Below are 70165 nucleotides of genomic sequence, written 5' to 3'. Positions count from 1 at the left end.
TCATCTGTATAGATAACTCATGAAGTAAACCACCTTAGTAAATTGTTTATTTTCTACCAGCCGTAGCTAGAAAAATTTTCTACATAAAAGACAGAGCAGTCTCTGAAGATGAAAATCAGAATAGGTCAAAGAAAGTTAAACATATCTATTTAAAAAGGCCATTACAAGTCCTTTTCTTTACAGCATTTCTGAAAAATCAGACAGAAGTTTTTATTAAAAACACCATTTTCCCAATAATTATTAAAAAAAAAAAACTGTACTCTCATTTTATATTTGTGACCTAAAGTGCCCAGACCCTTAGGAAGTATTTTACAAGAACTAATAGATTGCATAAACGAGCCATAATGGCTCTCATTAACTGGTCATTACAGCCACATTCCATCACTTACCAGATTATACGGCTTTTTTTTTTTCTCCCTACTAAAAGACAGATACACCCTCCTGAGAACTGCCGTGCTCAAGTGTTATCACAATGAAACAGAAAACATTTTTAAAACCTACACATCCATTTACAAAGAAAACGCTGATATATAATTGCATTAAGTTATGATTTAAGCACACAAATTTACCAAGTAGCATTAAGTGGGGGGAAAAAAAAAAAAGCCTCCATCATATTTTTTCATAGCAGCTTAAGTTTTAAAGGTGCTTCAAACAGAAGCAAGGCGAGTTTTGGGTACATCCTCTTCCAGCTCCCTCAGCAGGCACACTGACCACCCCAGCAGCTGCCAGCCCTGCTCTCTGACCTCCCACAGACCAGCCCAAAGCCCAGCTGCCCTTTTAATCCTGAGCCACTTTTGTGGCCACAAAAAGACTCATGCTTCCAATGGTGAGAGGAGTTCTAACCAACTCTTCTCCACGAGAGGATGAGTAGAGAAAAAAGGGTACTGGCTTCTGCCACTCACAGCTCTGGATTTATTTAAAAGCTGAAGGGCTGATCCTGCTCTCCCCAGGCCAGTTAGGTTTGCATTGTTTCTATCTGGACCTCGACGCCTTCCTTTCCTGCAGTGTTGGCAGTTCCATTTAGAGGTGACTGATCATGAGCAAATATCAAAGCCTGCATCTGAAAGCAGCAACCTGCACTGGAGCAATTCCGAGTCTGCCTTCAGCTGGGCAGTGCTACATCAGCATTCAGACACAGGAAACCACCCTTCAGTCCACCAACACAGAAACCCCTCTTCTGTCAGAAAAGAAAGTGCCATAGCATCTCTCCAACAAGGTGAAGCACCATGAATTACAGGGGTTGACTAGTTTCATACAGATCTCAGACCTGAAATTTTAATTTCCAGTTCATGGACAATTTGCTTAGTTCATTGCCCTTTGTTAGATCCAGACTATAATTTTCGTTTAGCTCAGATTTAGTGCAATTCTTTGCATAACTGTGGGAGAAGTTTAAAATTCCATTTCAATGCTGGGCATGGATGCACTTGGACTACAAACACAGACGGGCACTGTAGTTTCCCAATTTAAAAGGTATAAGAGTATTTCCTTCTCAAGGGATCTGTGTGAAGACTGTTTGTGTTTTGCAAGACATTCCAGCCCCAGCGTGATAGAGGTAGCACTAATCTACACACTAAAAAGCTAATTTTTCTCTGTGTTTATTCAGTAACAAGGCAGAATTCTGTTTTCATCATTTAAAGATATGAACTGACAGAATCAAGTAAAGAAGTCATCCATATTTTCTGGTGGAAGCATTCCTATAGGGAGGATCTTTTAAAAAGAGAGAAACATTTCATAAGAAAGAAAAATAAAAAGAAAACCTTTTTAGTAAAGATCATCTATAAAGAAGAACTCAGTTAAGAACTGTTTCAGCTTTAAGTTGCTCAGCATAGAACAAACTGCCTGCTGTAGCACACAAAGTAAAGCCTGACCATTTCTTTTGCTCATTTCCTATGAAGGGAAAACCAATTCCATAAAGAGTGATTGAAGAGGTCTTTCAGAAAAACAAGTTTCTTGAACAGGTTTATTTGGACTTGCCTGTTGAGCCCTCCTCTAGAGCATAGTTCATGCTGGAAGCATATTTCTGTTGTGGAAGAAGAACAAGATTAAGAATGTCAAGCTTTGCTAACACTTTAATGAAAAATTACCTACTCAGGCTTGTTAGATCTTTTTCCCTTCAATTGAGCTGTGCATTGGGATAATTCCTTGCATAGCTTCCAAAAAAGCTTTTAGTCAGCAGCACTTCTGTCCACCTTAGGGTAAGAAAAACCTCCTGCCTCCATCTCCCATGGAGCTTTAAAAGCAGGTTTGATTTCTCTTCATGTGGAGAGTTGCCATTTAACTTTCACTAAAGGCCAGACCAGGGTTAGATCTGAGTCTGTGTCTAGTCAAGGAAAAAAAAAAAAAAACAACACAGGAATGAATAATGTCAGCCTGAGGGAAGTGCTAAACAATAAAAACACTGCATTATGCAGCTTTCTTTCCTTCTTCCCAGTGCACCAACCTCTCTGGAGTTCACTACAGTGCATATCTTTGCTATTGCATCACTTCTTCCCATACTCTTGTTCAAGGGGTTATCTTGTGGGTTTAGAAGCAAGTGACCACAGGTTATCACTTGTGTTGCCCTGATGCATGAGAGCAAAGGCTCAGGTGTATTGTTGTATCAGCCCATTCCACAAAACCACTCTTCCTCTCAAGAGAGGTGACATTTGTGTGACTTGGAAACAAACACCTCCAGGATCCCACTGAAAGCTAATCACTAGTGAGAAAAAATAAAGGTGGCCTAGACCAGTTAAGCCAGCTCACCTTAGGGCCAGATGCATGGCAGGGAAAGTGGACCTGTAACCACACAAAATTCCAACTGGCTTTAATCACTGCAGGTTCATACTGTCAGATTCCCTTTGCATGCCTAGATCAACTACAGATTAGAGGGTGCAAGTGGCCAGATGATTAGATCCTCGTTTCATTCCAAAATTGCATCCCCATTTTATCTCAAAATTAAGTCAGGTCCATGCTTACACCCTCCAGGTTTTGAAATTCTTTAAGTGATATACTGAGAGCAAGGGTGATGATCTTTTGCTGCATGATTTACATCCAGACAGGGCTGCTATCCCTTATTCTGAGCTCTGAATTCACTCACTTTCCTGCAGCCACATAAATTGATTCCCTCTACTGAACTGAATAGAGTTACTGCTCTGCAGTTCCTAGCCACAGGTTTTATCTCCCAAATTTCCCTGGTGTATTGAGTGTTCTGCTGAAATATGCAACATCAACTAAATATTTATTTTGTAGAGCTGTGTCTAAGAGAGAATTTGAGGAGGGACTGTCCAGCCTCTTAATCCCCCAAAAGAGACTGGGGAGAAAAAGACTATCCATGGATATGAAGTTTTAGAGTCAGGGAAGTCTTAGATCCAATCATAGCTGCGAAGATTTTAATCCTAATGTAACCCTAAGATATATACATCTATTAAGATACATGAGATACATATATATTTAGAGAGAGAGCTAAAGAATCACATCATTTCAGTAGTACATAAAACCCAGCAAAGTCTATTTTTTTATAAAAGAACATAGGCAGGAAACTACTTGAAAATACAGTGTTAAAATGTCAGGTTAGTCCTTGCTTCTCTTAAAAGTGGTCACTGGAAGTTTTCCTTCTCTTATCTTCCAGAAAATGATTACATTTTCCAAAGTGTATTCTAAATTTCAGACCTTCACTCTTCTAGGTCCTGCTGATAAAGGCTGAAAGATGAAAAATCACCAAACCCTAGAACGGGAATGGGCCATAGCCTTCTCAGCCATCCTTCCATGGAACAATTTCTGTTCGACAGAAGTTAAAGGAAGTTGTGAACTTGGTGAACATCATGGTCATGCTGCACAAGGGAAAACGAAGTTAAGACTCCTTTAGTGATGCACTCGAGCCCTAAAAGCGGCAGGAGTTTGGGTGCTGAGGCAGGGAGAGCATCCCTGCTGCAGCTTTGCCTCCCCACGCTCAGGCAGCAGCTCCGGCTGCCGCACGGCGCTGCCTCCCCTCCTCGCCAGCTAATTGCCGCGCTGAGTCCTGCGGATTAAAGAGTTGTGAGGAAATATTGAGGGATGCAAGACTTAAAAGCTGAAGAAAAGAAGTGAAAAAAAATAAATTCTCTTTTCATCTACTGCCATCCCCTCTCTGCCGCCCTTAACCCACAGGCTCCCAGCTGCAGATGGGAGCGGCCGGGAATTGCTTCTCGCAGACAGCGCAAGATTGCCACCTGCAGGGCTCGGGGCCAGGACCGTGGTACGGAGCGGCTCGGAGCTAAAGAAAAATAAGCACGAAACGCATTGTATTTTCCATGAAAATTCACTCAATTTTCTCCTCTTTTCCTTCTCAATACTCCGACTCAGAACATTAATCTACTGTTCTCAAGTAGAGGAAAAGTTAAGAGCTCTGCGCTGTGGCACAGAGAGATTAAGCAGACGTGATAAAATTCTTCTACATATTCATGCCCCAGTTCTTATCATTTTCTTATAGCTCCTGGAGATTGTGATATGCTTTTACCTTTTAATTTTTTTATAGTTTTACTTTCCCTGTTCATATTTTGCTAATAAAGCAGAGCTGAGAACATATCCACCAGGACTCTCATACATGGTAGACAAGATAATAATAAAATTGACTTGGTCCACACTGACTTTCAGAAGGAAAAGAGGTTTTTATTACTAGTTTTATCTTGGACTGACACTGAAATGATTTTGACAAAAACTATCAGCATGCCTGCTTCCGCAGACAAAAGCCTATATACCAGTGCACACTCAGGGAATACCAATTCCACCTAAGCAGGGAGGGAGAACACACACTAGAGATTTGCTTCATATATGCTCTGTTTGCTTTGAGTGGACATAAGTTGGGAAAAATCCTTTTATCATTACACTTTTCTCTGTAGGACACTGTAGAAAAAATTGGCAAAGTGATGACCAATATGTGAATTGGTAGGAGGCATGTAGGAGTCAAAATGGTCAATTCTACACACCTCATACACAAGGAATAGTTAAATGCTGAACACTTTTCTGCTTCAGGGACCAAGCAAGCTGGAGGAAAAGCCCTTCACAGCAGCAAATCTAATTCTTAAGACAAGAGCTACACTAAGTCATGGCTCGGAGCATATACTGAAGCTCAAGAAAAACAAATGCTACAGGGATACCAATACCCTCTGCAAACCAAGCACCACAAATGTAAGATTTTCAGAACTAAACTAACTACATTTAACATGATCCAACTCTGTAAGGGTAAGCAAGTACACTGTTAATGCATCAAGCAATTTCAAACTTAGCCTGAAGCAAAACCAAACCAACAGCTGGTGCTTCTGGATTTACAACAGTACTGTGACTTTCTGGAGAACTATATTTTCTGTATTTCTATGCTTTATGAAGAGAAGTCAATCAAACCGCAAAACTGGCTACCTCATGAAAAATCCAGAAGCTTGGCAAGTAAATGAAAGCATCTTCATAAGGAACTATGCACTACAGTGCATAGGCACATCTTCTGAAGTCAAATATGGGACAAAGACATTTAGCTGACTATATTTTCCATTCCCTTTTTCACTGCTTTTTCAAATTCTAACCAACCATCAGGGATTTCAGTAGTTTACCTGGAACACTGAAATTATCCTACTGGTTTGCTTAACAACAAATCAAGTACCAGAAACCAGTGATACATGAGTAACATGGCCAATAGGATGATAACATGATTTTAAGAAAACAAAGCAAATCAAGTGTACTTCAGTATAACACTTTAACTAGTTTAGATTAAGCCACTTCAAGGATGGATAGAGAGATGCAATTCTAGATTTGGAGAGGGGCTGTGAGAAAGTGGTGAAAAGCTCAGTGAAGACTCCCTGACTGCCATCCCACATTAACTTATTCTATAGCTTGCTCATTTTCAAAGAGATAAATAAACACTACCATGGACAGGAACAGGACAGGCCTTCCTGAACACTCAAAGCTTCAGCTGAAATAAGTGGTGACTCTGACCCTTTTCAGTCTTTACAGTTTTATCTAGAAATAAAAGGAGGGAAGATTTCTCTTAGAATGCAGGGGGGGAAAGGATTCTCACCAGCAGAGTAGGAGCCTTTCTTAAAGAAAAAAACATGAACTGAGCAGTGTCAAAAGAAACCATCAATGTGAAACCAGATTGGCAAGAAGTCACCTGAAGTGAGCATTGTGTTAGCACATAAACCATTGTTGTTTATTCTGTATGAGTAAAGACTTATTCCTGTTCTTCCCCAGCCACCATCCACAGTCTGAAGCAGAAAGGACAAACACTAATCAAAGGCACCAAGCAGAAATAAGATGAAAAGAGAAGCATGGAGTGATTGCTACTAGGAATAGCAAACAGATTCAGAACACATTAATAGGAGACAAGCATGATCAGAGCCAGGCACACAAATAATGGAATGAAGTCACAGATGGGCAGAAAACCCATTCCACAGACACAGCAGCAGATGGACAGAACAAGTGTCAGCACAGAGCCCTGAAACTAGAAAAGTCATGATACTTTGTTTGAGCTCTCAAAATAAAAAAATACTACTTTTTTTTTTTTTTTTTTTTTTAAAGCAAGGTAATATTATGCTCAGAGGGATTTAGATAATTGTAAGAGGGAAATGTGGGGATTTTTTGACTGAAAAGGAGAAAAAAAAATGGGAGACCTGAACTGCAATCCCTGGGCCTTTAACAATTTTCTCCTTCTAAATGCTGGGAGTTGTCAATAGCAAGCAACATCTTATGAGAGCAGAAGCGAACATTAGTACTTTGTTCTCTAGTAAAGAGGGCAAAGTATGCAAGAGTTCTTAAAGAGATTGGATTGAAATACCTTTGCTTATTCTCAAGTATTAGCTGGGACCAGGTTTCCCTGCAGTCATCATGAATAAGATGATTCTAAGCTCAAATGGAGCACATGGCCCAGATTGCTTGTGAATATCTAAGAGGCAAGCCCAGAACCTGGGGCGTGCACCAGCTGTGGGCTCCCAGCACAGCCTCCCCTAGCAGCTATCACTGCAGTCCTCCTTCACCCACAAAGGAGAGCTAACAGCTCCAGTCAACCAGCATAATATGTGATTCACATCATATAACTTCAATAACTCTTTAATTTCCCAGTGTTTGTCAGAAAAACATATCAAAATACCCAGGAATAATAGGAGCACAGGCTGAGAAACAGGCTGGGTAATAGTTAATACTTTGACAAAAGCATGACCCTCCTTTCACCCTAGATAACTCCCAAGTATTTTTGGTGAAACTCTTACATAATAATGCATAAGGAATAAATTTATTTCTTCTTCTACTTTTCTCCTTTTACCAGGAAGGAAGCAAAAATATCATACACACACACACAGAGCTCTATTTCTAGTTTTCTTTTAGAATATCAGGGACCTTTGCTCTTTTCTCAAGAGCCTTAGCTGGAAATAATGAGGAGGGATCAAGGGCCACAGCAGTTAGTTACAGCTGGTAAAGCAGTCCCATGAATGTCAAATCTGTGCAAGGCCTGTGTTCCTTACTCACAAAGGGTGAAAAACAGATTTATGAACTTTGCAGTCCCGAGAGAAGATCTCACCTGCCTCTGATTGGCAATTGCTTTCATTTCCTCAGCACTGGCTTGCTTGGCCTCAGTTCCTATTACCAACTGCACCCTATCTCTCAGACTACAGAGTACAGGGGAAAAAAAAAAAAAATCACAAAGCAAGGAATGAAATGTCCCTAACTTACAGGTAGCCAGCTGCCTTTTCTTCTCCACATCCAGGGCTTCTGACCACCACCATTTTTCATTAAATGTATTGACATTCCTGCTCAGCTGAGGTTAATTGTATTGCCATCAAAGAACTTCACACCTGCCTCCTAATACATCCCAGAAGAGGGACTAAGGAAATACTGTATCCCATCATAAACCCATCTCTGGACACATTCTGAGAGTCTGATGTGCTCATTGTACTGAGGCACCCAACACTGCACACAGTACTCAGGGTGGGGTCCCATCAGTGCAGTATAGAGGGGGACAAGATACATGTTAGAACTTCATATCATGTCTGCTTCCAGAAAAACATACTGTCTTCAAGACACATCCATCTTCTCCATATAAAAAATTGTAATATACAAAATTCAGATGAAAAGTCGTATTATTAGGACGCTTAAAGCAACATCTTCTAGACAACTTGCATAATTGGGAACAAGGCCCAAAAGGCACAGATGCCTTCCTAAAATTATATTCAACCCAAAGTTTTGCTCAATGTCAAGCTTGATCATAATTAATACTTTCTGGCACTGCAGGCTGAGAAATCCAAATTACATTAACTAGCTAAGAGCCAAACTGACCTCAGCCACATGGCTAGAGCTGCCAAGTGACCCTGGCCACACATGCAAATAATTCCCACAATCAGAGATCAAAGTCTACTACACCTTCCAAGGAAGGGGAGATGGTCAGCAATAAATCATTCATCCTACCACAGAGCACAGGTGATCAGCTGCCTTGCTGCAGTGTATTTTCTTCCAGCCATTCAACCTGTTGTCCTAGATTTTATTAGTCTAAATACCATGACAACCTTGTAGCCTTGTACTGACAAAAATCCTTTCTATCACATCAGCATTTTACATAATGTATTTTTAATTCAGAGTATAATATCAAATCATTTGGGAAAACCCTGCTCAGCTTTAATCTTTTCTGTGAATAATTAGCAACTTGACAACAAAGGACACTCAGCTCTCTCTGGATTGACATGTATTCCAGCATTAAGACATCTGCATTTTCACCAAGGGCCTTGGTAATATCCTGTTCACCGAATTTCTATTTTTTCAAGCTGAAAAGGAAAGTGAAGTTTCAAGGAAGAATCCAGGCCCCGTTTAAACTATGTTAATTTCCCACTATATGAGATTTGTTTGGCTTCCTGACATCCAACTGTAATACTCCTGACACAGAAACAGAGCTGGAAATAACTACCAGATGCCAAAGTTTATAGAAAACATTCAGTTAACTGCTGTTGATTTTAGTATATTGTGCAGACAACTGCACTTACATGAAAGGCAGGTATTCTTGCCAGACATCACCAGGGCACAGCTTGGAAAAGTGTATGCTGAATACTTCAGTGTATGCTGGAGACTTTTGGCATATCTGAATGGCATCTCTAGAGAATGCACCACTGGTGGGAATTTAAGAGCTCCCACTTGCTGCTCCTTACATGAAGTTTGGATTGAAAAAGATGTCTGTGACTCTTCATGGGGATGCCTTATACCTCTTTTTATTTTATAGCAATGAGATGTCATTTTTCTTCCTTGTCTAGCAAAAAGGGAAAGCTCCATCTTCTAGTGTTGTCCAAGAAAATTGCATGAACCACAGTTACCATATAAACTACAAATTAAACATAAACTCTCATGGTTGGGGCAAACAATCCAAACTTCTGCCAAGTGCTTGTGGACTTCTGGTCCCAGAAAGACACAAAGTTCAAGAGAAGTCCCTGAAGGCTCACCAAACAGTTCTGAGTTTAACACCTCTCACCTTTAACACATTTTATCAATGTATTCTTTGAGAAATCCAAATTCCTACTTCACAGGTAGGTACCATCCTGCAGAAAATATCCTTGGCCTGAAAAGCTTGAATTGAGTCATTAGTCTCTTACAAAGGTCAAGCCTGAAAATGCTCATTTTACTATTTTTTCCTGGAGAAAAAAGACAAAACCAGAATCAGTCCTGGATAAAGAAGAGGTTCAGAATCACTGCCATGCAGGCTCTTGTAACACAGCCATGGCAGGGAAGTAGTGAAAGTATTTTGGGTGACTGGCTTTGGGTGGGGTTTCAAACTGAGAGCCATTTCATGATATGATAAAAACAAATCTGTAGCAGCTCTTAGGACAAGGCTACTGAAGGTCAGGTATAATTTAAAACTCTGTCCATACAAAAGCTGTCCATACAAAAAATACAAAGAAAAAAAAAACCAAAAAAACAACAAAATCCCTCTCTGATGTGGTGTAAAGATAGGAAAAAGGAGTTCATTTTTTTCTTCTATACTAGCATGCAGGAGTACTGAAAGCACAGTAGTAATAACATGCTACAATGCAAATTGGTAAGCACTTTCTGTGCTTAGGATACACCAGTGATATTCTGAATTCCCTCCCCCACCCCTCTGGAAGAAGGCTAAGCTTTGAATAATAATTTCTTAGGCATTAACAAAACACGGAATCTAAAAATTCCTAGAGGTACTTATAACCTTTCAGATCGTTTTGAGAAACATCAGGAACATTTCATCCCCCTGCATCCCATTCTTCAGCTGGGGTGCCATACAGGAGACATGAAAAAATAATTTCAGGCAATTATACACATACCTGAGGCAAGGGAAATGGAATTATCAGAGCTAGAATTTGATCAAGTTACAAAGATGCCACCATTCGTAAATGTTTTGTGATAAATAACAAACAGTCTGAGGGTCATTCTCTTCAGCACCAGCTCCTTGAAAATGCAGGGCAAGATACAAAAAGAGAATTACAATTGCAAATAGCAGCAGTTACTTGAAAAATGGGAAGAAGGAACATACCATGGGTCACGGTGACAATTCACATTTATTGTGTAATTCAGAAGTTTGAAGATTAAAAATTATAGAAAGGTGTCTTTTTTAATACCCTTTAGTATTTAGTATGTTTTCAAAAAGTACATATAAACAGAATCAAGCTCCCCATTCCCGAGTATCTCCTTTAACCTGTGATAGTATAAATTGATTCAAAAGTACTTAAATGAAGCAAGAGGTACCTAGATTTGAAGCACCAATATTAAATCATTTGACACAGCACACTGTGTTTCTGTAGATGTCTTGCACTGGTTGGTAGATGACACATGAAATTAAATTTTAAACAAATAAGAGTACAGTATTAACACAGAAAGGAAGGGGAACTAAAAAGTGTGGTAGCCCGACTTTGTTGTTCCCTTGGCCATGTGTCAGACAACCTTTGTCAAGTGCCTGAACTGCTCATGTTACACCTCCAGCCTCAATCTTCTTTTCCAATGGTGCATCAATCAGTATTAGACCTGTAAAGAGGCACTGGTGTTTCTTTTGAGTCTCAAAAAATAAAAAAAAGCTTACAAAGTGAACTTGTCAAGGCTTTTGTGTCATAAACTGCATCTACCTTAACGCTAGTTACACCAAATGCTTTCACTTTTCTTTCCACACTCATCTAGTGTTGTACTCCTACTTCCTCATTTACACTTTCAAAAAAGGAAATCCTTTGTCAGTCTCTACTGTGTACAGACACTTCTAGACCTTCAATAATTCATTAACTGACATAATTAACATAAAATACTGGGAATTCAGGACAAAATCATGAGAAAACTCACACACACAAAAAAAAAAATCACTTAGAGACCTTCCTCCCCTTCTCCCTTCCATAATTTTATATATAATGTGGCTGGTTTATGTCTTTAACACACTTAAGATAAATGCTTGCTAAACATAATTACTAAGTGTTTTCAAACCTCTTTGACCTATACAAAAAGCTGAAATTTAAACTACAATCCTTTGCTGCTCAGGAATTGCATTTCAATCTTTGCATAAAATAAGCACTCAAAATTGTTCACCATTGCAATTTTCTTTGGAGTGCCTAAAATTACCAATATGTCCAATGTCCATCTGAAAGGACTTAACATACAGTACCTCCTTTCAGAGCAAGGTTATGAATTACAGGTTAAAAGAATATGGACTAACTAAATGTAAGGTAATTTTTGGTGGTGGTTTAGTGTAGGATTAAGTTAAGCCTTCAGTGAAATTACAGCAAATTTGCACTCAAGTATCAGGCCAGAATTTCATCTACTATCTTCTACTGAATTCAAACGAAAGCTTTTGTTTCCAAAGACAAGCAATCACAATGACATGCCACAGATTCATTAGGTCAGCAGCTCTCCCACTCCTTCTGATACTGTTTTCATTACCAAGATCTTTACACTAAATACATAACATGTGGACATACAAAGAATGCATTCATTCCCAAATACCTTTAACATTTTAAGTTCCTTATTTCTGTAGTTCTTAGTCAGTGATTTGTTCTTGCCTTATCCCTAGCCTTTAGAGCTCTGAAAACCAAATACAGAATTTTTACTACATATCCTACTACTTTTACTGCTGAAATGATGAAACCTTATATAAAAGTTTATTTCACTATATCTTCCAGAAAAGCCATTCAAGACAGAAATATGCAGTCAATTATCCAATAGAATAAAGTGGTAATACTAATTAGCAAGTTAATGTTCAATTAGATTTAACAAAAATACTGCTGGGAACTTGAGAAGAGTCATAATACTGATGGCTCTTTATTAATAGAATGATAACATACAACAAAGCAAAACCTGCCAGCAATGAGATGTCAGACTATAAAAGAGTCCCAAGAACAGATGACTTTTCCTGAGATTTAAGCTTCCTACAATCCTCACAGCTCCTTAGGGAGCCATGTCAATTATACCATCATCAATGCAAATGGCATTTTAAAGAGTCTCTGCAATGAGCAGGGAATACAAATGCTGATCAGAGGTGCTGGTGTTCAGCACATTTCTCCCAAAAGCTCTGTCACCTCTTGTGTGTCTGCTCACTTGGACCTGATGGTGTCATTTTCTGATGAGCCACTGGTGCCCCCTCTGCTTTTGCCAGTCAAACACCAGCCATTAAAAAAGGCTCATTTTCCTCCATCAGAGCAGTGTGGAATGCAGCAGTGGCAGCAGCAAAATGAACTCCTGTACAGAGTGTGATACTGTGAAATCTGCTGGCTTTTGTGCTTGATAGGCTGTTCTTATAAAGATAAAATGTTTTCTAAGGAACTACCATAAATAGAAAAGTAACAAAAAAAAAAGGAGTGATGGAACATGAAAACACCTAATACTGCTACATGGTATGAGCAGGAAATGAAATTTTGCCTGAAATTTAATTACCACTAGTCTAAAAAAAAAAAAAAAAAGAGCATTTGATCTGCATCCTCTTGATGCTCTACTCAGCATATAACAGGGCTCTTCTGGGAATAGATGCAAACAAGAGGTAGCTTTACAAGTCAAAAGGAAAACACAGTATTAATGAAAGAAACTAGCATATAAATCTGAAAATTAATTAGAACCTAGCCAGTCACCACACTGCAAAACCATTCACATATGATATATCTTCTTCACATTTAGATATCAAGCAAAAGCCAAAGAAACTCTACATTTCCTGTGTCAAGAAGTTGTAATGTTTACCCCAAATGTTACAGTAATTCCTTTTGCCTTCATCAAAATCTTGTATTTGTTTTTGAATAACATAGTTTTAGAATGTAGTTCAGTTAACAGGACTAAAAGGTATTTTCTAAATTACTTATATGTAATAACTAATTTTTCTTTTCCCTAAAGGTTGTTTCTAACACTGGTTCACCAATAGACAAAGTTGAAGGCATTTTGATAAAACAGAGATTTGCACAAGAGAATCAAGAGCAAAAACAGAAATCCTGAAAGAAGAAATATGGGAGACAGGTGGACTAAGTATTGAATCAGTTTTACCTAAAGCAGAGAGAGGCTTTTGAACTGTGCAGTATTAGGAGATGCACAGATATACCCAATTCTAACACTGGCTTTTTATTTAATGGCTACTCCCTTTTGATCTGAGCTTTAGTCACACTTTGGTGTATCTGAAGACTGTTTAGGTTTGAAAGCAATGGTGGGGAGAGAGTGAATACAAAAAACTCGAGGGACTTACATCCAAACATACACCTAGAACAAGTGTCATGTGCAAGATGAGGTGTGAGGTCCCTGCAATGCCCATGCATCCCTTGGGGTTATCTTTCTCTTTATTGGGAAAGACATGAAGCAGTTCTAGTTCAAGGACTATTGAACAAAAATAGAATATGGCATGGGGAGGTGAACTTTCAAGGGATGTTTTATCTTGCAGAAAGCCATCCCATGCACAGCTTTTCACAACACAGAAGAAGGTGCTCGTGCTTTACCCACAAAACACATATTAAGTTAATGTAACTGTCTAGGAACAAATTGTAAGCTCTTTAATTTTTTTCCTTTTTTTTTTCCTAGCATGCACAGCTAGTCAATGAAGTAGCTTAGTTTAAAAATGCTTATGCCTTCTAATAACTCTGCCTCTTGGAAAAAAAACTATGAAACTAATATAGTGGTAATCTCCCTTCCATAAGGAATTCTGTCCTTCTGGGAACTACAACATTTTCCTAACATGAACTGAGCACCATTTTTGATTTTGTTAAGAGCTCCTCTGCTTTCAGCACTGAGGTCTGATACCTCCATCCATCAGCAGCACTGATCAAACAGAACGAGCATCGCGGGTCGCTCTTCCCATGCGGCAGAAGAAAACTCAGTTCACAGGAAACTCACATGGCATTTTCCCCCTGTCTGCCCTGCCCCAAAGACAAACTCTCCAACCCCTCTGGCACACACTTAACTGTTAAACTCACCAATTCCTACATGAAACTAAAACATTGCTCTCCTCTGCATGGTGTGACAGCAATGGTCACTGCTCACAGAGTTAAGCACCACAGTTTCATTTGGATGTCCAGGTGGAGACATGCCTGGGCAGCCTCAGTCAGATTCAGCAGTTCATACATATCTGCACCTTACAGAAATATTTTAGTTTCCACACAGAAGATTTTATTGGATTGTGATACCATTAGGTATAGAATCATTTTTATGTATATACACCAATACAATATTTGTCATTACCAAATGCAAGTTGATTTGGGGAGGTTTTAGAGTATCTACATAATATTTCTAAAGGAGTTTAATCTTTTCAACTGGATTTGTAAAGGAAGAAAACATGTTGAAACTGTACCCAGCTCTCCAATTTGTATTACTGTATTTATAAACATGGAAGACTATCCTACAATAATTCCCATTTTTCAAAAACCCAAGTGCAAAAACTTCATCAGAAGCCATATGAAGTGAACTTTCAAAGTCATCCATGGAACACAAATCCCTGTTGCAGATAGCTGATTTCAAATTAGTTTTTAAATTAGTGAGATAATCCCTATTTTTAATTTGGTATTTCAGTAAAGGTTTCCATCGATCTCAGTTTTCCAAGTGCACTTGAAAGCTTCTAAGTAACAACAGTAGGCCGATTTTTAATTTTGCTTTCACACCACTTGATTGGATTCAAATTCTGTGAGGCAAAATGATATTTGGCAGCAAATGACACAAGATGCTTCTTGGCATGGTATTCTGATTTTTAAGCAGAAACTGTTGGAACACTTAAAATCATTTCTTTGTCTTACTATACAGTATCTGAAATACAGGTCTAATTTATTAATGACTCCAACGTCAAACAAAGGAAGCCAGCACACTAAAACCTCCTTTTTTCTGTAGATTGGAAGGACATTGATTAGATGAACTTGGGGAAAGTTCAAAATATTCTAAGTCTTAATTTTCAGACATGTTACCCTGCTACATAATCAAGAAACAATACAGACCTCTGCACAGACTTTACAGTCCAAGGACTCAGGATGGTCAGTTCAGGAGCTACATGCATATTTACAAACCACTGCAACCTCAAAACAGAATTTGATCTATGGTTACATCATGAACACCATTTAAATCAGGATATTTGACTTCATTATATACAGCCCACATAAATACTTATTCTATCTCAGTTGAGCTGCAGTACCACTGAGTACTACAAATATTTTCATGCTTCCCTCATGCACATCCCACTACTCTTTGCTACCCTCTCTCATCTCAGTGACTTCTCCATTTGTATGGCAGTTTCCTCTAATAGCTTTACTCAGCTTCCAAACTGTGCAAAATGCTGAACAAAGCAGAACAAGTAATTTAAGCACCTTTAAGAGGACTACAGAGACCTTTAGCAAGCATTAGATAAGCTTCTGAACAAACAGTATATATTTTGCAAATTATTCCTAAGGTCACTGAATTCCACAACATCCAGAAGCAAACCCAACAAAGAGGAATGCACAAGGAACTCCTTTACTGCTGGGGAAAACCTCATCTAGTTGGGAGACACAACCAGATTTAGATTAATAGGGTTTAATGCTTTAAAGCAGCACTAATACTTTCTAATGTTTGCTTCTGGTAATCAAGAAGCTTATCAGAAAGAGGGAAAAAAAGAACAGAGCAGTGACAATACCTCTCCCAGACTTCCTCTGGTACCCCAGGGAAGGATCCATCACTAGAGACTCATATTACACGAGGTAGAGTTGTTTAACATCTCTTGATATTCACACATAGTACAGCCATCAGGGGGTACAGTTTTCACATCTGTTTTTAGCCAGCATAGACTCGATATTATTGAAGATGAGACCTTTAAAAAGCAGTAGTGGAATGGGATTCTGAAGATCCAGAAGGACCCAATATTAGTGCATTCCTCTGGTTCATCAGGGATGTAGACAAGAATCACTTCAATCCCTTCTTCAGAAATGCCTAAATTGCCAAGGCTTCAGGCCAAGTTCCCCATAACTGAAGTACAGGAGTAGGAAATATGCACTGATGATAGTTGGGGCCCAACCTCCAAGTTCTGACCAGAAGCAACATCTCAACCTTTTCAAACCAAACTTTCTGTTGAAATTGACCTACCCTAAAAAAAGCATTCTATCAATTCTTAACCAGCTCTCATTCAACAGTTAAGCATTTAGTCTCACAGAGGCAGATTATTTTGTTCTATTTCCCTTCCATATAGTTTCAGTAAGTACACCCCTGGTTCACTCAGGCAGTTCAAGACTCACTAACGCAACTTCCACAGCTGCCTCAATTCAGCCACACATTTGAGCATAAAGCATCTTCACATGAAAGAGTGAGAAACAAGAGCCTGGCACTTGTTGAGTTTATAGACAAAAAGTAAGATTCCTTTTTGATAGCTGATAAAACTGTCAAGAAACAGATTTAGGAGCTTGAACATCACAAAATAAGCAGTAGGAACGAAAACACACCATCCTTTCAGAATTTCGGACTTGTCAAACATCAGCTTCATTTGTGATTCTAAGTTATAAATCTTTGATAGTTTGGGGCTGTGGAAGTGTCCAGACTGTAGTGAAACACTGACTCATACAAACAAAGCACAAAACAAACAAATGAGAAGGAAAAAAAACCCAAAAACAACAACAACAAAAAAACAACCCAAAACCCCTCCCCCCCAAAAAAGCCACCCAAACAACACAAACAAAAAAACCTCATGCCTCCAAGTGACTGGGGTCCCATTGCAACTCGTCCTGCGAGGTGTGAAACAGGAGCTGTTTTCCATATAAGAAGCTCTCAAAGTTACACTTCAATGACTGCTGCTGCATCTAAAATCCTTGCCCTGCTCCTTGCATTCAAAAGGGATGTAACAGTATTATTCAAACATTCAAGGGTTTGCCCAAGAGTATTGAGAAGTCCCTTAGGTTCATCTCCTGTAATTACCCTTTTGAACACTGACCAGAAGTCCTGTCTCAGACACACTGTGCTGCACATTAAAGAGAAACATGGAATAATTGTGGAGGGAACAAGTGCAAAACAGTCCCTATGTTATTTTATGTTAATTTACTCTAGAGCAAGGGCCTGTCTGCTTCTGTGTCTCAGGAAAAATCCTACAAAGTCCACAATATCCAAACCAAGAAACAGCACACTTGAGTTTTATCATTTTTCCCAGAGCACCATCAAAACATGGCCATTCACACACTTATAGATCTTGTGACAGAAGGAGCTTTCAGAGTGCTAAAATGATTGTTCACAGAAAGCAAGCCAAGCAACAGAGGCACAGATGAGCCAGCACTGGAGCTGGGGAGGAACTCAATGTTTCACTACATTCCCACTCTGACTTTAGCCTCAAAAGACTTTTTGTCCTCAGTCCAGCTCCCACTGCTGCCAGCCTCTCCACTGATTTCAGCAAAAGGCTGATTGGGCCTCGGGGCTTAAGTTTCAGACATGCTGGATGTGTGTTGACTTCAGCTGCCGTGGTGAATGCTCAGCAACACAGGTGGAAGAGCAAGTTCTCTGCATGCAAAACAATTCTGGTCACATCATCACCTCACAGAGGTCACAAAAGCATAGAACTTCTTTAACAAGAAAGACAACCCTGAGAAGGATGGTGCCAGAGAACTTCAACAAATCAGTCAAGAAGACTAAGCACAGGCTGCAGACTTGCAGGAGGTTTCAGAAATAAATACACATCTAGTAAAATTCTTCTCTATAAAGTGAATCATTCAGTAAACTTTAAACTATAAACTAAAGCATTCTATAAACTGAAACATTATGAATGAAGATGTAGGAATTTCAACATACCTTAAAAGCCAATGCAGTTCTGCATGACTTGCAGTAAAGCCTCTTCTTTCTTCCTGGTTTATAGGTATAATAAGCTAGAATTGACATTTTCTTCTCCAGCCAAAGATGTCCATCTTCTATTGAAATTCTTGTTTCCATTAAAGCACAAGTCATTTAGGTACTTAAAATGTACTTCTGCAATATTTTGTTTGCATATATCCACAACACATTGAACAGTGTGTCAGTTTTCTCCTTATCATTTTTAATATTTTTAATTCCCCTTAATATTTTTAATACCTGAGGAGTTACATGAAAGCGGGCAGGAGGCGATCTAGAACATGATAGGCACTATAAAAAAATATTTCTTCCCTGTTTCTTAAGTGTTTAAGTGCAAGAGTTGAGATGGCCACAATACACAGAGCAACACCATACCACAGCAGAAGGCTGCAAGCTTCTGCCCTTTATTGCTCTTCAGCCCAACCTTTGATACCCTCCTGTTGATGCAGTGCACCTGTGTGCCTCTGCTCCCTTTGGTGGTTGCTCAGTGCCCCTGGGCACTCCATGGCTCATTGCTGTCAGTGCTGCTCACCTGCTGCTCACAGCTGTGCCCATGGGGATGAGGCTGGGCCCAGCCCCATCCCAATCACCACAAACTCTGTGCCTACATTTAAGTACCTCACAGATTCCAACCACAATATTTAAGGGCTAGGAGGATATGCAGGGAGTTCAGTTCTCTGAACCTACTGGGGAAAAGTAGCTTCACCTGTTGTGAATAAGCAATTTCTGTCACATGGAGAAAATACTTGAGATTTTCTCAACAGATCAGTAGTTCTCTGTTCAAAGGCTTTTATTTTTAAATATAATAAATAAATAAAGTCTTTATCTTCCTTTCTAAATCCTTTTTGCCTGCCCATCAGGAATAGCCTTTACAATTACAAAGTAAACACTGTGATGAGTTAGAGCTTAGAACCTCCCTGGAGTACTTTATGAAATCTACTGGCTTTCAGTACTGTCTCAGAGATCTTCCTAAGAAGAGTGAAAAAAATAAAAAAGAAAGAGAAGCAAAGCATGCTTCTGATGAAAGATACTGAATGAGGATTTAGGGATTCACCAAAAGAGCTGCCACCTCTCCTTCACTCACAGATAACCTTTGACTACTTACCAGCTATGAAAGCTGGGAGTTCTTGCATTATGTCTAGTCAATGCCTGGTGCAGTGATGAATACAGGTACTATTAGAAGGGTGGGACTGCAGGCACCAGTATCATAGTTCCTGGATGGATCCTAGGGTGTTCCCTATGCCCAGGGACTAACTGAATATAAGTGCCCAAATGGTTTCCTTCAGTAAATTCTTCACTGGCACAAATTGTGCCATTAGCATTTGGACATGCTGCTGCTTAGCAGAGAATCAGCAATGCAGATTTTGGGTAAAGCTCAGGGTGAAAGGAAATCAAAAGGTAGAGCTGAAAATCTTGGCAGGGCAGAAATTCCTCACACATTCTCAGCAGCAGGATGGGCCTTCCCTACAATGCAAAGCATCTCTTGACTGAGGCACACAGGTCCAAGAAGATTTATCAGCACAGCAAGCAAGATGTTGAAAAGAAATCTTGGACCATGAGAGACAAAAACAATTGAGAGTACACCACCCTGACTATCTAGTCCTGCCAGAGGACAGAGAAGTTTAGCACCACAGGACTTAGAAATTACAGGTTATGTTGGTTGTAGCTCACATTAAAAACACCCAGATTATTTCTATTAGCTAGTTTTTCAACTTATTCTTTTCTTAAGTAAATCAAGACATTAGTTGCTAATTCCAAGTTTATGGAGAAAGCTGTTGCTAGTCCTTTGATTTCTGCTTGAAGTTCTAAAATACTTTCTAACAAAACCATACTTTTTTTTTTTACAAGACAAGCAAGAAAAACATTTTTTGTTTATCTACTGGGATAAACAAAGCAGTAAATTCGTAATTCATATCTTCCTTAAATTATTTTCATCAGTAGGAATTGAGACACTCAATAAGTGAGCACTGAAAGAAAAACAAACATCTGAAATGCTGCAGGTCATTATCTCACAGCGATGATTATGAAGACAGCCTTTATAGGTCTTCCTCTGTCAGTCTGAAAAAAGTTCCATGTTACAATTAAATCAAATCAGATGTAAGAAAAAGAAAGGTATGAAACACTGAAGTGTAAAGATGCTCATTACCCTGAAAGAAAAATGAAACTGCATACAGAGTAACTGCATAAACCACACATTTTCATGTCACCAGCCAAAACAATCTTATTGATATATATTTTTAAATCTGACATTAGCTTGTAATAACATTTTCAAACAATAGTTCTTTCCTATTGATTTTCTGTGCAATCCATTAGAGAGAATGCTATCACCTTTGAGTCAGCTACAGGTTTTAACCTTCCAAGAAGTCTGAGAACACAAATATGACAGTTTTTCTGAGCAGCATTGATTGCTGCATATTTTAACTTATTCTGTAGAGGAATATCAGAAAAATAGCTTCTAGATGCATAATGTATAAGCTCATTTACAGGAAGCAAGGAACAAATCAAAAAGGGAGAAGAAGTGACACCTAAGAAACTGATAGAAGCAACAGCAATTTTGTCAAGATAGATAACAACATGGAAATTTAACCTTATGGAAAAACTCTCTTTATTCATAGCAGGCATTTTGACAAACTCCCTTTTAATTTGTAAACTGTGCTTCCCAAAGGTAATGAAGAGTACCCAAAATGAAAAGGAAAAGCATTGCCCCTTGTCTCTGAGTCCTCAGAACACAACCTGTCAAAGCTTCAAAATGTGGACTTCCCTCCCACAAACATCCAGTGCACATGGAGCACAGCACTAGGCTTCCTGGCCAATACACATATTCACAAACCTCACCATAAATGTTAAATAGAAGGTTTGCAAACAGAATGCTACCATAATTCTCCATGCTTCTGCAATTCCTCGGAATCTAGACTAGATTCAGATCAGCAGCCAGCTGATCTGTAAATGCCTCCTAGGGAAGGATTTCCCAAGCCAAGATCAGAATTAATTTTATTTCACAGCTTTAACCTGAAAACCATACTATGTTACAACATAATAAACATCCAGCCAGGAGTCCATAAATATTTAACTAATCAGTATTGGTTTTGTTTCAGGCAGCTTGATAATTTACAGCTGTGTGCTTAATGAAGCACAGGCTCTCCAGGCAGCTGCAAAGCTCAGCAAAACACAAGGGGGTGTTTTCCCTGTCCACTTTCTAAGAAAAGATTCCCAAAATCCTGTCACTGACCACTCTGTTTAACCATGCATGTACCAGTGGCCCCAAAGGAAGGAGCCAGTCTGTTGTGGACCCCTCTACTTGAGGCACAAGAAGTGACCAGCAAGGATGCTTTAACCTACACATTCCTCACAAAGAGAACATCTGCAGAGTGCCTGAAGACATGCAGGTGCCAAAATGGCACCAATCAGCACACAAGATATATTTGTGCTACAAACAATTCCTGCACAAAGTGCAAAGTTCAGCTGGAAAGCGCCACTTGCTGCTTTTGCACTTTGAGAAGGCAGCAGCCACACAGCACAGCACATTTAGCCTGCAGTTACCCCTTGGACTGCATACAGACCTACTCCTCCAACATCTTCCTCATTTCATCAGAAGTTTGCTGCCTGCATACTTTGAAAACATGATCATGTTTTTATACAGATGGTGTTTAGATTCCCACCTCCAAGGCCCATCCATGCCATTGCTTACCAAGCATAGAAAGCAGGAAGTGTTATTCTATGGTACAAGACTCCACTGGCATACTAGTAGATAAATCCAACAAAGAAAAATATAGCTGGATAAATTTCTTAAATTATAGTTAAAATTATTTGCAAGCAAAGCTAATATACTTGTTCTTCAGCTTAAAATAAAAGCTTTGCCTAGCAGTTAACACTCAGAGCTGAAGTGTGGATGTCACCCTGTCACCTCAAAGCCAGTGACTCTACCACTTTTCATCAAACAGGGATTAGATATCCATCTTTCACATTGCTCTAGCAAAGCCTTCAGGAACTCTCATCAAGAACAGTGGTGTTAGCAGGCACATAAATACAAACATCCCACCATTCAACAGCCAGCAGCAGTTGTGCTTGCAAGGAATTGCTCTTTTTAATTTAATAATCTGCCAAGTCTTCTGCAGAGACCTCAGCTTACTGTTCTGCACCATTATTGGCTTGTGACTGCAGATTCCAGACTCACTGGGGCACAAGTTTATGTAAAGCTGAGCAGACACAGAGAACAAACAAAAGCATACTGGACATAATATCAGCAGATTCTCAAAACCATAATATCCAATTACATAATTAATTCTATTATTCAATCCAGTTCTTCTGCCACCTTAGCAAGCTATCTTAGTTACAATCCTATCTTCTGCTACATTAACTGCCCCAAAACTCTTGTCCCTAGATGCCATATTGAAAAGTCCTCAACTGGTAGAGAAGTCACACTTCAAATACAACATCCATTAAAACACCTGCAACTACAGGTGAACAAAACATTGTTCTCTTGCAAATCCATTAATATTACTCAATACTAAAGGCCAATTTAAAAAAGCATGATGGGTCTTATGTTAAGGCAAAGGGAGGGGAAATTACTAATCTAAAACTCCCATGACTGCTGCTGCAAAGCAGCCACATCTGGATGTAGCAATTAAAAGTACAAGATTTAAGAGCATGTAAATAGATTTGGTGGCTATCGAACCAAATGGTAAAAATGAAACACTGTGTACAGAAAATAATCCTTCAGAAAAAATTACTCTTCATTCTTGCAAAAATGATCATTTGAAAATCTAGAAAACTTCAGATATAGATTTGTAAACTCTATTTATCAAGTGAGCACATCTTATTCCCTTCAGCAAGTTGTCCTGATTTTCTTCAAAGCTCAAAAATCCTTCTAGGAGGAGGTTAAGTTGAAGCCCTCTATATAAAAATATCTCCCTTCACTTTCTTTTCTCGTATTTCTCAGCCCTGAATTTATAAAAGTAATTCCACAACACTTTTGCTGAAACTCCTAATATAAGTACAGCAAATCTCACAGTCTGTAATGAGTGTTACATTAAACATGAGCAGGGACTGTGCAATTTGTGAGCCACCACTGCCCTCATCCGGGAGAAGGCTGAATCTCCCTTTCTACCAGGAAAGACTTTAATTTTCCACATGATTGTTTGTACCATTAGTTTTGGTACTACAGATCTGAGCATACATACTGTCATTTACATTTTCCTTCAAGTTTAAGTGTTCTCTCTCAACAAAGGGATTCCTTTTAGATCCCCAAGCAAGACAAGGAGAAAAACCTGCTAGTACACCTGGGCAAACAAAGAAAATAACCAAACCAAGAAATCCACAGCATTTGCTTCCACACAGTGGCAACGAGTGATTTCAGTGCTGAATCTATCTACATACAAATGCAAACACCAAATATGCAGTGCAAACAAATCAAAAGCTGAAAACAACTGGGATTCAGATCAAATAGAAAGAGGTAACAGAACAAAAAATAGTGACAATGGGAATAGCTTAAATGTGCTCCACTGTTATTCATAAAGGCATAACTACTCAAGGGTGGATAAAAAACCAACCTAAAGGGGGCAGAAGGACAAGAACTATTGAACAGATATGATTTCCAAAAAAACAAGGAAATGGAGTCGTGACAAGAAAAAATTGATTAACCATAATTTAAACCAAATTGATGTGTCACAAACGATAAGGAGCCAGATCAGTTTAAAGGAGAAGGAATCACACAGCCTTGACCCACTATGACACAGAAACAGAAAAAAAACAAGCAACCAACATTATTTTGCTCTCCTCTTAATCCTCTTAAGTAAATCACAGCTCTATTAAAATAATTTAGCATTTTAAACAATAATTTTGGCTGTTAACATTTGATTAGTAACAAAAAAAAAAAAAAACTATTTGAAATGCCTCTATTCCACAAAACATACTTTCATAAAGAGCATTCTGTGCCATTTAAGTTGATTTTTAAACACTCCCTACAGAAGCTGGGGTCATGATAATATTTTTAAGGAAAATATTTAGTTAGCTGTTTAATCTAAATCAATCCCTAGCAGTATCATTAAATATTTGCCTATTTATGCCTTCAATGAACTACTCATCTGGCCCTTTTCACAAAAAAAAAAGCTAAGTCATTCCTTCTCAGACTGGTAGCCCAGTCCCTAAAACTGGCAGCTGATTCTGAGGCTCACAAGCTGATTTTTAACTGTTCAGTAATCAGTGCTGGTTTCTGCAGAAATTATTGTCTCAGCTGTTTCAGATCTTGTAGTGGGAGGGTGACACAAGGGTGAAGTCAGTGAGGCTGCTCATAAGCATTTATTTATCTAAGCAAGAAGGAATGTTTTCCATGTTTTCAGCAAACAGCCAGCAGCTCTGGCCAGCTGCGAGCAGGTTGCAGGGCACTTAGTCCACTACAGGATTACTGAGTACTCCCAGCACTGTTTGAGCCTCCACAGAGTGATATCAGAGACCTCTGACCAAAAAACTTGGAACTCTATATACCATAATTTAAGAAAACTATGACAAAAATAAGTAGAGGCACATACAGGTTAGAGGCAAGGTAAGAGTAGCACTGGGGGGACTGCAGTATCTCTTTCAATTACCACATTTCACAGCATCTCTCTCACCCATATATTAAAAACTAAAAAATAGACTTTCTTTGCCCTCCTCTGGGACCTGCTTTTCAAATGTGCAGCACCAGACAAGCAGCACAACAGGGCTCATGTTTACCTCAGAGACAACACTGTCACTCCAGTTACATTTGTCTGACATTTTACATTCACACATTAGGAAACTATGACTATTTCTGGACTGCAAAACACTGTCTGAAGGACAGATAGATTATATACCCTGCATTCTAAAGTGGCAGGTTGCTATGGTTTCCCCCTGCAAGAGCAAAATTCACTTCATTAGGTTATCTGAAGATCTCCACTAAAACCAAAAAGGGCCATCAGGGAAGCAGCCTGTCCTTTAATCACAGCTCTGCCTTCGTGAACACCAGTCCATTTTTATTCTGAAACAGCTTTTGAAAAGAAGAATGTAGTTCTGCACATGAACTGAAATATGCTGATACTCCATATTCTGAGATGAGCTCTAACCACAGAGTAGGCACAACAATGTGGATACTGACTGATTGAAAACTGTGAACCTGTGGTTTAGAAAACGATATTTAACTCTTGGTTGTTTAAATTACTACCTGAACTACTTAACTCATTTGGTAAATCACATTAGGAATTAGCAGAACCTATTTTCTTGAAAGTTGAGACAAATATAACAGGACAAAATATTTCTTCTTTAAAAAGACACCAACCCAGCCAAGGCAAATTTCCATGATCAGGTGTCACCCTGCTTCTGGAGGTTGTGGCAGGAATAAGGTCTTCAAGTTACGGGTTTTTTTCCCCCAACAATCTTTTCTGTGTATTTTTGCTTATCTCCAAATCCTACATGATCCATCAAAAGAATCTCTTTGGGCCATCTCTTTGGGCTCTTCAGCCAAGCACAGTGCCAAAGACTCCCAGTACTGCTTTTAGCAAACTGTTTTCAACCATTGAGAGCTCTTGAGCCCTCAATTAGTGTTTCAAGTTGCATTCCCTTGGGATTTATAGAAAAGTTGACCTTTTAAAAAAGAAAAAAAAAGCTTCCAAGTGTAACTGATTGACTTCCTAATTTTTTTTTTCTTAACAAAAAAAGACAAACTGTGTATTTCCATCATGTCAAGTCTCAGCTCAGAGGGCTCACCAACTGTTATTCCAGAGTAGTCAGGAACAATGAGCCCATTATGAGAAAGCCTAAAGCAAATGTGCAGCACCCACACAACCATTGGAAACATTCAGTCCATAAACAAAAAAAAAAAAAAATTAAAATATTGAAACATGAAGCATGACTTTGTACTGTCTTCTGTCTTGTAATGACTCAAGTATTTCCAACAGTTCTTTCTGAAGAGAGCTGACACTTTCCCCAGGCTGCTCCTCCCGGGGTGATTAACAAAAACACACACACTTTTGCAGGCTTATTAATCATCACAAGGGCCTGGTCTCAGCTTTCCCTGTCTGTTCAACAAACTACCCTGTGTTCCAAATTCAGCTACCATGACTCTTCCTAAAAAAGCACTCCTGAATCCTCTCAAAGTGGGAGAAAATACCTGGCTGAAAATTATCGGTGGAGAAGATATAACCATGAAGAGTGCAGGACTGCTGCTAGTTTTTAAATTTACACTGCAGATCCATGATTTCATACCCCATCCACATCCTCTTCTTCTAGGGCAGCTAACTACACACCAGTCATATTCATAATGCTTGCTGATGCTCTTAACAAAGGCTGGGGAAAGGAACTTGAAACAATAAAGGATTTTCCTGGATGATGTCAATATAAATACTTTTAGGGTAAAAAATTATTTTTAAATCAATACATCACAAAAATAGCTCAAAGAGATCACATAAGCAAGTATACAGCTCAGATATCAGATGCATGCAGGAGACTAGCACACAGATTACATATCATTCCAGTGCAGCAATAGAGAAAAAAGAGCTAATGGATTGCCATTATCCCTATCCAAAACAGGAGTCTGGGCATTATCTTTGCACTCAAAGTAGAGAAACCTCTGACAGTCTCCTCAACCTGGCAATTTCACACAGTATACAGTAACAAGTTTCCTAGTTTGAAAGAGGAGATATCCTGTTATTACCATGCAATTCTTCTTTGTTAAGAAAATAAAGAGAGAAGAAAGCATAAAGCAGATGTTTGACTAAGATCAGTGTAAGAATATCAATAGGTAACTACAGCACCTAAATCCTTTCCAGGTTTTGGTATTTATGAAAAGTTTGACAATCTCCATGGTCTGACAAAGTGTCCTTCTCTCAAATTATTTATAGCAAGGAAATGCAGAGCTCGCTGCCTTTCTTTTTGGCCTGTAGAGCTTTTTCTGATTAAAATCTGAACAATGCAATGTAAGGCAAAAGTCACAAGAAACTTTTGAATTCATTTAATCTACATTTCAAACAAATCACTTGCTGTCAGGGTTAACTGATGCCCCCTCTGGTCTCAGTGACCCTTCTTCAGTGAAGTTTAGACATTTAAATTCTTTACATTAAGGACAGTGGGTGTTAGATGCATAAACACATTCAAGAACCTGGATTTCTGAAACCTTTGAAATAGGGCCTTTGAAATCAGAATTCTACAGCTCTCCTGAGCCTAAACTGAACTGAATATTATGAACATACTTTCCCTAAGGCAGGTTCAAATGAGTTAAAGACTTGTCTCCTCCGCCTCCCACCTGTATTCCCAAGCTCTTGTACTTAAACCCATCTCAGAGATCTTTACTCTCTCCTCTGACATATTTGATATAATGACAATCAGTGAAAGAGTAACAGCAGAGAAAGCAAATCTCCTACAGGATCCTACATTTACTTGGGAAGCTTCATCTCTTTCCTTTTGTTTGCCTTTCCTTCTGGTGTGCACTTCTGTACCATTACGTTAACGAACAAAAGACAATTATTACAATAAGGGAACAAACACAAGAGAAGGGGCAGGGAGAAACCTTTCCAGCTGTTACAGTAATTAAATTTTTTAACTGAAATCCCAGAAAAATTACCTGTAAGAATCTTTATGTTAATTCTGATGCTGTAGTGATAAAATACACAGCAAAGGGTGACAAGCTAGCATTAATATCTTTAGGTGTCTTGAGAATGGGATCCCAGAAGATATACAGCTCTTTTCCCACAGAAGGTAACAAACAAGCTGAGGCCAATCCTGGCAACCTCACCAACAAAGCCAGCACCCCAAAGCAGGAGCAGAGCCAGCCTGGTGGCAAGTCTGGCCGAGCAAGGAAGAAGGCCAGCCACAGTCCTTCCTGGACTTCCTTGAACTTACTGAGGCTCCTGGATCCTCGGGCAAGGAGTATGGTGTGTGAGAAATGACTGCTCACTTTTAAAATTGCAAAGGTTTATTAAACCTTAACAAAAAATACAACAAAAGGACTAAATAAGGAAAAATTACAGCGCTGGGAGCCCCCGTGACTATCAGCCATGTGCTTGTCTTCAAAACAGATGCTCTGCCTTTTATACTCTAGCCCCTCCTAAAGTCTTGTCAGTCAACTTCTTCCTTGCCATCCAGTGGTGGTGATCACTTTCTTACATCTTGACTGGAGGTCAGGTTTTACTATGTTAACAAGCCAACCCTCCCCAAATGCCCCAATTACCAAGGCCATCCCGTGCTAACAATGCAAAGGGGAGGACATATTACAGTATTACAGTAACATTACTATACATTTACAAAACTTCTCTTAACATACATATAATGTTCACCCCATAATTGTGAGAGCCGACCATCTCATTACTCATCTATAATAGGTGGAAATCTCAGGAGAGACCAGTGCACATATTTACTCCCTGCAGGTGCTGACTGTAGCAGTGAGGATTAAACAGACACATATCTCTGAAAGACAACTGACAGAGGTTAAGTAGAAAAGAGGTGAAGATACCACTCCTGCAACTATCCACTCTGCTTCTAAGGCAGGTTCACCACCAGCCCTGCAGCATTCCCAGCCCTTCTCAGCTTGGCACAGCTGCAGGCACTGGGAGCAATGGGTGCCCTCAGCTATCAGACCAATCCACAAGGAAATAGTGTGTCCTTGACTCAGGCATGACAACCACTGAAGAGGCAGAACAGACATCTAGGAGAGAAGATCTTTGCTATCCAGTCAATCCTCTATCTCATCTCTGCCAGAGCTACAAGGGAGCAGCTGCAATGCATTTCAGAAGCTCCTGGTGCTCTGTTTGCAGCCTCTCTCCTGAAGCATCTTCTATCCACACACAGCAGCCTCCAGAGCAGATGGAGTATGTGCACTGGCTTCAGCCACTCCAGCGTGATGTCTGGCAACTCAGAGCAAGACACTTCTCAAGCTGCTGCCCAAGTGACTACAGTAGCCCCATGAAGATGTTTTGGGCCTCTGTTTGCCAAATGCCTAAGCCCAAAGAACATTTTAAAATTATAACTTGTATGTTATATTTAATCAACATGAATTGCTTTTCCATGCTGTCACCTCATCCCAGAATCCTTACTGAAAGAACAAAAAAACAGGCCAGTGATTTTGCCTGCTGTCAGTGGCTTCAAACCAGATCCATGGCCCACTGCTTTTTACAGCACTCCCTTAGTCTATTTTTAAGAGCAATTTGAGAAATAGAAGCTATTTAAAACAAGCAGCATGAAAAGAAGTATCATTTGCTTCACATGATTATTATGTGCATAGTAATGACAGGAAGAATACTGCAAATGTTTTCCAACTCTTAAAAAAAAAAAAAGAAGAACATTTCCTTTGCAATATATAATTTTGAATTTTAATTTAGATAACTCAGACTATTTACTGGCAACATAAATATCCATATTCATGACATCTGATTTGCTATAATCTTTATTTCTGATGTGCTGCATCTGTGAATACTTGAAGTACTTGAGTTTGCATTCATGGGCAATTATATGGGAATGTCATCCAATAGCAACAGATTGATTTACAGTTTAGACTTCATAGCACCAAAAGACAATTCATTTTCTCTCAGATAGGCTGTGGCATGAGACCTGGGATTGATGCTTCCACTCTCATTTTTTTAACAAATTACTTTTCCTTGTCTAATAGACACTCCAATCAAGGGCATTATGATGAGGGTCAAACCAGTGCCTTTTAGATGCATTCTCTCAGTGCATCTCAGTAGTTTGCAAAGGTCAGAGGAAGAAAGGGAAATGGACAGCAAGTAGAAACTTAGATTTCATGCCAGTGTTTTGGAGGGGAAAGAGGCACAGGTATGGTATTTGGTCATTTCACCTTCACGCCCAAGGACTCCCTCATTCTGACTTCCACTGAGCCTTCCAGAAATCCAAGCTCTTGCTATGAAAAACACATTTTTCTTAAAAATCTCTGCATCTCTAACTATATTTCCTTCTAGTCTTGCCTGCTGCAAGTTATTCTGAAGTAGAAAGGTTCTTCCAATAAAACAAATTTTAATTAATTTCCACAGGTGATAGGAAGAATTAAACAAACCCACAAAAAATGCGCGGTAAGTACAATAGGAGAAAGTAGGATGAATATAGTGTTTGATGCATATATTGAGTAAATAAAGTGATAAAGCTTACGGATGCATCAAACAGTCCCTCTCTTACAGTTCTTCAAAGGAAAGAGCACAACTGCAGAGGCTTCCCAGAGAGCTGCTCTCTCATTATCCCCTCCTTGGGTGACAACAGAGCAATGAGCATTGGTAAGGACAGCCATTAACGCAGGGAGGATGAGCCAATGCTTTTAACACCGCCTAATTCAAAGCAGCTCAGGCCGTTCCTTTGGTGAGTTCTCACTCTTGTGAAAACACACGCCATGTCCTTACCAGTTTTTAGCCAGTGTTTCTAAACAGTTAAAACCCCACACATATGAACATCTTTTGCTGAACAAAAATACCTTATAGCTGATCTTCATTAACAACGCTACTCCAAGGCATACAGAAATAATGAAAACAACTGCAGTTTTCCATAGTTATAAAACAAACACCTGGGAGCAAATCCAGCACGCTGCTCATTTCAGGCAGAGGGGACCAGATTTTATTCATACCATTCACAGTTGTCCCATCACTTAAACTCAACCTTCCTCTGTTTCAAAGGGAGGCATAAAGCACTTGAGAAACCAAACTTAGGGCAAATGCAAAACAAACATGCTCAAAAGCAGAATATGTAGAAACAAAAAAAATCCCACTCTCAGGCTACATAGGATGACTTGGCTTGTGCATTTAGGTTTCAGCTATCAATAATGCTAGCAAAAAGTGGTACCAAAACCGTTTGCTAAAAGCTAAATAAATCACTCAACCTTTCTTTCAGGAAGATTTCCCAACATCAAACAAGCTGACAGACTTTACTGATAAAAAAGTATTCTTCTCAGGTTTATTATCACCTAGACTTTATTGCAAACTTAGTCTACCTAAGATAATTTCTAAAAACCATAAATAAACTTGTATTTGAACTCTTTCATGTCCTCTTGAGCTGCAGAGCACCTCCTCCCATCAGCAAGGCGTGTATATGTTCAATATTTGCATCAGTACTGACAAAAGCCAATTTAGAGCTATATATCACTCCATGTATTAGTTACATACCAACATGTATTTTCTTTGAAGAGGGAAAATAATCAAATACAGCTAAGAGGTCTGCCTTACTAAAAACCTTGCTGTTCAGAAAAGGTTAGTTCACTCCTCAAGAGAATTTTCAGCCTTTCAAGCAATTCACAGTAACCTTCACAAAGTATCTTGGAAATTTTAGACTGAAGTAGAAATAACACCTCAACACTTTTAAGAAAAAACTAAAGTACCTTGAACCCATTTGAAATACCATCATAATGGTCCGCAAAATGGATTCTTCAGTCTTTTTAAGGAACTGGTAATCACTTTGGATAAAGTAGCACATAATGGAACATGTATTAAATAAATCAATGCCTTGGGCATCAAGCATGCCCAAAACAAAAGCTCTTTACAGTAGGCAATTCCCTAGTCAGTTCAGGAGTGGACTGTTTACAGCTCCTGGAAGTTTTCACTGCTGGTTTGAGTGTTGGATGTGTCATGGAATGATTTTCTCTGCACTCCCGGGCTATGTGTGGATGAAATGATTTCTGTTGCACATCCCAGCTAGAATAAAGCAGTGCCTTGATTCTCTAACACCAGAGAATCACCAAGTGTTGTTGGAGGGTTTTTGCTTTTCCCGGAAGGTTTTTGTTTTCCCCCGCAGGTGACAACCTCACCTTCCATGAATACACCAAACCATGTCAGAGGGGCTGGAAAGCGTTGAAGACATGAACCCTTTAATGCCTTGTACTGCAGAGGTTTCAGTCATGCAGGAGGTGAGAGCAGTAAAGCACCTAACCCCGCCAGCTTCAGCCCTGGGGGACAGCGTCTGCCCTGGCCTGGAAACCAAGCCAGGAGCCATCGCTAGAGTTTAGAAGCCATTTATGCTTTAAGAGCCATTTGTACTTATTGGTGTTGGGATCTCTGATGCGGGAAGAATGATGTGTAGAACTTTATGATACCAGAAGGCTAATTAATTACTTTATTAAACTATATTATACTATATTACATTAACAAGAACTATCACTAACTAGAACACCCATGACTCTCTCTCTCTGTTGAGTCCTGACACAGCTGTGACCTAATTGGTCAATCTAAAACACTATCACTAATTAAGCAATCACCTTGGGTAAACAATCTCTGTAACACATTCCACAATGCACAACAAGAAGCAGTAGCAAGTGAGATAAGAATTGTTTTTCTTTTTTGTTTCTCTCACAGCTTCTCTCAGGAAAAACCCTGAGAAAGCTAAATGTCTCTCTGTTCAGAGGACATGTGAATACCACATGTACTGATGCCTTAGCAAGGCTGACAAAGCCTAGAACAGAGGCTAGACAGATTTAAAGAATAAATTAGGGATTTATTAAAACACCTCAATGGATACACCTCAGGCAGTACAGGAGCCCAGCCAGGGCTACAGCCAAGATGAACCCAAATGGTCACAAAAAAATGGACAACTGGTTACGAGGTCTCTCACTTTTATAAGTTCTGGTCCATTTCCATATTGGAGCTAATTGTCCAATTATAGCTTTAGGTTATGAAGTCACATCATTCTTGTTTTTTTCTCTTCAGTCCACGTTGTTAAGCCACGTTGTTGTCCATGCTCTTCGGCCTGAAATCTGGGTGGCCGTCCTTGGTCCCAACCTAGAGAAGGAATTGTTTTGTCTACCTACCCTGTGAAGAAAGCTCACCAACACTTAGCATGAAGCTCAAACCTACACACTAAAGCAGCACAGAACCTGAAAAACACAAAAGTTAAAACCTAAGGCACCAATACCAGGGCTGGGTGCACGCTCGGGGAGCTCCCAGCGACCCAATGAGGGAGACAATCACAGCGGCCTGGGCCGGGCCGGTCCCTCACTGCCCGGGCCGGTCTCCCAGTGGCCAGACCAGTCCCTCAATGGCCAGGCCGGTCCCTCGGTGCCCGCTCCGGTCCCTCAGTGCCCGGTCCAGTCCCTCGGTGGCCGGGGCAGTCCCTCAATGGCCAGGCCGGTCCCTCGGTGCCCGCTCCGGTCCCTCGGTGCCCGGGCCGCCGCTCCGGCCGAGGGGAGTGCGGGCGCGTGCCCGGCGCAGGCGGGGCGGGGCCGGTTGGCGGGGGCGGGGCCTGGCGCGGCGGGGCCGCCAGAGGGCGCCACTGCGCGGGCGGGCGGCGGCTCGCGGGCTCGGGGTGCGCGCCGGTGCCGGGGGCCCGGACGCTGCTCGGTCCCGACCGCCCGGCCCCGCTCCGGCCCCTCCGGCCCCTCCGGCCCCTCTCCTCCCGGGCAGGGAGCGGGGCCGCGCAGACAAGGTAAGGGCGCGCGGCCGGCTCCCGTCCCGCCGGCTGCGCGTTTGGTGTCCCCGTGCCGTGTCCGTCCCGTCCCCTCCCCTCCCGACCCTTCCGTGGGGTGAGCGTTGTCCCTCTGTCCCTCCGTCCTTCCATCCCCCGGCGGAGCGCGCAGGTCGCTCGTCCGCCGGCAGAGCCCCGCGGCAGCGAGGGGCAGGCCCGGGCATGTCCCGGGAGGCGCCGCCTGCGCGGCCCCGCCGTGCCCCGCACGCTCCCGGGCCGCGGTGCCCCGGGGCGCTCCGTGCGTGTGCCCGGGCTGCCGCATCCTGGCCGTGGAGTTTGGGAGGGTTTGGTGAGTTTGCCGCGTTTTAGCTGTTTGATTGTCCGGCGTTGTTTCTCGTGGCAGATGATCGACACCCTGGCGAGCGGCGGGGCTCGGGACCTGGTGCTGGAGCTGCCCGCAATGCTGGAGCTGGAGCTGCGGGCTCAGCCCCGGGCCGCCGGCCTCAGGCTGCTCGAGGCTGCCCACGACAATGGCCTGCGAATGACCGCACGGCTGCGGGACTTCGAAGTGAAAGATCTCCTCAGCTTAACTCAGTTCTTTGGCTTCCACACTGAAACGTTCTCACTAGCTGTGAATTTCTTAGATAGGTTTTTGTCGAAAATGAAGGTAAGGCTTTTTAAAGTATAAGCTCTCAGCCTAGTTCCTATTTGAAGCTAGAATGTCTTGGGTTTAGGTAAAGATTAAGCTCCTACCAGAGATTCTTGATTGTGCGGAGCTAAAAAGTTGTGTTCTCTGTTCAGATTTTGGTATTGTTAAGAAAGGTGTTTCCTCTGAAGAAGGAAAAACGAAAGGATGTCGATGGGCTGGGAGACAGGATGTGTTAATGGCTGACACCAAGACAGAGTGCCTGTCCTGTTGCATAGATACAAAAACACGTTAAATTACTTCTCATTTAACTGCCTTTTCAACCTATCAGTTAGCACTGTGTATATCAAGATGCTGTGGAACACTTAAAATCTGGTCAAACTATAGTTAGCACTGCATTTTCCCGTGCAGATGTGACATGCTGACCTGAGTTGTTTTAAATTGTCTAACAAGACAGGATTACCACTGTACAGTTTGGACAAGAACAAAAGCGTGTTTTCCTTGTGTGTGCAAACAAAAATGAGAAAGCTAGATGGAATGGATGGGAAAATTATTATTTAAAAGACTTGTGAATCCAGATGAAGCAGTAAAAATCAGGACTACATTGTCTATGGAATAAAATAGGATCATTTATATATACATATATATGTGTGTATACATACTTAAAATAGAGTTAGAAACCCCCAATTTTTTACTATCACCCCTAATGTGTACAACACTTTAAGTCCTACAAGCTTCATATTAGGCTATTTTAGAACCTTAATAACAAGTCAGTTCTGCCTCAATCAAAATTGCTCTGCAGTCTTGCTTTTTATAAGAATGAGATGCAATTTATGGTGCATAACTGTTTTCCCGTTTGGTTAAATAAAGATAGTAATGTACAATAAAAGACTTAGTTTTCAATCTTCAAAAAACAAAACAACCCCTCATCCCCCATAATTATTTGATGAAATAGATTGGTGCCTATGGTTTGATGCTTGCATGTTGTAATAGCTGATCAGAGGCCTTCTTCTTTGAAAATAACAATTCACTTTTCTTTAGGTACAGCCTAAACACTTGGGCTGTGTTGGACTCAGCTGCTTCTACTTGGCTGTGAAGGCATCAGAAGAAGAGAGAAATGTGCCCCTAGCCACTGACTTAATTCGAATAAGCCAGTATAGGTTCACTGTTTCTGATATGATGAGAATGGAGAAAATCATATTGGAGAAATTGTGTTGGAAAGTCAAAGCTATAACCGCCTTCCAATTTCTGCAGCTCTATCATTCATTCATTCATGAGAATTTAAGCTGTGAAAGGTACAATAGCTAATCCTGATTTTGCTATAACTGCCTAAGACCAGAAAATATAGAATGTAGAAAAATAAGCAGGGAAATTGCTTGAGTAATTAGCCTTTCTATACTTTAAATATGGCACAAACTTTCTCCCCTACTGGTAATTGTCATAAATGTGAGCATCTGTGGTTTTATATTATTGTAATTTTAAATATTGCTTGCACAAATGGAGTATTGCTCTCTTGAGCCAAAAACCAAACTTGCTCAATAATGATGGTATAATAAATCTCTGCTTATGCTGCAGTGAAGTATTGGCTCATTGTAAAGATTGCAAAATCTGGTTTAAAAAAAGACTCCTTTTGCTAGTAAGGACCGAAATTCCGTGTTAAGTGTGCTTTGGTAATGCAACTCTTCCCCAATGTAACACAAGATTTATTTGTGGCATTGGGACTGCCAAAACTGAACACCTGTTTGAATGTAACCCCATGATTTCTGGGACAAATGAGGCCTTTGTTTAGATAATGAACATTCGTGCTACTTCTCTGAGTTCCCAGAGTGATGCTGCCTTGATCAAGCTTGCATTCCTCTAGATTCACTCATCTGTTTTTATTACAGGAGAAAATACCTTAATTTTGAGAGACTTGAGACCCAGCTTAAGGCCTGTCACTGCAGAATCATGTTTTCTAAAGCCAAGGTAAACATCTTAGTTCAAAGAAAATTAAACTGCTGAAACTTAGCAAAGCAGTGTTTAAAAACATCTTCTCTCTCCAGCCTTCTGTCTTGGCACTGTCTATTTTGGCACTAGAGATAGAAGAACAAAAACTGCTGGAGTTGATGGAGGCATTGGAATTTCTACAGTTACATTCCAAGGTATGTGCAGATAAAATTTCAGGAAAGGGTGGAAGAAAAATGCATGGAAAGGTCTACACAGTTGGGAAGGAACGGGTGCATTGGCATATTGGTTTCTTTTGTGGCTTTGTTGTGATCTTTTGTTGGGTTTTTTCATTTGGCCTGAGATGCTTGGCTGCCTATCCTGTTGAAGAAGCTGAAAGTACATGTACAAAGTAAAGATTCAGCTAGTTGTTAACATAGGATAATATGTCTTGTTATGTAGATAAGCAACAGAGATTTGACCTTCTGGAAGGAGCTAGTGTTAAAGTGCCTTACAGAATATTCCTCAAGCAAGTGTTCCAAACCAAATGTGCAGAAATTAAAATGGATTGTGTCTGGACGTACAGCTCGGCAGCTTAAACATAGCTACTACAGAATAACACACCTTCCTACCATTCCAGAGACCACCTCCTAATAGGTAAGTCCTTGTAAAATCAACTTTTGATAACGTAGAAGTAAAATTAGCTGTAAATTACCTCCAGGGTCCTTACAGGTTACCTCCTGGAATCATGTAACAGAAGTGTAGTTGGCCTCTTCTCATGTTCATGCTTAAACCAGTGCTGTACCTAAAGAAGTGACAACTTAATGGAAGTATTAGGGTATAACTGGAGAAAGAACTGATGTGTGTCGTGGTAGCAGAAATGTTCTACGGACATTGGGACCACATTCACACTAAAATGTGGAGTAAAGCTTGCAAAAGGGGAAAAAACCTTTGCCTTGCTCCTATCCCAAAAAGAAAACTAGCCTGCTAGAATGAGTTTCTTGAAATTGTTCACTTAAGCCACTTAGAACAGACAGTTTTGTACAGTTTTTACTCGTATAACTGCCTAGTGAAGGCTAAAATCTGTAATTCAGTTATTCCTGTTACTGTTGTTCTACTCTGTAAAAATGGTAAACTTCCTTACTAGACTTTACTTCCAGAGGCTACACATTTTTCTATAACAACCATCTTGCTGTTGTCTTGCTGTTTTAAGATGTCATGCTTTGTTTGGCTCTTGTAGAAAGCACTTCAGTTGACTGGTTTGTTTGGGTTTTTTACAGGAGTACAGTCAAATGGGAAGACCATCCTGTGACCTTGTCAACAGGCACACAAATATTTGAGAAACAGTCTGAACCGTGATCTTAATAATGAAGAACTCAACTCATGGAAAGAACATGTACCATTTCAGACTAAAGATCCTTCCAGCAAATAACAGTTCTTTTCGTGATGAATTCAACAGTACGTGGTGTCAGTGTTCAGTCTCACTTGGTAGACTGTTCACTAGTCAGTGAAATAACACAATCCCAATACAAGGAATTTTAACACCTTAAAGTTTGTAGAGCAGCTTGTGTAATCTAATCTAACCTTGGTTTACAGTAACTGCAGGTGCTGAATTAGGTATTAATTTTTAAAACCTGGTTCACTTTCTGAGGATTATGCAATACTAGGAAAATCTGATGTGTGGTAGTGCAGTGCTGCAGTGTGTTAAGAAAGACTAATCCCACTCGATGACAACAGCCAATGCCTGCAGCTCAGCTGGTGTGCTGTTTGGGCAGCACCTTGTGCCCACGTGTTCCTGCCAGGATGGGCACTGGCATCCTACCACAGACACATTAAACATTAGCCTGTGATACCCATTGAACGTGTTGAATAGGTAGAGAGGAGAAAAGAGAATCTTTACTGTGTTCCTTTAGGAAAGACAGTCATTAGTACAGCATCAGTAACTGCAGTATTGTGTAAGAGCTGTACACTCTCATTGAGTATAAAAACTTGGTGATACCAAGTTTTTTAATGCAGGACTAAGGGAAGGAACTGGGTCACATGTAACCCTTTCATGCCCTAAATCTGACATTAGTTTTCCAGAGGTTTCCTGTATTAGAGATAAATGCTGACACTGAACAAGCACATTGTTACAGGTACAGTAGGAGCAGGGCTAGTTCCCCCTGTGGCCTCTGTGTAGGAGTAATTCAGATGAGAAACACTGATGATTGCTTCAACTCTAATCTCTTTAATGGTAAGCTTTGTACAACACAACTGTTTGTTCTGAAGACCAGGTCAATATTTGAGGTATTCATGCTTCTAGTGCTACCAAGGAAGTGAATAGTAAGAATGTATTACTGTATGTTAGATAAAAAGAGGTTCTGGGAGAGTGTTGCTAATGTCCTCTTGAATTCTGTGGGGACTTGGATTCCTGCTGTGGGACAGAGGCTGTTGGCAACAGGCTGTTAAACTTGATTGTCATATGGACTGATGGAGTGGAGAAGAGATCAGAGTGTGGGATGAGGTGTTGGTCAGCTAACCCTTGCTTGTAATGGTACCAGCTGAGGTGGAAACCATTCTTTTCATATCTCAAACTAGTTAAAGCTTTCACAGAAGACTCCATACCAAAGCTCTCCACTGGACAAATTAGGTGTTCTCATGAGGTCATGGGAATGATTGCACTGCAAAATGTGTAACTGGCTATCACACCTGTCAGTGCTGCCTGGGCATTGTGCTGACCTGTGCAAAGTGATTCAAAGGTGTGGTCAGCCTACTGGGAAAGGATGCAATGTGCAATTCTAATTGTCCTGTCTCAAGATATGTACCTTTAAATTAAACGTTGAAATGAGGTTAACTAAGTAGCTTTTTTTCTGTATGTACGTTATGAAACATCTTAGTAGGAAGCCTATAAATATGACTTATACCTGAACAGTACCTGGAGAAAAATTTCCAGGCAGAAGTTAAGACATAATGCAGATTTTTTTTTCTCTGCACAGGAAAGAACTTCTTCCTCTGTTCTGGTTTGAAAGCAGAACCAGTGAGAGTCAGAAATACAATTTATTGGGAAAAGGGAAAAGGAACAAAATACATGCAATAATACAAAAGAAAGACCACTGACAAAAGTCAGAATACAACCTGACACTCCTTTTGTCCAGCATGTTGGTAGCAGTCCAAATTGGAGTGGCTACAGTCCTCTTGCAGTGGCAGATGTGGTTTCTGTTGGCGCAGTGATCCTGTAGAAAAGGTGTAGTCATTCAGCAGAAACCCCAGCTGTGTCCTCTTGGAAACCTGGGGGAAGGCTGCCTCTCTGCCCAAAAATCCCAGAATATATCTAGGTGGGAATGCTTAGCTCCTCCCCCCTGGGCGGAGCATCCCACAATGGGCTGATGTCATTCTGAGTCATTGCGGTGAGGTGAGTTCTTAATCACCTGTTAAACAGAAACGGGTTTTGGAGGGAGTTATCTCTGAGTCAGGTGGCAAGACATTGATGGGCCCATTAACAAGAGATGAGGAAAACTGCCCAGAAGACAACTGCTACACAGCTGCTAATAGAAAACATCCTGATTCTCAATCTCGGCCATCCTCATGTCCAGGTGGAGCACAGGCATCACAGAATCACTAGGTTGGAACAGACCTTCAAGATAACATTGAGTCCAACCCATGCCCTAACACATCAACTAAACCATGGTACTGAGTGCCACATCCAGTCTTTTTTAAAACACATCCAGGGATGGTGACTTCACCACCTCTCTGGGCAGGCCATTCCAGAACTTTATCACTCTTTCAGTGAAAAACTTTTTCCTAATATCCAACCTATACTTCCCGTGATGCAGCTTGAGACTGTGTCCTCTGGTTCTGTCAGTGCTGCCCAGAGAAAGAGACCATCCCCACCTGACCACAGCCACCTTCCAGGGAATTGTAGAAAGTGACGAGGTCACCCCTGAGTCTCCTTTTCTCCAGGCTGAACACCCGCAGCTCCCTCAGTCGTTCCTCACAGGGTTTGTGTGGCCAGCCCCTCACCAGCCTCGTTGCCTCCTCTGGACGCGCTCGAGTGTCTCAACGTCCTTCCCGAACTGAGGGCCCGGAACTGGACACAGCACTTGAGGTGTGCCCTCACCAGTGCTGAGTACAGGGGAAGAATGACCTCCCTGCTCCTGCTGGCCACACCATTCCTGATCCAGGCCAGGATGCACTTGGCCTTCTTGGCCACCTGGGCACACTGCTGGCCCATGTTCAGTTGGCTGCTGACCAGCACCCCCAGGTCCCTTTCTGCTGGGCACACCATTCTCTGCCTGTAATGTTGCCATTGGGAGTTATTGTGGCCAAAATGCAGGACTCCGCACTTGAATTTATTAAACTTCATCTTATTGGACTCTGCCCATCCATCCAACTGTTCCAGGTCTCTCTGCAGAGCCATTCTACCTTCCAACAGATCAACACGCTCCCAGCTTACTGTCATGTGCAAATTCACTAATGAAAGACTCAACACCCTCATCCATGTTGTCAATAAAGATACTGAACAGAACTGGCCCCAGCACAGAGCCCTGAGGGACTGAGCCAGCCACCACCACTGGTGCCTGTCCCCAGCCAGATGCAGCACCGCTCACCACCCCTCTGTGGGCCGGCCATCCAGCCAGTTCTGAACCCAGCACAGAGTGCTCCTGTCCCAGCCATGGGCTGCAGCTTTTCCAGGAGTGTGCTGTGTGAGACAGTGTCAAAGGCCTTGCTGGAGTCCCAAATAGAAATCATCCACAGCCTTTCCTGCATCCACCAGGTGGGTCACTTAGTCGCAAAAAGAGACCAGATTGGTCAAACGTGACCTACCCCTCCTAAACCCCTCCTGGCTGGGTCTGACACCCTGGCCATCCTTTAAGTGCTGCATGATGACACTAAGTATAAACTGTTCCATTACCAGGATCTTCCTTCCCACCCTTTTTGTGAATGGGTGTCACACTGGCCAGCTTCCAGTCACCTGGAACCTCACCAGTGAGCCAGAACTGTTGGTAAATAATGGGAGAGCAGCTTCACAAGCTCATCTGCCAGCTCCCTCATCACCCTGGGATGGATCCCATCTGGTCTCATGGATTTATGAACATCCAAGCAGCTCAGCACTTCTTTGACTGTCTCCTCCTGGATAACAGGGGGACCATTATGCTCCCTGACACCATCTACCAACCCAGGAGGACACTTGTCCTGAGGACAAGGCATCTTCCAACTAAAGACTGAGGCAAAGAAGGTGTTAAGCACTTCCTCCTTCTCCTTATCTGCAGGTACTGAGTTCCCTCCCTAATCCAAAAGAGAACACAGATTGGTCTTAACAAAGGTTGCTTAGTTTGTGCCTCTTGCCTTGTTGCTGAGCACCATGGAGCAGTCTGGTCCTTGCTTTGAGCCCCCCCTGCAGACAGGGACAGACAGGGATGAGGTCCCCTCTCAGCTGTATCTCCTCTGGAGGCTGAACAGCCCCAGCTCCCAAAGCCTTTCCTTGTAGGGATATCCTTCAATCCCTTCCACAGCCTCTGCTGGACTCGCTCCAGGAGCTCCACATCCCTCCTGTCTTGAGCAGCCCAATTAGACACAGCACTCCAGTCTGGCCTCACCAGGGTTAAGCAGAGGAACAGGATCACCTCCCTGACCTTCTGGCAAAGTTCTTCCTGATTCACCCCAGGATATAATTGGCCTTCAGGGCACTGCTGGCTCAGGGACAGCTCACTGTCCACCAGGACCCGAAGGTCCTTCTCCACAGAGCTGCTCTCCAGCAGATCAGCCCCAGCCTGGTGCATGGGGAGATTCCTTCCCAGGTGTAGATAAGCAAGAATAAGAATAAGAATCCTTGCATTAAGACAAGTGGTAAATTTATAACTGATTCGTTTACTATGGTGTTTCTAAAAAGAAAAAAACACCCAAACCAAACATTCTGCTCAAAGACGTTACTTTTTTATGTACACCTTTCTCTATCGTTTATGCCTTAGTATCATAAAGTTATCACAGCTTATAAATCAGCTGGTAACACTTTGTCTTCATTCTGCTGGAAAAGATCTTTCTCTTCACTGAAGTAATTACTTTTGACAACAATCCATTGTAGAGATCACTGAAGTCTTCAACAGTTACATGATTCCAGTCCTTAACTGTAACATGTAATTTGTCTAAAGAGTCGCATATAAAAAGTTCATTTTTCAAGGCTAGAAAAGTCTGGTCCTCCTTTGCTGTAGTTCCCAGAAATTTCTGCCCCACTGAAGTCAAACCCAGGGTTCTGATGGAAGTAAAATTAAAAATTGTTTAGTAAGTAAATTATTTAGAATAAAAATGCTTTTAAAAAAACCAGTCAACCCACAAAAAAACCTCCTAAATTACGTTTTGTTAATATTCTGCTATTGTAGCAAGAACATATAACAATCAACTTGTCATACATTTATCACAGCACTGAAATTCTTGGAAAATGCATCAACAAACTCTGAATTGTCATAGTTTGGTTGCCTACTGCTGAAGTGACTTTGTAATGCTGTTCTTGACTTAGCAAGTAGTCAGATCTCCCAGAAAAGAAATATTAAGGAAAATTTGAGAAAGAGATCTGGCTTTTGGTGTCCTTCGAAACTGCCTTTTGAAAATCTAAGTATGTGCCTTGATGGATAACAAGGTTCATAAAACTGCTGTTCTCTGCTGCAGTACATAGCCTGCTGATTCAGCTGGTATGTAAAATGTTGTAATTCTACACCTCTGCAGACATGTACAGGAATAGTTGTGTGCCAAAGGTATAGCAAAACAATTTAGGCAATTTTAGTGAAAGCACAAGGAACATCTTTTCCAGCTAGCTATTCCACTCCATCTTACATTATAAACAAGCATATCCAGTAGAGTTTGATGTTCAAATTTTATTGTAAATACAGCTATGTCATAATTCTAGATAACAGAAGTTGTGTGTAACCTAACAAGTGAAAAGTTGTTAGGAAGCTGCAATTACTAAAACAGCAATAGCACCCCTCCAAACTCACCTGAACTTATCAGAAAGCCTGCAGACAGAGTGCAATCTCTTCAAAGCGCAGTGATAAAACCTTGTAAGCATTTTATGCATGTTGAACTAAAGCATATATTCCATGCCATTTGTTCAGCTTTCCTGGCCATAACCTCTGTGTGCTAACAAAACATATAAGGAATAATTATGGTGCTTTAACTTACTTCTCTTTGGAATCTCTCCAGTGTAAGTTTCCTTTGCATCTGGTCCTGTACCCAAGGATCAGCAGCATATTCATTTTCTAACAGAGATGTCCAACAGTTTCCAGCATCTCTGTTTGTCTTCATTAGAACAATTCGTATCAGCTGCCTGTCTTCTGTTGAATGAAAACACATACAGCAAACTTTAAACTCAGTCCTATGTGCTGTTCTTTTCTTGGTTTGGTGAATTCACTGTTAACAAGCACAAGAAGTGAAATAATTTGAATTCTTAATGCCAATGCCAACCTAGTTCTTGATAAATAAATAAACATTAACAAGAGAAAAAAGGCTGAAGCAAAGACAGCCTGTACAGCCATCTCTCCACTTCTGGCCTGTAAGATGCTGAAGCTGTTTTAAGGGATTAAACACAGTTCATAAGTACTTCTATTGAAAACATAAAGCAATCTCTTGGAGATGTTCAAAACAAAGATTTAATCTATTAATATAGACAACTCTGCTAAGGCAATAATGAAAAATTTAAGGTCAGGCTTTACAGAGAGTTATTACCAACAAAAACCAGAACTAAGTTTTAGCAACATATGACCAGATGATTATTTAAACAGTGTGTATGGCCATAGAGAATATATTGGAAGCATGTTTCAAGGTAAATGTGCAGAGTGTTTAGTTCTACTGAAGTGAATAAATACAGCGTTAGAAGTGTATTTTGAAGACAATTTGTGTACTGAAAAAGACTGGGCTTCACTTCAAATTGTATATTAACACTTTTAATTTTAGTGGCTTAAATTACTAAATTATCAATAAATATTTAATATACATATTGAATGGAAAAGAAAATGCTTCACAGGAAAACACTGAGAAGCACAGTCCACAAATATGATTGCCAAACCCCAAAATATTTTGAATATTTTACAGAATTTATGATAAAATGGCCCAATATGCTTTTTTTCCTCATTATATGTAGGAACTTTAGTGTGATTTTTAAATTTCTTTCTGATTCTCTTGGACTGCAGATTTTGTCACTTCTGTCATTCAAGAAAATGTAATGCATAAAAGGTAGTAATTATGGAGAGTCATGGACCACACAGCTGTACCATAACTGTTTACCTTTAAATGAAGGTTTGGAAAAAGCTTCTCACTATATGGAAATGTTTGCAACCCATCGATGAGGACCTTCCAGGATGTGGCATCTCATTAACCTTAGTCTCAAGTGCTTCTGTAATACCTCAGTTCCTTAATCCAGCAATAATGATTGCCTTTTTACAAAGCTATGGGAAGAAAGTAATCTTTTCCATTAATAAAGAGGGGCTAAATTATTCTGCAGTGTCTACTGGAAAATTTTACTGTCTTTATAATGTCACTTCAGATGGAGGTTATTACCTAAGGTCCACGTTCCTTCATCAGTTACTGTAGAGTCAAAAAGTTTACCCTACAAAAGACAGGGACAGTATTACAAATCAGTAAAACCTCTTCAGCATCCAGTTCACATTGAGTTATAGAATTTTACTCACAACTTAACCACCTTATATTCTGCTGAAAATGAAGAGAGTGATCTGGCCCTACAACTACATACTTGCATGTAGCCTGTCAAAGAATTATTGCTTATTATGCAATTATTTTTTAAATTGAAGCATTTAATACCTTGTTTCAGTATCTGGAGTCATTGAAAAGGCTTGTGTTTCTCAGCAGGTAATGTCATTTCTAATAATCTTGTCATGAAAATGCAAGTGTTTTTGCCAGGAGAGACATCTAGTTCTGGTGCAGGGCACAGGTAGTATGAGCAGCTCATTATAAATGTGAAAGTAAATCTGTCTTTAGGCTGTTTGTTTTGGTTTTTTGTTTTATTTTTTGTTTGTTTGTTTGTTTTTGTTTGGTTTTTTGTTGGTTTTTGTTGTTTTGTTTTGTTTTTTTTTTTTTTTTTGCTTTCTGGAGCAATTGAAGCTGTGCACTGAAATGCTGTCCACATTCATATTAAAATCCATGTAAGATTGTATTTTTATTTTTCATAGAATCACAGAATGGACTGGATTGAAAGGGACCTTAAAGTTCATCTAATTCCAGCTGCCTGCCATGGGCAGGGACACCTTCCCAGGCTGCTCCAAGCCCCATCCAAGCTGGCCTTGGGCACTTCAGGGATGGGGCATCCTGTGGGCACCCTGTGCCAGGGCCTCCCCACCCTCACAGCAAAGAATTTCTTCCTAATATCCAATACAACGCTGTCTTCTGACAGTTTAAAGCTTTTCCCCCTTGTCCCATCACTACATGGCCTTGTAAGAAGCCCCTCTCCAGCTCTCTTAGCATGTACTGGAGGACAAGCACCATTTGTAAAACCTCCTGAAAGTGAACAAGGAATGTCATTTCTAATGTATCAAGCTTGGGATGAAGAACGGAGAGGCACCACAGGGCACAGATGTGCAAGCCTTCTCTCAGGCCACTAATGACAGCACATGAGGGAGGACACAGTCTAAGCTGTGCCAGGGCAGGTCTGGGTTGGACATCAGGAAGAAATTTCACAGAAAGAGTGACTAGACATCGGATCGGGCCGCCCAGGGAGGTGGCGGAGTCAGTCCCTGGAGGTGTTTAAGGAAAGCCCAGGGTCGGCTGACACAGTGGTCGGTCACAGGCTGGACTCGATGATCTCAGAGGTATTTTATAACCCAACTGAGCCCGTGCCCCCCCGGCGCCCCGCGGCCTACGCGTCGGACGGGCGGCCGGCCCGCTCCCCCCGGCTGCCCGCGGTACCTGCAGCAGCTCCTGCCCGCCCACGGCCAGGGAGATGTGCCGGCTCCGCAGGCTGCAGCGCACGTCCTTGGCGCGGGTGCCCGGCGGGACGCGCACCTCGATGAACACCTCCTCCAGCGTCTGGTACCAGCGGCCCCAGGGCGTCCCGCAGGGCACCACCCCGCTGCGCTCCTCGAACGGAGCCGACATGGGACACGGCGGCAGCGCTCAGCTCCGCGATCCGCACCGAACCGCACAGAGCCCCGCACAGTGAGAAGTGGGACAGTGGGACAGTGGGACAGTAAGCCCCGCGCCTCACCGCGCCGCTCCGCGCCGCTCCGCGCTCCCGGCCCCGCTCCCCGCCCCGGCCCGCCGGGAGCGCCCGCCCCGCGCACGCGCACCGCCGGCCACGCCCCCCGCCGGGCCGCAGCGCGCCTGCCCCGCTCCGGGCGCTCCGATTGGCCGAGGCGGGCGGGGCGGCGGCAGCTGATTGGCTGGTCGGCGCGCGCTGCGGCCGTTGGCCCCTTTGAACGCCGGGCCGCGGGGTCCCAGAGCCGTCATGGCGTCCGCGCGCGCGCCGCTCCGCCGGCACCTCCACCGCGATGGGAGCGCTGGTACGTGAGGAGAGGGGACGGAGGGAGCGGGGCAGCCGGTCGGCGGCGACAGAGGGGCGGGGACCGGCCTCAGGGTGTCCCTTCCTGTGAGGAGCAGCCCGTAGCGCGGTGCCTGAGGGCTCTCTCAGTTCTCGCAGGGGTCCCCTTCTAACGCAGAAGGTCCCGACTTCGTGTCTAGCCCTGCCATGCCAAATACAGTAACGTGTGTAATGTCCTTAGTAACTAAAGCGGTGCCAAGCCTTGCTGGCCTCTGGTTCGGTAGTACAGCGCTGTAAGAGGAACGTGCAGAGCTTGTCACGGCTGAGGCATTGCTAGCGAGAGCGTTTTCTGATGTACGAGTCTCTCACAGTGAGGTTTTGGCTGTAGATTTACCCTCGATGTGTTATCAGCCTCAACTCATCAAAGCTGAAAACTCTGTCATTTGCCTTCATTGTTCTTCGCTGTTCTGAAAATCTCATTTTTAGCACGTACCCCTCTGCAAGGATCCCGTAGCGTTAAGCCATCAGATGGAGTGGGAAGTTTGCTGTCCTCTGAAGCATGCCAAGGGGTTAGGAAACAGAAGAGTAAGTAAAAATTGCCCAGAACACAATGATAACATATCTTTAGATGCTGCAATGGTTAGTGCTGTTACTGTTCTGCTGTTCAGAATTCGTTTCTGTTGCAGAGATTCACTGCCTGCCTTCCAGTTCAAAGGAGCAGCTGTCAAGACATCTATTGGAATCTTCCAAAAATAGCTTTATATGTGATTTCTGCTAATTAGAGGGGGACTTCTGGAGGTCTAATAAACTACTTATTTACATAGGGTTTAGAGATATTTTCATGTATTTTTAATATTTAAAGCATCCCTCAGATCAAAACTGACATTATACATTTGGATCATGGCAGGGAAACTTGGCAGAAGTGGAAATACCAAAACTGTCACCTGGTAGTCTCTCTCTCTAAACTTTGTCAAATGCCCCCATGACTAATATTGAACTGGCTGACTTCAGTAAAAAAGTAGCTGGTATTGAGTTGTGAAGCTGATAGTCTAACATCCAGGTGGAATGTTGTCTTTTGTACACAGTCAATTAACCTCGTGTGGTTTGGTTACATTTGCCTCCCTGTGTGCATGCACACCCTCTTCCTTCACCATCCCCTTCTACTGCCTTCTGCAGGTGAGACAAATCTGAGCAGTGAGAAGAGTGCACCCACCCCAGTAACTGCAAGGAGACTCACATCTCTTGGATCAACAGTAAGACTGCTGTGGTGTCTGTAGTGCTGCTCAATCTCTCTGACTGCTTAAACAATGCAGCCTCTTCATGCAATTGTCATTAATCTAACCAAGTGAGCTATGGAACATGTTGTTTTATCTGTACTCCTTAAGACCTAAGCAGGAAAAATTGCTGAAATTGCTGCATCCTTGGGAATCATGATAATTAACTTGGGACTACTGAGCAGCTTGTTATTTTTGGTGCTACACTCTTGGGATTTCTTTTCCTCTTGCTTACTGTGTAATTATGGTTTGACTTCTTTTTAAAGAGATGGTGTTCCTGCTCTCATGGGCTGGGCAAGGCAGAGTGGAAACCTGGTGGTGGAAGAAACAGGAGGGGATGGTACTGCATATACAGGTTCTCAATGTCCTATGCAAGGATATGGATTTTATGTTAATAGCTTAACAGGCTGAAAAATGATCGCCCTGATGTGCTGATTAGATTCATGAGTATTGATCATGCAGCATGCAATTCTACAAACAAACCCGAGGTGAAGATATTAAAATGTTTTTATGAAGCTAAAGTTTCCAACTTTGTTAATCTTCCTGTCCCTGTGGTTATGAGCTGTCCCTTCAGAGTATAAGGGTAAACCCCATCTTAACCTGATACTTTTCTGCCATGTCTGGGAGAGACAAAGGTTTGCTCTTTTTTTGTGTATCTTTGTCTATATGTAGCACTTACACTAGTATTTGTGTTCAGCTACTATGAAGCTAGGGATTTCTAACACATCTCTCTTCCAAAGCCAGCTAATGGGATTGTGAAGACTAAAAAAGATGCTATGCTTATGAAAGAGAAAAAGAAACAGAAGGCACTGGAGAAGGAGGTATGAATCCATTGTGTGAGTGAAATTCTGTCATGTCTCCGCCCCCTTACAATAATAAAAACCACAAGCTGGTAGAATTGGCCTCTTTTGCATCAGACAGCATACAAGTAGTTTACAAACAGCTCTGTGCACAAGAAAGATTATCAGATATTATGGATGTACAAAGCTAATGGATTTGCATTAATTCCTGCTGATTGTGAATGACTATTGTCAGTTTTTTCAAAAACAGAACTAAGTCCTCTTTGGCTACCCCAAAAAGGCTGTGTTTTATTGAACAATCTCTAGCTGAACTTTTTTGCTCACTAATTGTCATACTTTTAATGCTTATGAGGCACCCTAAACTGTATCAGCACACTTCTGTGTGCTAATTGGTGCCTTGTGTCTCAAATGTCATGTTCTGCCTTTTGTCTGTCACAGCCAAAAAGGAGAATTGGCTTCTGTGTCCCATTAAAGCTAAGACTATTCTAATTTTAACATGCTGTGCTGGCTTGGTAGCATAAAATAAGTCAGATGAAATGTTGCTATTGTATGGTGTGTAATAATAGAGAATTGTGGTGATTCCTTCCTGTGAATGACAGTTGCAGATACATATTCTGAATGAAAGTAAATAGTTTGGATAGCTATGCTTGTGGTTTACTTGGCTAAACTAATGATAGTTGGAAATAAAGAAAATACCTCATGTTTTAGATTCGTACATTAGTGAGAGAGCGTGGAGAGCAGGATAAAAAACTTCGGGCTCTGGATGAAGATCTTGTTAAGATTGAAGCGAAACTGAGTGCTGCAGTTCAGGAGAAAACCTCTCTTTCAGCAAATGTTGCATGCCTGAAAAAACAGCTTCTGGAGTTAACAAGAAGCAATGAACTACTAAAGTCAAAGGTATTCAGACAAATAAGTGCATCTTTGCTTTGCCTTTGCTGTTATTGAGCTTCCTGTGCAAGAGGAAGCTTTGCTGATCAGCTCGTGTTTTGACATAAAGCATGTCTGGTTTGGGATCTTGTGCCCTTCTGTCTAAACACAGAGTGGGAGGGGAATGCTTGGAAAGGGTTGTGTGAACAGCAATTTGGAGAAAGGAATTACACTTGGTGTTTTTATCTTCTTTTCTAACAAGCTGTCTGAAGATGGTGTGCAGAAGAAAATGAGCAGCCTGTGCATGGAGTTGATGAAGCTCAGAAACATGAGGGATGCGAAGGAAAAGGTATGACCGTTTGTACAGGACAGTAATTCTGAGCTGCTCAGGAATAAAACCAATGATCCTCAGTATAGTTTAAAGCTCTTGGTGGTAGTTGTTTAACAAGTGGCTGATCCCTTTACAGAGGGATACTTGCAATCACATTTAGCATAGTAGCTGGTGCTGTTATTAAACAGGAGTGATGACTAAGTTTCATTTCACCACTGTCTCTTCCACAATGCCTTTTTTTCTTTTACTAAATCTCATTTTAATGTTAATATGGTGTATTTTGTTTCTTTTTTTAAGACTGCACTGGCAAAGCAGGAAAACATGGAAATGAAGCTGCAGGAAGTGCAAAGGAATCTAGAGCATTCAAAAGGAAAAGTAGCACAGTTACAAGAAAAATTGTAAGTGCTAGGAAGGGAATTAGATGAGATGGCTGCGTTTCCCTTCTTGTCCTTTGGAGTAATCAAAAATTGAGGCTGTCTCCCAAATGAGAAGGAGTAGACATTGTCAGTGTTTGTAATCTGGAACAAATACCATGGAATGAAGTTCTAACAACTGCTGTGGTTTGTTAAAACTGCCATTAGAAACATTGTTTCTCTAGTGTATCTAGCCTTTTTTCCAAAAAACAAACTGTATCACGTCAAGCCTTTGTCTTCCAGTAAGACAAAGTTTTACTGGGTGGGTTTTCTTGGGTATGGGGAGGAAAGACGTGTCTTTAGAAAATAATTGTTGTTCAGGTTGGAGGAGAACATTTGTATGGATGGGATATTTCTGGCCCTTTAGACTACTAAGTTAGGAATAAGCAAGAATAGGAAAGCATTAGAGCAGGAGCTAAAATCCTAATTGAGCAGTCAGGCATTTGGCTTGGATTTGATGAACACATTCATGTTCACCAGAAAAGTGCATTGAAGAGCCATTGCGGTGCCTTCAGAGCTGCTTTGATGTGGACACCTGCTCTGAAGAAAGGCAGCTGCAGACTCTCTTGGTTTCAGCAGCTCTAGGTGGATAGAGAGTGGGTTCTAACTCAGCACTTTCTATTCTGCCCAAAAAAGTCACATGCTGCACAGGAACAGTGCACTAATGTGCAGCCTATTGCTGAGGATAGTGACCTGGGATGAACTTCCAAGCTATGTTCAGTGTCAGGTTGGCACAATTGGCACTGCAGCATGAACTTGGCTGTTAAAATATACAAAGGTAATAATGCAGGTAGTGCAAGTCACAAAGGGATGACATGCTGATTTTCTACAAAAGCTGCATTATTGTGTTGGTAGCATATTGCTTGTGGCAAAATGTGGCTTAGCATCTTTTCTACAATGAGAAGACTATTTGGAACAAGGATGAAAAGAGAGTAGAATCATCTCTTAGAGCCAATATCAGTTTTTCAGTCAAACGTATGTGTTACTACTTAACTCTGGACTTCTTAAAATATATCTGTCATAAAAACTGTCTGGTTTTAGGTCTGCTACTGAGAGAGAGAAATTTGAAGAAAAGTCTGACACTGAAAAACTCTTGGAATATATTAGAGAGCTCAGGTAACAACAAATTGTTCTCAAGAAGGCAGCTTTCCTCTTGAAAACTAACAATCCGAAGCATTTTCCTTTGTGTTCATGTGTAAGCTTACAAACAAAATTTAGTGGTAACAAGTGCCTGATTTTTTTTTTCTACAGTAGTGTTGCAGAAACAGCTGAGAAATACAAACTAGATGTTGCCCAGATGGAGGAGACACTGAGTAAGAAAGACCAAGATATTGAGATCCTGAGGAATGCCCTCAAAGCAAAAGAGGAAGAGTCATGTAAGCTGATGAAAGAACTTAATGGGAGGTGTCAATTGCTTCAACAAGAGAAAGGTAATTGTTCTTGTACACTGTTCCATATGTGGGATCACTCACATGTCTTAAAGCATCTCAAATAGGTGTTTTCTAAAATGTCAGTTTAGACTGGTTTGTTCCAAATGAGAAGTCAAGTCTCTGAGCTCCAGCTAGAAACATCAAGGCATGTTTTTAATAACAGAGAAATCACTTCACATCTGACATCTGTTAAGTCTGAATTGGTGTTTCTGTGGAGGGTACCTTGGGTGCATAGTATGCAATGAAAATTCTAGAAGTGGCTTTAATCTATCTGAAAGGTGAACACTAAGATGTTCTTGTTCCTTACTCTTCACTGAGAAGCAGTAAAATAGTGTGTGAATTCACTGCTAGCAGCTTGTTCTCAGATTCACTGAGGTGTTGGGAATGTGGCAAGGATCCTTCTTCACCTCCTTACTCCTTCTCTCCCAACAGTAGCCACTCTGCAATCTGAGACATGTACTCAATTTTCTGTACCAGCTGCCTTCTGTGTGCTGGTTTGTGGAAGAAGCTTTGGGGAACTCATGTAGTTGTGTTCCCTGCCATACTGCTCTTCTGGTGAAGGCTAATTGCTTGGTCCAAACACTTCTGCTGTTAAAGTTATTTTAAAGTGGTATACCTTGAGCCAATTTTGAGGAGTTTCCAGATGGGTTGTACGTATCGATTTGTTTTGTGGGGGGTTTTCTTTCTGTGTTTTTGGTAGTTAGGCAAGGGAAAAACAAAGATGGAATGGAAGTATTATGATTAATACATATTGTAGCTATTTGAAGATAGAGAAGGGAATTTATGGTATATTGACAATTTTTCTATGCAGAGAAAGAGTTGTCTGAGGCCAAAGGACAATTCCTGAGTATGAATGCTGAAATAGAAGACCTGAAAAAAAAAATTGATTTGGTGGAACAAGAACACCAAAACCTCCTTCAGAAACACGAGGAGGTCATCTCTCAGCTGCAGCAAGAGAAGGTAAATATAGGCTATGAACTAGTCTACAATAGATTGTAATCCCAAGGATTGGCACTAAAAATTGTTGTTTTGGTTATGCAAAAGATGTGCATTCTACAGATTAGGTTGTTGTTAATATGGCAAAGTGAGTACTGGCCTGCAGAAGCTTGTGTGGCCTAATAGGACTAAGAATCACTGCTGGTGGGATGGGAGTTTTGGTTCTTCCCATAGATTTGAAACTTAAATGCTGTAAATTAACCCTTGACTACCCAGAAATTACTGGTAGTTTTAAAATCTGTGGTACTCTGGCATGTAGGAGTCATCTGCATCAATGCAGCAGAAGTTACTAGAGTTTGAAGATGAGCTAACAAGTGAGAGACGTCTTCTGGAAGAAGAGCTGAATGGTACCATGAAGGAGCTGAATAAATTGCATGCGAAGGAGAAGAAAGCTGAAAAGTTGGTGAAGCGACTGGAACAGGAAATCAAATCTCAAGGTCTTGAACTCACACAGATGGAAGAAGAATTGAAAGGGTTTGTGAAAGAAACTTTTTCTGATTCAAGCTTTGAAAGGAAAAATTAGTAGTAAATCAGCAGAGCTTCTGAGCGCAGTTCATGTTTTAGAGACCTGAGCAGATCAGAAGTTATTTCTTGTTGATTGTTGATTACTGATAGTGATGAGATCTAATCACTAGCACTAGTAACTTGAGTCAGTATTAATAGTAACTTGAGTCAGTTTTACATTGTTGTAATTTGAAACAAAAAAAAAGCCAGTTTGGATTTCCTTGAAAGGCTGGTATTGTAGTGCTCTGACCTTGCTGTGCTGGGTAAGATATGTGCATGTTGCACTTGCTATTTCTGTCCTGGAGAAGGCAATGACAAAAATATTTTTAATCCAGCTGTTTCTTGTTTAAGTTTACTATTATGTCTTCAGTCTATTCTACAGCTCCCTTGGAAAACAAGGGGAGGGGAAAATCCTTAGTAATACCTGTTGTGAAGATTGTGCTTTAGCATGTGAGAAGTTATGGGTTTGTCACAATTAATTTATTGCTGCTGCTTCAAGCTTTCTGTAACTGATAACAGCATTTGGTGATGTGTTCACACATGCTTCTATCCAGAGTGTAATGCTGAATTTTTATTGCAGAAAGAATGCAGAGTTGGAGCAAATCAAGGCAATGCATAGCAGTGCTGTATCGAAAATCCAAGAAGAGCACAGCAATACACTGCAGGATCTTGGAAAGACTATTGCTGACTTTGAAAGGTATTTAAGTTTTATTAATGTGTAGGACAGGCATTATCTCTAAGATGACAATAAAATGTACTGTTCATTTATGTGCCTTGGTACTTCACACCACATGTTAGTGTTGGCATGGCATTTGAGCAGAGGATTTTGTGATGGTATTTGGTGGCATTAGGAATTTGTCTTGAGTACTGGGCAAGTATAGCGACACAGTATCATTATCTAGTTCAGGAAATTCGTTATTTCTTCCAAAATGTAACCAGCTGGAGGAGTTCAGTGGTCTTGAGTCAAAAAGAGATTTGTAACTAGTGATGGTGTTCTTGACACTGAAATATCTTGCAAAAAGACTTATACAGACTCAAAATTTGCACTGAATTGAAAGTAGTTTCCTACAGTTATTGCAATTCTTTTACCTTAAAATATTCAGGTTTAGAAAGTATATAAAAAGTGATACTGTTATTAGTAGGTATGTGTGTCACCCATGAAGGATCCTGTGGGATATTTGCCAATGCCAACTACAGACAGTAGGTGCTTTGCTGCTTAAAATAAGCTTCAGAGAGAGTAGGTCCTTTGTGCTTTAAAATACCTACAAGATATAGTAATATCTGTATCACAGAATTTGTCATAGTGTTAGTGCTTATGGCTTTATGGAGCAGTGATGTGGTTTCTTTCCTTCCTTTGGATTTATCAGTGCCTGTACACTGCCATATCTTCAGGTTATAAAATCTTTGATACTTGCTAGCATGAGCTCATATTGCTCATTGTAATGTGTGAACATTTCAATCTGTATTTTGCCTGAAGTAACAAGGTTTTTCTCACTTATACTGTAATACCAGCTACAAGAAAACATCAGCTGAAGAAATTTGCAGTTGTAAACTGGAGAATTCCTCTCTGCGAGAAGAAATTGCCAACCTAAAAAAAGTAGGCCAAGAGAATCTGCAGTTGCTGCAAGAAGCAGAATACACTAAAAACAAAGCAACTGAAGAATATGCAAGGTACTACACAGACAAACTTTTCCTTAAGCTAAAGAATGCAAAGTGAGGCTTGCCTTTCTAACTAGAACCTCATGTGATGCTCTAAAGATCAGATCAGTATTTGGTGTAAGCTGAAGTTTGTTGCTTTTCCCAGTGCAGAAAGTTGAAAATACTGATAGACAAAATTTATTCAGTTTATATGCATTAGGAAACTGGTCTGTCCAATCTGTTACTTTGAATTTTGTTTATATGTGGAACATAGAGGAAAAGGAAAATACTTGAATGAAATATGTTGGAATATTGTCTGTTACAGTGGCTGCTCTGCAAATGAGATCCCCAGAGGTGACAAGCAAATACTTAATGCAAAACTCACTCTCTGCCACTCCAGTCTGAATGATGTCACCTCAAATTCTGCTCACAAGCAGATGTCAATTAATCTTCCATGAGTTGCCACACTGTGATGATATAAACTGAGGTCCTCTCTGCCTAATATGAGGCATCACAGTGCAGCTGATGAGAAATATGACCCCAGAAGTTGTGTTAGGCCAGTTGCTGAGGACATGCTTCTGACTGTCTAACAGCAGTTTAGTGATCCATGTTCTCTATGGTTCTGTGCTGGTTAAGATGCTGCCCTTTCTTTCCTCCCACCTGCTTAATGTCTTCAGTTGGCATTAGAGCTGTTAAAAAAAACAAACTGAAGAGCTATTTCCTGGCTGTGGTGGCAGGGAAGGGATGGAACAAACAGCTGGGGCTGAAGAGGGGGCAGTTCTTTTAGGTGTAGGATTTTTGAAATCTTGCATACATCCACACTGAACAGTCTTGATTAGTTCCTGCTTGAGCAAATCTCTCTATGTAAAGCCTGACTACTAAACCATCCCTGCTGAAAGCTGTTGGCATTGAGCAACACGATCTTTCTTTGCTTCAAAAGGACTGCTTGCGTCCTTATAGGAAAAGGTAAAAATATTGTTCATCTTAATTGCCTTCTGTACTATTTTATTTGTGGCACTGCTTGTGCAAACCTTTATTTCAATTCTACTAAAAGCTTTTCAACCATGGTTACTTGTGGGTTTTAGATTTAGTGTAGTGGGAAAAAAGTAAAAATCAAGGGCTCATTAAGAAATTATGGTATTTTCCTCAGGATGCTTTTAGAAGTCCAGACCAAGCTTGCATTAAACGAAGCAGAAACAGAGAGGACAAAAGAGTCGTGCCTTGCACAAGTGACTGAACTTCAGGAGAAACTAGAGCAAACTGAAAATCTGAAAAGAGAACTTGAAGCAGAAAGATCAAGGTGACTTTCTCAAACTTAAACTGCATAAGATGGCACAGCCAAGTTTTATTGGGAAGAACTGCTGAGAGCTAATAAAGAACATAACAAACCTCTGCTTCTTGCTTTTTAGGAAAACCATAAGTGAAGATATGACCTCTAGCTTAAAGAAAGAGATCAATACCTGGCGTAAACTGTATGAAGATTTACACAACAAAGTTAAGCCTTTTCAGGTGTGTAGAGAAGTAGATGTTTGTTAGTATCTGTTGACATAAGACTTTTGCACTTGGCTCAAGTTCTACTTTTGAGAAGTAAATATGCTACTTCCCATTCTAAGGCATTTATTTTGCAGTGGTTTCCAAAGTTACTATCCAATGAGCCAGCTATTCCCCTTCCCAAACTAATCTTCCTTGATAGATTTTAGTTCAGTAAAAAGTTACGTTCAGTTGAAAGATTTCTATGTTCATATGCATTTCAGCAACAATTAGATGCTTTTGAAGCAGAGAAGAATGTTCTCCTGGAGGAGCATGGGGCAGCCCAAGAAGAACTGAATAAACTGAGTGATGCATATGCTAAACTACTTGGCCACCAGAACATGAAGCAAAAAATCAAGCATGTTATGAAGCTCAAGGAAGACAATGCCCACCTGAAGCAGGTTTGTGAAATGAAAAATTAGAAATCTGTAAGTTACTAATGTGCTTGATGCGTTTGTTTGTTGTTCTAAATATTTATAGACTAGTCCTGCAAGCTACTTATTCCTTGGTTCCTAAATTCCCTGCACGAAGCAGATTACAATAAATCACCAGCCTCTAGAAATGCCAAGAGTTTTATTTTTGACTGAAATGACAACATACAGAGGGATCAGCAGTACAAATAAGTACCTCTACTCTTTGGTTGGCTTTTCTTACCTTTTTTGGGGTCCTAGACTTTAAATAAACTATGTGCTGAAACTTTGAGTGCCATACTGCTTAGTGGTGGTGCACAATGCCTATATGTGCTGCTAGTTTCTTTACACCTATGTGTTTGGGTTGGGTTTTAATGCCACCAATAATTGTCTATATGTTTAGCATTAGGCAAAATGGCTCCCTTAGTAAATGCTGAAGCAAGCTCTTCTCCTGTTCTTCATCTAACTTCCAAGTCTTGTTTTCCCCAGGATGTCTCAAAACTGCGTGCATTGCTAGCCAAGGAAAAGCAAACCAACAGACATCTCCAGGAGCAGCTGTGTGCAGTACAGGGCATTAAGCGTTTTGATCCTTCCAAAGCTTTCCAGCATGATAGCAAGGAAAATATTCCCCCAAAAACACCTTTAAAAGAAGGTAAGTTTGATGTAGCCTTTGTACCTCTGAAGCTTAACCAAAGAAGGTATAAGAGTCTTGCATAGTCTGCTGCATCTGAGGGAGGTGAATGATGTCTCTTGTTCCACAGCAGATGTTGGAGGCTGCATCAATGGGGTACTCCCAGTGTACTTTCCAGCCCAGATCCTTACAACCTGACAGGAACAGATGGTGTGCCAGGTCAGACAGCAGAGCCATTTTCCTTCTGTCACCAGCTCACGTGTTTCTGCTGATGAGGTGACAGGAAGTGTCTCCTGCACAGGTCATGGGGTACAAGTGGCTCAGCCAGACCCCTTTGCACCCTGGTTCTTTAGCTGCTACCTGGCAGTACCTTACACCACTGCAGGTGTCAGAGTAAGATGTAAAACTGCTGCAGATAAATGTGAAGTGGAAGAACAGATGGAGAGAACATGGGGGCACACCAAGGAAAGCAGGGTAGGGGAGAGAGTTTCATTATAGTGTCTGTTCCAGGGTCTGAAATCCTGGCTTGCCTGCAAGGTTCAGTGTAGGGCCTTCTGCCCCCAGGACATAAGAAATTACTTAATGTGGTGGGAGCAATAGGTGAAAAACTCAAACTTAGTAACATTTTTGCATTGCAGGTAATAAAAACAAAATTTGAAGTCTTCTTGGTATCAAGAAAACAGCCCATAAGATGACTACAGGAGACTTCAAGACTGCTTCTTCAAGGTGAACTTGGATGCTGTATATAATACAGATCAGTAGGAGGCCTAGAGAAATGATCTAAAATTATATATTTTTAGAAAACCTATGTTATACTGAGAAGCAACAGGTGACAGCATGTTTCTGATTCCTGGTAACATCATTACAGGCATGAACTCTGAAAAGTGTTCGCTGTTGCATGTTTTGGATATGCTGAGGCTGCTTAGTTAGGTTTTGAACAAAGCATTTTAAGTTTGGAAAAGGAGAATAAGCACTGGAGAATAAGATTACAAATGAAATTGGATTTCATGTGAGTTTTTTGATTTTTAAATATTTTTAATTTTTTTTTTTTTGCATCTATTCAGTGTATACAATTCCATGTTAAATTAATTTTGCTGTTTGCAGCTGCTTGGGTGCTAATGGCAGCAATACTGCCAAGAGACCTTTTTACTTCTGTGGCCTAAACACTGTAGAACCGGAACAGAAATGGGACTATATGCTTAATTTTGATATCCTACAGGATCTGTGTTCAGTATATGTTCAGATTTAAATCCTGGGGTTAGGTGTTGCAGCTGTTGATCTTCAGAAGACCATTTTCAAGTCAAAGTCAAATTGACTGCATTTATCTAAATGTTTGTGTACTATGACTAAGATTAGTGTCTTAAGAGCAATGCTGTGTCCTCTGGACTCTTAAACTGCCATAAAATCTTTGTAGCCAGCTGTTGTAGGTGATCAGTGCTACAGTGACAGGGAATAACAAAACTTCTCTCCCCTGGGTGGGAGGACACCACAGACCTCACATGCATTGTGCAGACTGGAACTTCAGCCATGGGGAAGGAATCTGTTAAACTGCATTTAAAATTAAGAGCATTTTAGCACAATAAAAATTTTAAATTAAAGAATTTGTCCATTTCCTTTGCAAACCAGGTATAAAACTCAAAATTACATTACAGTGGGATTTGTCTAATATTCTTTTTTCTAGTCTTGTCTTCAAAACAAAGCCAAATGTCATTCTTGCCTCAAAAACTATGTATTCTCTAGTCTGAGGGAAATTATTTAGCTGAACTGTACAATACATACAACCTGCAATTCTTATTTCTCTTAATACAAAAGTAAATACTGAATTTAAGTCAAAGGTGGAACTGTGTTTTTATTTTATGTCTGTGCAGGTATCTTGCACAAAGGTGCTGCAGAGGCAGTACTCAAAGCTTAGTTGGTAGAATTTATTTGCATTTATGCTGACATCATGAGCTTACAGAGACTTCATAATTCCTAGGAAATTATATACAAAAAATGCACATTAAGTCCAAGGGAAGAAGTTGCAAGATGTTTTCTGTTAATGTCATCTTTGTGTATTTGCTGGATTACTTGATCCTTTGAAGAGTGAGGATGAGGATTACTTTCAGGCGTTTTAATTAAGAGAGCGCACTTGGTATTCAGCCTGATGTGTTGAGAGATTTTGGTAAAGTTGCTAGAAGTATTTTATTGTGGAGTTCTCTTCTTGTGGAGAAAAAAAAGAAGATTTTCTTGTCTGAAAGGTGTAAATGGAGTAAAAAAATTTTAGAGGAATGTTAATGGAAGGTTTCATCAAACTCAAAACATAAAAATGGAGACACTGAGTTAAGGTACCTTTTTTTTTGACTGAAGGTACAAATGTGCCAAGGGAAGCCAAGAATGGCAGGTATCACAGGACTGGGCATTTAGGGTTCCTACATCCTTGTTTGATACAGCTGGCATGAGCATGCTTATACTGACAGAAAAAAAGACAAACTCCAGCAAATAATTCTGCTAGCCTTACAGCAAGGGTGATCCTTGAGCATTAAAACATTGATAAATCATAGAGCAGAGTGGGGAGAGAAGCAAAGGGTGGAAGTCCAAGGGGAAGTTGAGGGCATTTTCTCAACTTCAGTCTAGAAGGCTTTTTCACTTTCATGCACTTCTATAAAATGAAGTATTAAAAACTGAAACCTTGACATTTGTACCTCAACTGGCATTAGTATTCACAGCAGGAATCCATTACTTTCATGTTGTGGAAGATTTTTTTTTTTTAATTGAAAAATACATGATTTAACACAAAGTTATTTCTCTAATGGTTCATCTTGCTGTATTGTAGCAAGAGCTGGGCTGTGCTTAGTTGAAATGTAATGTGAAGAGCTCTTAGAATTCTCAACCTGCCTGACCTAATTAGAGCTCTCCTCCTGTTTGCTATAAAAGACAAACTGTATAAGACTCAGTGGCAGTGCTTTGAATGGATCTCATGCACACAATGGCAGTGCTTGCTCATTCTGGCTGTTATGAGGTAAAAATTTAAGCTCATACTGAGCTGCTTAAATGGTACCACTGGGACCAGACCAAAAGCTTAACAGGAGCTGGAGCCACACGTGATGCAGGGCTTGGATTTGTGTTTTGGTTTCAAAGGTCAGCAGAGCCAGTGCTGCTCTCAGTGCATGTGCTCTCTGCAGGCACAGCAGACAAAGGGATGAGTGCACAGTTGAACTGCAGTGATTTCCTAGGCTGCTAATTCCCTCTGTGCTTTTGGCTGTGCCCGAAATGCTGCTGGAAATGGAGCAGGTAAGGCTCCTTTGCATATTTGCATTGACTGGTTGCTACCACACTTTGGTTACAAAATCAAGGGAAAAGCAAACAGGGAGGAGAGAGGGAGACTTAATTATGCTTTAGTCTCTGTGAATTACAGTCTGAAATGTTAATTTAGTGAGTGGTCCATTTAATCACCCAGGGATGCATAATGCTTAAGTGACTGTGATTTAGACAACAGTATAATTCTTATTGTTAAATCATAGTGTTTCACAAAGTGGATGTAACAATAATAAAGAAATTGAAAGTGTAGGTAGAACACTACAGAATTTGAGGTAAATATTTGAGGAAAGAACAGATTATATTATATAATGAAGATACAAAACCTGCATATAATTTAACTTATTCTGGTGACAAAGATGGTAAGTTATTTACAGGCTGATTGAAGATGGTAGCTTGAGATTTCAGTGTTCACGCTTTTGCTATTTTTCTCTTGTTCTGAGCCTGGAAGACAGAATTTTAATTTCCCCATCATGCTTTTTGTTAAAATGCACAGGGAGCTCTCCCAAGCTGTTTTGGGAGGAGATGGTGTGACATCAGGTGTACTAGGAGTTCTTGCCTCGATGCTGCTAAACAGTTTGGTATTTCTTGTAGATTCTTCTTGATTTCAAGTTATCAGTTACTGATATTTTGAAATAGAATTCTAAGGTAAATGGAAGGGAATTAAATGTGAATAGTTTGTTACAGGGGGGAAAAAAGGGGCATCTGTATTTCATGAAGGCAGAAACTGGCTGAAGTGGTTTAATTTTTTTACGTATACACAGCTTTTTGTCCTTTAAATGTTAGTTGTTTGTCATAAAGGTAATTTACAATACTTTATAAAATTTTAGTATTATTCAATTTTGGTAGATTTTTCTGGTTTTCTTCCTTATTTCCAATTAAAACTATTTTAATCAAGTTAAGTTGAAATAAATTCATTGGCATAGATATGAATGTGAAGTAGCTACAGTGAGTTTTAGCCAGTTGTTTTTATGCATCTACTTAACTTCAGTTCTGCTAGGCACAGTCTCTGCCTTTGTGGGTCAGAAATGGTACGGTAACACTTTGTATATAGTAGCTTGTTACCTTCAAAACTTTGTATTAAAAAAGAAATCAAATCTGTCACCTTGTAAGCATGTAATGATACATACAGGAGCAGTACTACAAGCAGTGATTGCTCTCTCAAAAACAACCCCTCTTTCTCTGTGGGATTTACCAGTTGCTTTTACATCAAATTCTGGATAAAGGCAATTGAAAATACTTCTTTTTCTCCACTCTAAAACGAGGAATGAATTAATTTTTAGTGAATATGTGACAGAACTATATGCAGGATCATAAGATATTGTGGTCTAATTCTGAAGTTCCACTTTGTTTTTACAAATTAGGACTCACAATAGAAAGTTCAGTTTCAATAAGTTCACACTTTTTGGAAGTTCACACTTTCAAAAGCGTGGTCAGATGTTAAAAAGCAACGCAGTAACCTTTGTTACTGTTTAAAGCACCATGAACACGAGAAGAGGAGCCGGCCCTGCAGGTAAGGCAGCCCCTGCTCGCGGTGCGCCGGGAGCGCAGGCCCCCTCTGCTTCCCTTCTGCCCCGAGGCCAGCGGCGTTCGGGGTGCCCGTGGCCCTGTACCGCGGGCCGGGGCTGGCCGCGGTCCCCGTGGCAGCATCGCCCCCCCCCCGGTCCCCGTGGCAGCCCCTCCCCGGTCCCTCCGCCCCGCCGCGTGGGCGCCCTCCCGGTCCCGCGGGGCCGCCCCTGTCCCTTTAAATGCCCGTCCTGGCCCCGCCCCCTCCGGCGCGCCCCGGCCAATGAGCGCGCGGCGGCGGGAGGCGCGTGCGTCGGGCGCGCGGCGCGGCGCGGGCGCCCCCTGTGGCGCGGCGCTCGGCCCGGGCGCGGAGCCTCCCTCGCGCAGCGCCGGGAGCCGCGGGCGCGGAGCGGCACCAGGCCCGGCCCGGCCCCGCCATGGTGGGCCGGGAGAAGGAGCTCAGGATCCGCTTCGCGCCGGGACGCTGCGAGCTCGTGGAGGTGAGGGCGGAGGGGCCGGCAGCCCGCCGCGGGGCCGCTGTGCAGCGCGGGGCCGGGCGGGCAGGCCCGGAGCGCTGACGCGTTCGCGGCGGGGCCGGGCCCGGGGGGCCGCGGCCGCTGGGAATGCACCCGGAGGGGGCCGCGGGTGCCGGAGAGCCGCGGCTGGGAGCGCCCGCGGGCTCCGGGAGTTGGGTCATTTTGTGTCCGCACGGCCCCGCCGGAGTGGCCACCGGGACGCTGTGCTCGGCAGCCCGCGGCGCTCGGGGGTCGCGGCGCCGCGCTCGGCGGGCCCGAGGCTCGGCGATAGAGACCGTGTGCGGTGGTGCCACTGAACCAACCTCTCCTCTGCCAGGCGCGTCCGTGCCCGCTGTCCCGGGCGGGGTCGGTGGGGACCCACAGTGAGCTGCCGCACAAATGAGGACTGGGCGTGTAGGGAAGGGCAGAAGAAATTCTGGCAACACGGATGTAGGTTCACCTGTCATTCCGAGCCTTCGGAAAGCTCCAGGCTTTGCCTTTTGCTTTCTGTGGCTGCAGGGCATGTCGGAGCTGAGAGAGCTCAGTCTCACGTTCCCTTCCCTGTAGTGACTTGGATCTCATCGGATTATGTTGCAAATCTTTTACACCAGTAGCTTCCTAGTTTTGGTGGCCGTTCCTTAAAATTGGTGTTTTCAGTTCATTGTGATTTTCTGAATAAAAATATAAAGCTTGAAAAGCTTTATGAAAAACTTTAAAAGTACCTGTTTCTGGTTTTCAATTTGAAATGCATCATGTTTTGTGCTTTTTATAAATTATGCTGTTATTTTATATTTTGGTAGTGTCTGCAAAGTGATCTGGTGTCTATAAATGCTATTTTTAAATCCAATGTGACTTGTTTATGTGAATTGAGACTTCTAAACACAATAGTTTTTTGGTTAACATGGACACCATATAACATGAAATGGGATGGTTCATTATAAACCTCAAAATTGCGTGTTTCGGTAGTGTTAGAGGACCATAGAAATGCTGCTGCAGCTAGGTGACGTCCTGTGAAGGAGCAAGGCAGCATACAGGGCAAGAAGAGTTTATCTGTTCAGGTTTTGTGTCACCAGAATGTTAAAACTTGTGGCAAGAAGAGGTTCAAACTGGTAATTAGTTGGTGTTGGATTTGTGAGAACCATCCATCATTTGTCGTACTCTTTCAGAAAAAGTGACTGGAATCACTTGGAATTAATTACTCTTGCAGACAGCAACAGTAGCATGCAAGCTGTGCTTGGTGAAAGCTGTGTTTGTGTCCAGTTCAAGCTGTGCTGCTGATGTAACATCCTCTTCATGATATGTAAAATAAACAAACTTAGGTGAATGAAGTTCCAAAACATCAGATTTTGCAAATGACACTTGGTTTTGGGTTGGTCACTTCCTACTTACTGAAGATATTTAGAGATGTTTTTAGAGAACCTTTTGACTCTGTTCTTCAGCAAGTATGGATATTTATTAGTGGGATATTCTTGGATATTTATTAGTGGGCACCTCTGGCTGTGGAAGCTTGATCATAGGTCCTGTGATACTGTGCAGACTTTGCTAAGAGACAAGAAGAAAATAGTAATTGCATGTTCTTGGTCATGCTGTTCAGAGAATCCTGGGTAGCCTTAAAAATAGTAAACCAGCTTGTGTTCTCAGGTAAAATTTAAGGATAAAAGTAACTTTTTGATGCGTCACATGTTGTAGTCTGTCATTTTCAGGCAACTGTCCAAATGTAAATTATTAATTTTCATCTAGTACTAATGGAATAAATCAGCCTTCATCTGGAGATAAAGAGTTGAGAAAAATGCATGTACTGTGCTGGGAAGTTGGAACAATTGTTTTGGGTAGGCTGTTTCCATCGTGCCCCTCTGCATATTCTCTTATGGAACAAAAGCTTTGTAACTTCACGGGTGAAAGACAGTAATTTAGGAGCGATTGCTGTGGCTTCCTGTGCTGCAATCAAAAAGTAGCAGCCTGGTACAATGCTTAGAAATTACTGGGCTGTTGAGATTGCATAGCAGAAAGTATTCTGTGATGTACAGAATTATAGTAATTTGTCACAAATTGTCCTTGTGTGTAAAGTGGTCAGGAAATCCAAGATTTGTGGGTTCTGCACACCCAAAGTTTTTTCTGCACTGGCATGGTAAAGATATGCTTTCATTTTTGTTTTTAGCAGGCAGTTCTTGGGTTTGTTCATGGCGGATACAGAAAGAAAGCGTTAAAGGAAAATAAAGATTGCAGAGACAGACATGGATCTTCTGTTTGCTGTCTTGAAAACTTCATTTTCTCGTGGGGGGGGGAGGGGGTGGGATGAAGTTCATGTGTGCTGATGTTCACAGCTGTCCCAAGTACCAAAGTGTGCAGGAGCTGAATTGTCAAATTTTCCTAGATGCATTTTGTAAAATTGACCAGAGTTCTGTATCTCAGTTTTGCTTACTATTAGACTATTGTGTTGAATAACAATGAATTATCCTTCTATTTAATAATAAAGTTAAAGATTTTTATTACTGCAGTAAGTTAAATTGTATTGCTGCAGCTTCTAGCAGGCAAAGTCTATCCAGAATTATTTGCTGTAGGATTTGGGCCCTATATGTTACATCTTTTGGGTCCATTTTCTAAAGAAGTTAGTTCCCTCCTTTCAGATTGCACAAAGTTACCAGCTTTTGAATGAATTTAAAATTCTGTCTCCACTAGTGGTTTGGATTGTTGTAGAAGTAAATTAGTTTCTCACTGAAGTTTGTTTTCATTACCTTTGAATATATTTTTAAATAGTTGACTGGCTTCAGTGCTGTCCTCACAGATGCTGGTGTTGAATGAGGCACTCCAAAGACTCAGGAGAAGCTTTTTTAATACAGTAGCCTCTGACTGTTATTTTGCATACTTTTCAAGAAAAAAAAACAGTAAAAAATTGCAGTAGAAACAAAACTTTTCCTGTTGTCATTTCCTTAGGAAGATGTTGATATTCCCAGTAGACGAGTTTTGATCACTGGTGCTACGGGACTTCTTGGCAGAGCTGTGTTTAAAGAATTCAATGAAAATAATTGGAACACAGTTGGTTGTGGATACAGGAGAGCTCAGCCCAGATTTGAACATGTTAATCTTCTCGACTCTATTGCAGTTCATGACATTATCCATGATTTTCAGGTACGTTTCTGGAGTATAAAGTGCATGGGAGGAGTACTTTATGTGTGCAGTAGTCAGCTGATAGTGCTGCTGAGTTCTGGGGAGTGAGTGGGGCTGGTGCTTTGGCAGAGCTCTGACAAAAGTGTGTGTTCTGCCCCACCCAGAGCAGAGGTTTGCTCTGTAGGTACAGACAGCTCTGGCCTTTGCTCTGCTCGCCACAGGCAGGCTGCAGGCACAGCTGTACATGCCAGCACACTGCAAAGGAAAAGATACTTTAGAGTTATTGTCTCAGTAATGTGTCAATAGGCAATTCTGGGGAAGTGGAGGAATATTTAAATACAACAGCAGTAACTCTGTGTAGTGTATGTAGTAGTAGTGTGCAGTGTTCACTGTTTTTTCAGTCTGAGTGCCAAGAGGAGTATATAAACCTGAAATACATGATCCAGGGTGCCATTCTATAAAATAGTAAATATCATCTTAATCTGCAAAAGTAAAGTAAGCCATGTGTAAATAGCTTACCTAAAAATTTTTAGGTGTAAGAGATCTATCTTATATTAATATATATTTTACTATACAGAGTTAAAAAGCAAAACATCCCCACAACTTCAAAGTTGCTGTAAGATTGAAGCTACTGAAGAACATAATTGCACAATTAACGATAAATGTTTTTCGTATCTTGAAACAGCATGATTTTATTTGTAAAAAGATACTAAGGAAAAGGTGTTCCTTGGAATGCTGGAATTAAAAATAACAATGTTATTACTTAGTTTTGCCTGAGGGGTGTCATCGCTAGAGTTAGGGTGCAACTGCCATCTCTTGACATGTTGGTTGTTTAAAATTAGTCTTTAATTTCCAGCCTCATGTTATAGTGCACTGTGCTGCTGAGAGAAGGCCAGATGTTGTAGAAGGTCAACCAGATGCTGCTTCTCAGCTCAATGTGGCTGCTTCAGCAAATTTAGCAAAGGAGGCAGGTAAGGAGAGCATCTCATGGGTTTGGTGTCTGGTCAAAATCCTGCATCTATTTATACAGGGACATCAGTACAAAGAGTGCAAGTGTTAATGTCACTTCTGCCATCAGTGTGCTGTCGATCTGTTTTCCATAAGAGTACTGTGCACAACTCCGTGAAGGATCAGGGAACAGACAAAGCAGTAGGAAGGAATGTGCATGGAAGATGAGATCCTTGGGAGATATAAGGGTCTATTGGGATTTCAAAGAAGGCATGAATTAATATAAATTATCTATAAACATTTTCTTCCTAGCTGGAGTTGGAGCATTTCTGATCTACATTAGTACAGACTATGTATTTGATGGAACAAGCCCTCCATATAAAGAGACTGATGTACCAAATCCTCTGAATTTATATGGTAAAACCAAACTGGAGGGCGAAAAGGCAGTTCTGGAAAACAATGAAGGTAAGACACTAAACCATTTTTAATTCAGGATTTCTGTTTTTACTCAGTTATATGTTAGCTTAGTAGACTGCTAAGTCAATGATGAAGTTGCAAAACCAAGCTATTGATAAATTAGTGTGATGGTCTTCCAGTAAGTAAATATATGCTGTGTATGATGGATTTGGCATTGCTAATAAGAGAGAAACTTTGTAAAAAAAATACTTTGATAGGAAAAGTCTTATTTAAGTAAAAATAAATTTAAATGACAAGCTATTCAGTCCACCTCTAGATTAAATACCATCTCCAGATTTGACTGTGATGCTGTTTGCTCACTATTCTAGACTGGCAATGAAGGTAAGACTTTACCAAATCCAAGGATGTGTGGGTATCTTCCTAGACCCTTCCCCCAGCTCAGCACTGAAGTGGTTTCGTAACCTTTTGGAGCAGGATCTGTCAGGCAGCAGTGGGTTGCAGCACTGGTATTATTAGCAGGAGGAGTGTTGAGGTGGTGCTGAGTAAAGAGTTTGAAAATATGAATTCTCTTGATTCATACAAATACAAGTATTTTCCTGGTGTTCCAACCACTGATTTGCTGATACAGTGTAGGTAGATTTCCACTGGTCAAATCTGTAGCCATGTCCTGTCCATTTCTGTTGTAAAATGCAAAAATCTCCAGTAAGTGGTTTTAACATTTTTTTAAAAAGATACTTTGGTTAGAAAGGAGCACATGCTTATAAAGATATATGTATGTGTATAAAGTCATGCTTATAGAACTACAAAGTGTCAGGAGGTCCTCAGAGCTGTTAGCCATGAGGCTGAACCTCTCCGCATGCCAGAGAGCTGAGAACAAAAGGAAGGCAGTTGTCTTCTCAAAGAATGAATCTTTTTAAAGCAATTTAAACATAGATGTTTCAATTAGTATTTAAAGAGAGGAAAAGCATATCTGCTGAGTGACCAAATAACTGCATCTAGAGCATCAGGAAATCAGTTCACATTGGGTTTTCTATTTGTTTTTCGGTGTTTTCTTCTTAATTACTTATTCTGGTTTACTTCTCTGTGAGAATAATTTGTGTTAGCTTTTTCTGTTTCTCTCCAATAGCTATAGCATTTTTTCCCAAGTATATTAAGAATGGCAATTTTTTGATTACTTCAGCTTCTAATTTCAGGTCCGATTTTTTTCTTTTCTCTTTCAGCAAAACTATTACTTTAAAGTAATTTGTCATAGTCTTGGATTTCTCCTCAGAGGCTTTTTGAGTCTTCATGACAGAGATAGACTAGTATGATGTATTCCATCATAAAATATGCTTCTCTTTGCATTTTGTTAATTTCTCAAATCACTGTCCTGGAATCTAACATTGTTTACTATTGTGTTCTGTGAACCTATTCCTTATTTGTCAAGCTTTTCATTTATTTCAAGGTTCATGTCTTTTTTTTTTTTTTTTTCTGGTAAATAATATCCTCCTTTCTACAGGAGGCTTCTGCATGATGGGTGAAAAATCTTTGTAATTTATGCCTGAATATGATGACCTGTGATTGGTGGGAATTTTTCTCCTTGCTCTTACCCAGTGAGGATGGGGAGTGCTGGAGTAACTGCACAGAGTAGTCGGGTTTAATTTTTTAATTTTTGTTCTAACACAAACAGGCATCTTTATGTAATTAATGAAAGCTTGTTAACTTTCTGGAAATCAATGGCATAAATAAAATACAATAATGTCTATCATCTTAGTGTTTATAAACTGGTTTTGATATAAATTAAATTTATATTCCATGAGCTAACATACTGCTTGCATTTTATTTGTGATTTGTAGATGCTTAATATGATCAGCATATTTCTTAACACTTCCACTTTTCAGATTATGCTGCTACATCACTACCCACCCATGATGTTAAATATTCTCTCTTTTAGAAACTGCAGTACTTAGGATTCCTGTCTTGTATGGAGAGGTGGAAAGACTGGAGGAAAGTGCTGTGACAGTTATGTTTGATAAAGTGCAGTTCAGTAATAAATCTGCCAACATGGACCACTGGCAACAGAGATTTCCTACCAATGTCAAGGATGTAGCAGCTGTTTGCAGACAACTAGCAGAGAAGAGAATGCTGGTAAGAATGGCAAGAAATGAGCCTCTGCAAGGGGAAAACAATTGGAGTTCTCAGCTTTGCTTCTTAACAACTGAGAACTGCACATCACGTGGATTATTTGCATTTCCGGAATGCTGGGAAGGAGGAGAGACCTGGCTGTAATACTACAGGATCTGTACATGACTATGAGGGTACTGTGGTCTTTGAAACAAAAGTGGTTGAAAGGATTGGACAGAACCTTCTGAAAGTTGTCTTGTGTCTCCTGGTATAGAGGAGAGAATTAGAAATGTTGAACTTCTTCTGATATACCTTTTACAAATTCCTAGTTTGAACTAAAAAACCCATTCTCAAATGTGCCACTGTTATTGTATTAGCAACACTGAAGTGGCCAAACAATGCCTCTGGACTGAATTACTTCCTTGTACTTGCTCACAACAGCACCTTCAGATTACCATCTTTGCAAGGTAACAGAACCAAACAATAAACAGCCACCTTTGTGTTTTTCACATGGTAACTTTGAAAACATGGACTGAACTTGTACAGTTTGCAGCTTAATATTCAGAATGTGTGTGATGCCTTTTGCCTTTGTTTTTGAGTAAGTGAACATCACAGAACAGCTGAGTTCCTCCTCCCCAGCTCTTTGACCTTGCTTGGTTGGTGGGCAGCTCCTTTCTCTCCTGTTCATTCTACAGGACACAAACTGTGAAGTCAGGTCAGATAGAAGTAACACCAGTTTCCAGTCTCAGTTCCTGGTCAGGTGTTCTCTGAAAGGGTACAGATTTTTCTAGAACATCACTGAGGTGCTGTAAGATGCCTTTTGAGATAGGGTCTTGCTGGGTGCTAATTCTGCCAGTTCTTGCACAGGAATTAGCC

At 41.0% G+C, this 70165-nt stretch overlaps 4 protein-coding genes and 1 long non-coding RNA gene across 7 annotated transcripts in view; 3 read left to right on the top strand and 2 right to left on the bottom strand.

The window, feature by feature from the left end:
• Nucleotides 1–32619: 32619 nt before the first annotated feature.
• Nucleotides 32620–33353, bottom strand: LOC128795742 (uncharacterized). The gene is made up of 2 exons (XR_008433621.1): nt 33058–33353; nt 32620–32924 (listed from the first exon to the last, which is right to left on the bottom strand). It is a non-coding gene; the product is annotated as an uncharacterized LOC128795742 (long non-coding RNA).
• Nucleotides 33354–33429: 76 nt separating this feature from the next.
• CCNG1 (cyclin G1) lies at nt 33430–38948 on the top strand. The gene is made up of 7 exons (XM_053956551.1): nt 33430–33567; nt 33950–34213; nt 35234–35487; nt 36079–36157; nt 36235–36333; nt 36578–36772; nt 37396–38948. Exons 2-6 carry the CDS (start codon nt 33950–33952, stop codon nt 36767–36769), a joined length of 888 nt encoding a protein of 295 aa, XP_053812526.1. The 5' UTR covers nt 33430–33567; the 3' UTR covers nt 36770–36772; nt 37396–38948.
• A 2994-nt stretch (nt 38949–41942) lies between these two features.
• Nucleotides 41943–46270, bottom strand: NUDCD2 (NudC domain containing 2). Its single transcript, XM_053956552.1, has 4 exons — nt 46004–46270; nt 44642–44690; nt 43268–43419; nt 41943–42344 (listed from the first exon to the last, which is right to left on the bottom strand). The coding sequence occupies exons 1-4, from the start codon at nt 46190–46192 to the stop codon at nt 42261–42263; spliced, it is 474 nt and encodes a 157-aa protein (XP_053812527.1). The 5' UTR covers nt 46193–46270; the 3' UTR covers nt 41943–42260.
• A 242-nt stretch (nt 46271–46512) lies between these two features.
• On the top strand, nt 46513–58401 carry HMMR (hyaluronan mediated motility receptor). Of its 2 annotated transcripts, none has more exons than XM_053956619.1 (18): nt 46513–46596; nt 47061–47159; nt 47751–47827; nt 48589–48669; nt 49357–49545; nt 49778–49864; nt 50144–50244; nt 51301–51375; nt 51514–51689; nt 52501–52649; nt 52945–53159; nt 53770–53886; nt 54702–54860; nt 55978–56127; nt 56237–56336; nt 56582–56758; nt 57257–57419; nt 58037–58401. In XM_053956619.1, the coding sequence occupies exons 1-18, from the start codon at nt 46542–46544 to the stop codon at nt 58054–58056; spliced, it is 2190 nt and encodes a 729-aa protein (XP_053812594.1). In that variant the 5' UTR covers nt 46513–46541; the 3' UTR covers nt 58057–58401. The 2 variants fall into 2 exon arrangements, with proteins under 2 accessions (XP_053812594.1, XP_053812593.1); XM_053956618.1 differs by having other exon boundaries at nt 51511–51689.
• Nucleotides 58402–60583: 2182 nt separating this feature from the next.
• Nucleotides 60584–70165, top strand: part of MAT2B (methionine adenosyltransferase 2B) — a 12335-nt gene continuing 2753 nt past the window's right edge. Inside the window, exons 1-5 of one of the 2 annotated variants that reach the window (XM_053956621.1) lie at nt 60584–60668; nt 65648–65842; nt 66678–66792; nt 67082–67234; nt 69120–69313. In XM_053956621.1, coding sequence (XP_053812596.1) covers nt 60648–60668; nt 65648–65842; nt 66678–66792; nt 67082–67234; nt 69120–69313 — 678 coding nt within the window. In that variant the 5' untranslated portion in view covers nt 60584–60647. Of the gene's footprint in view, nt 60669–62552; nt 62699–65647; nt 65843–66677; nt 66793–67081; nt 67235–69119; nt 69314–70165 lie in introns of those variants that run through there. The other variant, XM_053956620.1, reaches the window with a different exon arrangement.

The sequence above is a fragment of the Vidua chalybeata genome, chromosome 15 (assembly GCF_026979565.1).
Source record: "Vidua chalybeata isolate OUT-0048 chromosome 15, bVidCha1 merged haplotype, whole genome shotgun sequence".
In the NCBI taxonomy this organism is placed as follows: Eukaryota; Metazoa; Chordata; class Aves; order Passeriformes; family Viduidae; genus Vidua; species Vidua chalybeata.
The sequence above is the reverse complement of the archived record's forward strand: the minus strand, read 5'-3'. Positions and strand labels throughout refer to the sequence as shown.

What these genes read in the sequence shown, in the direction of transcription:
- CCNG1 (XM_053956551.1), top strand. Translation starts at nt 33,950, where the DNA reads ATGATCGACACCCTGGCGAGCGGCGGGGCTCGGGACCTGGTGCTGGAG. An exon ending in TCATGTTTTCTAAAGCCAAG is followed by an intron (nt 36,158 to 36,234) that starts GTAAACATCTTA and finishes TTCTCTCTCCAG; the next exon opens with CCTTCTGTCTTGGCACTGTC. An exon ending in TTCTACAGTTACATTCCAAG is followed by an intron (nt 36,334 to 36,577) that starts GTATGTGCAGAT and finishes CTTGTTATGTAG; the next exon opens with ATAAGCAACAGAGATTTGAC.
- NUDCD2 (XM_053956552.1), bottom strand. Translation starts at nt 46,192, where the DNA reads ATGTCGGCTCCGTTCGAGGAGCGCAGCGGGGTGGTGCCCTGCGGGACG. An exon ending in GCGGGCAGGAGCTGCTGCAG is followed by an intron (nt 44,691 to 46,003) that starts GTACCGCGGGCA and finishes TGTCTTTTGTAG; the next exon opens with GGTAAACTTTTTGACTCTAC. An exon ending in TGGAGAGATTCCAAAGAGAA is followed by an intron (nt 42,345 to 43,267) that starts GTAAGTTAAAGC and finishes TACTTCCATCAG; the next exon opens with AACCCTGGGTTTGACTTCAG.
- HMMR (XM_053956618.1), top strand. Translation starts at nt 46,542, where the DNA reads ATGGCGTCCGCGCGCGCGCCGCTCCGCCGGCACCTCCACCGCGATGGG. An exon ending in TGAGGGATGCGAAGGAAAAG is followed by an intron (nt 49,865 to 50,143) that starts GTATGACCGTTT and finishes TCTTTTTTTAAG; the next exon opens with ACTGCACTGGCAAAGCAGGA. An exon ending in CTTGAAGCAGAAAGATCAAG is followed by an intron (nt 56,128 to 56,236) that starts GTGACTTTCTCA and finishes CTTGCTTTTTAG; the next exon opens with GAAAACCATAAGTGAAGATA.